This window comes from Triturus cristatus, chromosome 10 (assembly GCF_964204655.1).
Source record: "Triturus cristatus chromosome 10, aTriCri1.1, whole genome shotgun sequence".
Lineage (NCBI taxonomy): Eukaryota > Metazoa > Chordata > Amphibia > Caudata > Salamandridae > Triturus > Triturus cristatus.
Genome location: NC_140593.1, coordinates 1,200,944,059 through 1,201,016,147, shown reverse-complemented (window position 1 = coordinate 1,201,016,147; position 72,089 = coordinate 1,200,944,059). Strand labels below are relative to the sequence as shown.

General features: G+C 43.8%; 1 protein-coding gene across 2 annotated transcripts; it reads right to left on the bottom strand.

The window, feature by feature from the left end:
• Window positions 1-20,126: 20,126 nt before the first annotated feature.
• LOC146797047 (myosin-1B-like) lies at window positions 20,127-66,324 on the bottom strand. 2 transcript variants are annotated; one of them, XM_085629654.1, is made up of 41 exons: window positions 66,211-66,324; window positions 52,138-52,244; window positions 46,614-46,832; window positions 46,387-46,530; window positions 44,744-44,900; window positions 44,625-44,652; window positions 44,402-44,522; window positions 44,221-44,313; window positions 44,049-44,112; window positions 43,853-43,951; window positions 40,810-40,913; window positions 40,538-40,676; window positions 38,558-38,676; window positions 38,292-38,441; window positions 38,030-38,200; window positions 37,638-37,944; window positions 36,880-36,959; window positions 36,698-36,785; window positions 36,488-36,605; window positions 36,032-36,155; window positions 32,979-33,115; window positions 32,617-32,872; window positions 32,278-32,520; window positions 31,619-31,795; window positions 31,076-31,221; window positions 30,698-30,788; window positions 30,223-30,612; window positions 30,014-30,140; window positions 29,479-29,597; window positions 28,493-28,689; window positions 28,221-28,404; window positions 27,968-28,133; window positions 27,539-27,663; window positions 27,128-27,436; window positions 26,843-27,046; window positions 26,608-26,733; window positions 25,541-25,711; window positions 25,348-25,452; window positions 22,395-22,490; window positions 21,432-21,566; window positions 20,127-20,253 (listed from the first exon to the last, which is right to left on the bottom strand). In XM_085629654.1, the coding sequence occupies exons 3-41, from the start codon at window positions 46,815-46,817 to the stop codon at window positions 20,233-20,235; spliced, it is 5,835 nt and encodes a 1,944-aa protein (XP_085485780.1). In that variant the 5' UTR covers window positions 46,818-46,832; window positions 52,138-52,244; window positions 66,211-66,324; the 3' UTR covers window positions 20,127-20,232. The 2 variants fall into 2 exon arrangements, with proteins under 2 accessions (XP_085485780.1, XP_085485779.1); XM_085629653.1 differs by lacking the exon at window positions 52,138-52,244 and having other exon boundaries at window positions 66,211-66,290.
• Window positions 66,325-72,089: the final 5,765 nt, after the last annotated feature.

Sequence of the window (72,089 nt, the reverse complement as noted above, 5' to 3'; positions counted from 1 at the left end):
TAGGCAGTAGTGCTGCGCGGTCGCGTCAACGTGAGGATTTATGGGTCTTGGGCAAAGAAACTAGACCGCTGACTGACAAGATGGCGGTCCCGTGTCCTGAGCCCACCAAACAGCCGATAATGCCGGTCAGGAGGAGGCTAAAGTGCAGAGTGCAACGTCAAAGGTAAAATTGAAGTATTATACACACACAAAGAAGTTTAAAAACATACACAGTAAAAGTTTTAAAAATGATTCACAAATTGTCCACAAGTATTCAGTAAAAAGAAATTTAGCGATATTCACAGCAATAAAAACAACGACCTGGCGAGCGTTGAACGCAGCTTCGCCTAGGCAGTAGTGCTGCGCGGTCGCGTCAGCGTGAGGATTTATGGGTCTTGGGCAAAGAAACTAGACCGCTGACTGACAAGATGGCGGTCCCGTGTCCTGAGCCCACCAAACAGCCGATAATGCCGGTCAGGAGGAGGCTAAAGTGCAGAGTGCAACGTCAAAGGTAAAATTGAAGTATTATACACACACAAAGAAGTTTAAAAACATACACAGTAAAAGTTTTAAAAATGATTCACAAATTGTCCACAAGTATTCAGTAAAAAGAGATTTAGCGATATTCACAGCAATAAAAACAACGACCTGGCGAGCGTTGAACGCAGCTTTGCCTAGGCAGTAGTGCTTACATCGTTACCGAAGGTAAGTAACTAGTTCTTAGGACCAGTGCCATCATCTAGCAGTCTGTTCTGTTTTTTAGTCAGACTATTGGCACTCAGCTGGCGGAAAAACAACAATACCGGAGAGGAGGAGAAAGTACAAAATGCTGAAATGTAACTGCAGGGAGAAAAAAGTATATCATAATAAGTATTCATATGCTGCATTGCTAAATACATGTAGCGTTCCAAAGGCGATTCCGATGCATTGCAAATGCTTGTTTTCATTGGTCGAAAGTTAGTTTGGGCTGGTTTCTGTCAGGTTTGCCCATGGTGCATCAGGCCGTGATGAGGCAGTGATTGCCTGATTGTTCAATCCCAAGAATGCAGTGCCATACAAGGTATGATGAGGCTAAAGATGACAGGTTTCAATGTGTGCCGGGTGTGGCAATTATTACTGTTGAGGTTCTGTGGTCAGGGTTCCCCTGCAGTGCACACTGTTTTCCTCTTCCATGGGGAGCGGTTTAATTGGCGAGGGCACGCTTGTAGCGCCAATTCTAACCACCGCTGGTGTGAATGGATGATAGATAAGCTCTGTGGGTCAAGCAGCAAATTGGTCTTGTGATGGTGTTGTATTTCGTCGGATCTCAGCGTGGGGCAGTGTGTGCCTCCCACGGGTCAGCCAGAGCGCGGGCCCCTCACGAGGTATAGCCGAGACAGCGATTGCACATGTGCCCCGAGCCCCTGGTGCCGTTGTGGCCCCTCGCTATCTCAGGGGTAGCCCGCGGCGTGCTCTCCGCCCTCTTGGTGCGGTCCTCTGATGGTACGGTCTCCGGAGACACAGGTTGGGCCAGTGCCCATCTCTGAAGTCCCAGCATGGCGCCCCTTTTCAATGACTCCGGCCTGCGGTGGGGGAGGGGGTGCTTCGGCGCGATCCGACGCGGCCAGAGTGCTTCGCCAGCTCCCGTCCGATCAGGCAATGTGGCGCGCTGGGAGTGCCCGCAGCCCCGGCCCAGGGCCGGGGCTCACTCTCACCCGCAGTGCACTGTGTGTGCCAGGCACCTTTCGTCAGCAGCCAACCGTCTTCAGCAGGCCCCCCGGTGTAAGTGCCGGCGATCGGTAGTGAAGCTCCGTGCTCCGAGCGATATGGAGGTGTGGTCCGTGCCGGTGTGCGTGCTCTACGTCGCGGACAGATCTGCACGCAAGGCCGCTGTGCAGGATCTCTGGGCACTGCCGTAGGCCCACACGCCCTCACCGGGGTCTCGGAGGTGCAGGGCTTTGTCGGGGCCCAGCACAGGGCGGCATGAGCGAGGTCAGCCGGATCAGGGGATGGGTCCGCGATGGTTTGAGGCGTCTCAGGCTCCGTATGTGCAGGATATATTTAGGATTTCGTCAGCGGCCGAAGGAGCGCACCTAGGAAGTGGCCATCTTCCATCGCGGCTAGCTCGGCCCCCAACTTTCAAGAAAATATGTACATTCATGTGATTACTGTGGTGTTGCGGTCTAGTCCGCGGCGCGCACTACGTGCGACGTCACCGGACTTCCGGCGGCAGCCATCTTGGATTCGGCACTAGCACGCCGATTCGAAAGGGATCGGAGCTCCGTACCGGCGCTCCTGCTGGGAATGTGTATTGAGAATAAAAACCCTACTACACCACCACCACGCCTAGTGTCATCTGTGGGGGCACTACCTCTTGGTAAAGGGCACTACATTACAATGGCGACGAGGAGGTGAAACGGCGTAGAATCTGTGTGTGCTGAGCAGACGGCGCGATGGAGATCCACGCCTCCACGCGCACCTGAGGACTCCCGGCTCCTGGCTCCTGGCTCCTCCCTTTCTCCTCGAGCTCTGTAGCTCCGGCGCGGTTGATGGCGGCTGACGGCGTGAGCGGCTGGCGTGTCTGAGACGGCGGGGGAGCAGCATACTGCTACTAGCTTGACGTGAAAGCTCGTTTTCATCGTTTCTGGGCGGGAAGCAGCTCGGTTCATGGATTTCGAGAGGTGCCGCTTCTGACACAGCGTTGTACTTCACAGCATCGCAGGGCAGCGTCTTCAGTATTATTTCATCCCAGAGCCGGTGTCTGTACCTGCGCCCAGCATTGACGCTTCGCTCGAGGGTCTTGGATGCGGCAGCTACAGTGAGAGGTGGTTGAGCTGCAAGCACCAGGGGCGCAGCAGGTGAGCTCCAGCAAAACGACATAAAATTTCTTTTTGAACTTTTTTGAACTTTCATATCTCAGAACTTGCTTACTGTAGCAGCATCCGGTGACAACGACAACGATTAAGGCCTATATTGCTCTATCTGCTCTGGGGATGGGGAAGCTGTTGAATACACGGAAGGCAAAGGCTTCTCGCATTCAGGCTAAAGAGGCGCGGAATGCCGCCAAATTATTAAATAAGGGGTGCCTCGGTGATGGCAAGGCAAAGGAGAGAAGTCACAGTGCGGAAAGTTCGGAAGAGCTCGAGGAATCTATCTGTGAGACTCTGTCTCCATCTCTATCTCCATCTTCAGTTTTGAAAGCTTCTCACTGCACAGAAATCGCAGGGTCCTCGTTCTTTAAAGATGGGTCATCTACGCAGGCGAGGCCAGTGGAGGGGCTTAAAGGTACTAAATCATTTCCTCTCTTTGAAAAGAAAAATGTCGTGTCTGCCCAAGTTTCTCCCGCTCTCTCTCCTCCAATTATTCACCCTCCTAATTCTTTGCCTAAATCTAACTTAGGGGCACCCCCTATGTTATCTATGCCTTCTACGCCTTCGTCGAGTGACAATCCCTCCGCACATCCCCCAACAACTATGGCGGATGCTTCGACCACTAAATTTGTCTCTAATGACTCTAATGGGGATCATCTCAGTCCTTTGCTTGATTTGGATACTGAGACAGTGGGGGAGATGAAGATGACAGTCAAGGATATGTTAAATTTAATCCTCGACGAGGTTAGAGAGCTGAAGAGGTTCCAGAGATCTGAGCTAGCTTTAATCCATCAACGTCTGGATAAAATGGAAGATCTCTTTTCCGCATTCCCTGCTCGATTGCAAGAAGCCGAAACCCGCATTTCTAGTTTGGAGGATCAAATGATTAAGGTCAAACAGGACACAAATCAGCTCTCCCTCACCTCACGTGCTCTTGAATCCAAATTGGACGATTTAGAGAACTATAATCGTCGATCTAACCTACGCATAGTGGGGGTTCCGGAGGGTCTTGAAGGGCCCAGCACGCTGCAGTGGGTCACCTCTTTTTTGAAATCTAAAGTCATCCCTAATCATGAGGGCGACCTGACTATTACGCGAGCACATCGCGTTCCCGCTCAGCCTTTCCCAAATTCTTCCCTTCCTCGAACAATTTTATTGAATTTTTCGGACATACGGATTAAGGAGACTATTCTTTCAACGGCAATTCAGCAAAGACAATTTTTCGTCAATGAAACCGTGAAGTGTCGCATTTTTTCAGACATGTCTGCGTCTGCTGCTCGTAGAAGAAAAGAGTTTGTCCAGATGCTACAATTATTTAAAGCTAAAGGTGCTCAAGCCACGATAGCACAGCAATCTAAACTTAAAGTTTTAGTGAAAGGCAAATTTTTTATGTTGTCAGATATCGCAGCAGCGCAGGAACTACTCCGGGATATTTCCAGCTCGTTATAAGGATAAAATTGGGAAAATTTGGGAAATCTATGGTCTTTAAGGACTTGGACTTGGATTTTGTGGGGTCTGGGGTTTTTTTTTTTTTTTCTTTTCCCTAAATATAGACTGATAGTTGTGACGGTCGTGGTTAGATGGTGAAACCCTGTTTTGTTTTCTTCCTGTTGGGGTTTTTTTTTTTTTTTGAGTAGGGTGAGGGGAGGATCAGGTGCACAGGATGGAGTGCGGAATCCAGGGGGTCCAGGGGGTGAGAGATGTCACCCGATTGGCAGGGGGTTGGAACCATTGGTCTGCGTGGGTTGGGGAATCTTGGCCAATGGTGGGGGTGGGGGGGGCGATTGGAGGGTGGGGTTTGGGGGGGTGGTGGGTGTGTTGTAGGGGTTAAAATAATGAAGTTTTTAGTGCTAGGTCTATTATTATGTTTATTATTAACTTTTCTATGCCTGATAGGTGGTTTTTTGTTTACTAAAATGAGAGATTCCTCCAGAAAATATGTAATCTATCTAAATACTGAGTAGCGACTGTTTGAAAATTATTTCTTTCAATGTGAACGGCCTAAATAACAAAAAGAAACTACGGGCCATAGAGCTATGGATTAAGTCGGAAAATCCTTCGGTAATATTGCTGCAGGAGACTCATATCCCAAATGTAAAATTGGATCAATTCTTTATGTTTAAAAAATGGGCCTCATATCGTGGTTTCTCCTCATTTTCAGAGGCTCAGCGAGGGGTTGCCATATTTCTGAATAAGAATATTTATCCTGAGATCATACAAACAAATGAGGATGCATCAGGACGTTGGTGCTGGGCCTCTTGTAGAATAAAAAACAGATTGAGACCTATTACATTCGTCAGTTTATACGCTCCGGTAGACGATTGCTCCTCAGTTTATGAGGATCTATTTCAATCTTTACTGATGGTGGCAGGAGATATCATTATTGGAGGAGATTTCAATCTAATTATGAACTTACGGCTGGATAAGACCACGCAATCTAGGAAACAAGTCAAACCTAAATCATTGAAAGTTATTCTTAATTATAAAAAAACTTTGGACCTTTGTGATCCATGGCGCACTCAATACCCGTCAAAAAAAGAATACACATGTTGGTCAGGCAGGTTTAAGTCTTTTTCACGGATTGACTTTTTTCTAGCCTCTAGACAGCTTAATATGTTGAATCAAAGGCCTATTCATAATGGGTTCTCAGATCATGCAATGTTGGTTATTAATTTTGCTCTGGATCCAAACTTAAAGACTCCTAAGCGTTGGGTATTCAACAAAACATACTTGAATGATGAAATGTGGGTAACGTCTTTGAAAACAGAGATCAATGATTTTGTATCTCGTAATGTCAACTCGGCCCCGATTAATATTATCTGGGATGCTATGAAAGCCTTTATTCGTGGTATAATTATAAGTAAAGATGCAGCAGTATTTAAAGCAATTAAAAGTAAAAAAGAGGCGCTGGAACAAAGAATACAAGCTTTAAACAAATTAAGACAGGCGAACTCATCCAATACGATCTCACATCAATTAGATGAAGCCAAAAGGGCATTAAGTGCACATTATTATGCTCAAAGCGAGGAGATTTTTCGCAGACATTCTCAAAAAATATATGAAGACAGTAATTTTACTGGGAAGTTTCTAGCTTGGCAGGTGAGAGAACAAGCAGCGGCTAATTTGATCAGAGAATTAAGATGCCCAGCGACTCAAACAGATACAATAGACTCGATTGGGGTAGGGAAGATAATGCTCGCTCACTATAATAAAATCTATAGTCAGCAACATAGTATTGATCAAATAAAACTATCGGATTTTTTAGAAAATTGTGCATTGCCCTGCCTTTCTCAAACCGATCAGGAAGCATTGTTATGTCCTTTCTCATTGGAAGAGGTAGAATTGGTGGTCAAAAACCTACCAAATGGGAAGGCTTCTGGCCCAGACGGATTTCCAGCGGAATTTTTTAAAATGTTTTTTTGCACTTTTTCAAATATTTTTTTGCTATTATTAAATTCGATGTTGGAAGGAGGACCGATCCCGGACTCTTTTAGAGAAGGAACGGTGGTGAGTTTTCTGAAGAAGGGGAAGGATGCTAAAGATCCAAACTCGTACCGACCAATTACCTTACTAAACACAGATTATAAAATCGTTACTAAATTAATATCAATGCGCATGAATCAAATCTCAACAGAATTGATCCACCCGGATCAGAACGGTTTTATTCCAGGAAGGCAACTGTTTACAAACACACATTATTTAGTTGACGCCTTAGATTATTTTGAGACACGAGGGATCCCAGCATTGATTTTGTTATTAGATGCAGAAAAAGCGTTTGATTTGGTGGTTTGGGAGACACTTTTTATTATTTTAAGGCACTTTGGTATTCCCCATAAAATTGTAAATTTAATTCGAAATCTGTATACTATGGCCAAAGCAAATATTATTATAAATACGGTAATGGTCGGTACTGTTTTCGTTAAGAGAGGTACGAGACAGGGATGTCCCTTATCCCCAGTCTTGTTTGCGTTCTTTATTGAGCCCCTTGCGGCTGCAATAAGGAACTGTGTTAATATCTCTCCCCCTATTCCTTCAATAAGTAAGATCAAACTTTATGCGGATGATATTATGTTATTAATTAAACCTGAGCTTCATTCGCAAGTTAAGATGCTTCAGATCTTCGAAGAGTTCGAAGCCTTAGGGGGTTATCGGATAAACAAAAAGAAAACAGAGATTTTGATTTGTGGGAATAGAGATCCAGAAATACATCCCGATCTAAAGCGTTGCATTAATACTAAACCCAAAAGATATCTCGGGGTCTATTTCTCACAGTCAGTTAAGGACTTATATATGCTTAACTTCGATACCCTTCTGTCTACGATCCGCTTAATGTTTACACGCTGGAACTCCCTGCCACTATCAATCCTGGGTCGGGTTGCCCTGATAAAAATGTCCATTCTTCCATTATTTAATTTTTTGTTTTCTACTATTCCTTGTTTTTTATCAGGAACGTATTTTTCCAAGATTGAATCTATGTTCTCTGCATTCATATGGGCAAAGAAGCCTCCTCGTATAGCAATCAATACTCTCTATGCTGATTTAGATCAAGGAGGACTTTCTCTGCCAAATATTAGAGATTATTATAATGCCTATTTTATACAGTATCTGTCGAGATTTAGGAATCAAACTCTAGGTCAAAACTTGTTTATTAATTGTTTCTTCAACCTAATTTGTTTTGAAAATGAGCTACCCCCTCCCCCGCAGATTTTTAAATCTCCCAAATTAGTTCGCTATAAGATTCTCTTATGGTTTCTTAAAAAACGTACTGTTATGTTTAATAGATATTCACTCCCACTATTTAATGCAACAACTCCACTGTCCAGTATTTTTGCACTGATGGGTATTAAAGGTAGATCTGATATAGTGGACAATTGGGCCAGAGTAGGATTTAGTAAAGTAGATGATTTTTTAAAAAATGGAGGCTGGATAACTCCTAGAGAGATGGCAAGTCTTGTTCAGACAAATTTTTTGTTGGTTTTGTCATATAATACTATTTTTAAATTCTTGGGCCAACTTGATATTGAACAGCTTAATCAACCAACGCAATTGGTTAAAGATCTCTTGATAAATGAGTGTATAAAGAGACCAGGGGAATGGAAACGTTGCTTAGCATATAGTAGGGAAACGGATTTAAGTCAAAAAGTAATTAAAAAATGGAAGGAACAAGAAAACCATGTATTATCTATGAATACTTGGAAGACTATTAACCATTTTAATTTTAATATACTTCGGGGAGCTAATTGGCGAAGAATGTTATTTTTGGGGAAATGGTTATTATATCGTACTCCTGCTGCCATTTCCAAAATGTATTCAAACTATCCTTCAAACTGTTTCAGATGTACACAGCACATTTCCGCCAACTGGTCTCACGTAATGGCTCATTGTACCAATATAAGGGAATTGTGGGACGATATTTTTGTGTTCTGCCAGATTAATTTCAAAATTACGCTCCCTTTTAATGAAAAACTGATACTATATGGTTTTGATTCAGATCTTAAAATATCCGCCCAATTGACTAAACTATTGTATATAGTAACGGTAGTTGCAAGATATTTACTACTGCAAAACTGGCGGACAAAACAGATTCCAAGTAAATTAGAGTGGATACAGAAAATGAGGAGAGTAAGAAAGAGTGAACAAATTTATGCTCTGCGGGTGGGAGGTGGGAGAAAATTTGATAAAATTTGGGGTTCTTTTTTTGATTCGGACTGATGGTTATTTAGTGGATGATGTTTAACTTTATTAATTGAGAATCCTTTATGTTGAAGCTGTCTTTTATGGTGTTTGATACTGTATATATTTGACCAGTAATCCTTATTGTAACTAAAGTACTTCAATAAAAATAAAAATTAAAAAAAAAAAAAAAAAAAGAGGAGGTGAAACGGCCCAGCGCTGCCTCCAGGGTGAGTGCCACGTGGTGAGCTCGCTGACTACATCCACGGTCACCACCACCAACCGGCAGGAGCGCGGCAGCGTCACGGAGAGCGGCAGAGGGAGCGTATCAGGACGGAAGGGTCCCAGCCCAGCCTGGTCCAGGTCGGCAGCAGCCCGGCGGTGAAGAGAGAGCGCCAGGGAGGGTGCACGTGGCCAGGCCACTCCACGCATCGTGGCGGGGGTCACAGGAGGACACGCAGTAAGCGGAAAGTCCGGCCAAGACGATGACCCAGGCGAAGGGAGCTCCAGCGGCACCAGTGCGTCGAGAGGTTCGAGCCCAAGGACGCGGCGGACGGAAGCTGGGAGTAAGATGAGTACCACATCGACCGCGTTGCCGAACCCAGTACCCTTCCTAACAAAGGCGGGGGTTCCAGAGATGCCGTGGGAGGACTGGAAGCGGTATTTCATGAATTACCTGTTCGCTCTAGAGGAGGAAGGCGACGCAGAGTTCTCGAGCACGCGCAGGAAGAGGATCCTCTTACACCATCTGGGCCCAGCAGGTCAAAGAGTATACGACGATCTGGTGAAGGTAGTGCGGCCCACGGGAGACGATGATGTGTTTCAGCACGCGATCGACGATCTGGATGCCCATTACCGCCCGACCGTGTGTACAGCCGTCGACAGGTACAACTTCTACCACAGAGCGCAGCACAAAGGGGAAACGATCGACCAGTATGTGGCGGCGTTGCAGAAGCTGGCCCTGACGTGCAAATTTGGGACCTTCCAGGAAGAGTTGATCAGGGACCAAATAGTAATGCATGCAGTGAACACGTCCATCCAAGAAAAGCTGTGGGCCAACGGTGACGAACCCCTTAAGACAGTGGTGGCCATGGTGAAAAAAGCAGAATTGTCCAAGAGGTGTGCAGAGGCGGCTAAGAAAGACCGTCTCCCGGAACAAGCGGTGTGCAGGATAGAGGAACGGAAGAGCCGAGAGGGCCAAGTGGCGGCAGAACAACACAACACGCGACCATACAGGAAGTCCACGACCAAGGGCGCGAAACAGCAGGTACAGGGACAAGGGAGTACCAACACGTGCTACAGATGCGGCAGCAACAGACATGCCGCCAACGACAAAGGGTGCCCAGCGTTCCGAGCTAAGTGCACGTACTGTGGCCTGATGGGCCATTACGAAAGAGTATGCTGAAGGAAAGCACCGAGGCAGCAAGTGAAGTACGTGGCACAGGAGACGGGCAAGGAGGAAGAAGCGGAAAGCCAGGAGGACGACGAAGAGATCCTGATGATAGAGGATCAGATATTGGGGATTGACGGTGCGGTCGACAAGAAACCCAGATGCGACATGAACATCGGGGGAGTAAGAGTCACAATGGTCGCGGACTCGGGTTCCCCCTACACGATCATAAGAAGGAAGATATGGGAGGAGGACTTCGCACCGGTTACGACACACCAACTGCGTCCCACAGACATCCATCCTGTGACATTCACTGGGGAACCCATACCGATGGTAGGGTATTGCCCCCTAACCTTCGAGTTCAAGGGTAGAACGTGCGAAGGGAAACTATACGTGGCAGAAAAGGGGCCATCAGTATTAGGATGGAGGGATCAAGGAAAGCTAGGGATAAAATTGAACCCGGGAGGTCGTGTTCAAGTGCTCATGATGGAAGAAGACCCTGGAGTGGGAGCAGGGCAGTGGAAGGAGGAGTTTCCCGAAGTCTTCAGGGATAATATAGGGAAGTTAACCAAATTTACGCACAGAATAAACCTGAAGGAAGGAGCCCGACCAGTGTCACACAAAGTGCGAAACATTCCGTTCCGCACCAGAGAGGCAGTACAAGAGGAACTGCAGAGGTTGGAGGACAACGGGATCATCGAAGCCATCGACAATGCGGAATGGTTGGCCCCATTAGTTGTGGCGCAGAAGCCGAACGGGAAGGTGAGGTTGTGTGTGGACCTCAGGGAACTCAACAAGAACATTGTAGTGGACAAGTTCCCTCTTCCCCGCATCAACGAGATGCTAGCCAAGACCAAGGGCGCCAAGTGGTTCTCCACGGTAGACTTGACGTCCGCATACCACCAGATCGCACTCCACAAATCGTGCAACCATCTCACATCGTTCATAACGCCGTTTGGGTGCTACAAATTCTTACGGATGCCGTTCGGGCTGGCCTCTGCTGCAGCAGTGTTCCAAAAATTGATGTACCGCCTGTTCAACAAGATGGAGGGAATCCAGTACTTCCAGGACGACATCTTGGTGATGGGAGCCTCCAGGGAAGAACATGACCGGAAGCTAGCGGACGTACTGGCAGTACTTAAGCAGAATGGGCTCACAGCCGAGTGGGACAAGTGCAAATTCGGAATGGAGACTGTCACGTACCTGGGGCATGAAATCAGCCAGGACGGCATAAAACCCAAAGCGTCAAACGTGGCGGCTATCAGGGATGCACCCACACCATCAAACAAGGAGGAGGTACGGACGTTCTTAGGGATGGCTGAATTCTACAGCAAGTTCGTATCCCACTTCGCGTCAAAGACACACCACCTGAGGTCGATCCTGAAGGACAAGACGGCGTTTGCATGGAAGGAAGAACAACAGCAGGAATTCGAGAGGACGAAAGGAGAAATATGCGGTACCGTACCCATTCAAGGATTCGACCCAACGGCTCCCACGATCCTGACCACAGACGCGAGCGACCGAGGCCTAGGGGCGGTACTAACTCAACAGTCTGCACAAGGAGCGGCAGCCACGATCAGCTTCGCATCCCGCACGCTGGCTGACAACGAACGCAAATTCAGTGTGATTGAAAAAGAGATGCTGGCCGTGGTGTGGGCGGTGGAGAGGTTCCGACAGTTCCTGTGGGGAGGAAGATTCCTTTTACGAACAGATCACAAACCCCTGGTAAAAGTTCTCACGTCCAACGGCCATGAGCACGCAACACCGAGGATCGCCAAGATGACGTTAAGACTCCTCGACTACGTGTACGATGTGGAGTACATACCTGGCACCAGGAACAGAGTAGCAGACTACCTAAGCAGGGCAGCAGCGAAGGAATCTGCAGAGACGCAAGACACAGAAAAGTGGGCAGAGTACGCAGTAGCGTTCATGGGTGATCACGAGAAAGCCATCAGCAGGCAGGAGTGGGAAGAAGAGTATGAGACAGACGAGAAGGTGAAGGCAGTCAAAACATATGTGACGCAAGGGTGGCCGGAGAAGAGGCTACTCAGAGAAGAACTCAAACAGTACTGGGAAGTCAGAGAAGAACTGTCGTTGGGGGACGACCCATGTTTTCTGTTCCGGGGTAACAAGGTAGTACCTCCGATGGCGTTGAGACCTAGAGTGGTGGCCTTGGGCCATGAAGGGCATTTGGGAATCGTGAAAACGAAGGGAAGAGTGAAGGAGGACTACTGGTGGCCAGGGTTGGACCTCGCGGTGGAACGACACGTCAGAGCGTGTGAGCAGTGCAGCAATGCAGACAAGACACAAAGGATGCTGCGTCCACCACTGGGACGTTTTGAGTGTCCGGAAAACCCTTGGGAAGAAATCTCAATAGACGTCCTAGGCCCCATACAGGACGCCAGCGGTAACCAGAAGTACCTCACCGTGGTCGTGGACAGGTACTCGAAGTGGCCAGAAGTCCATGTGGATGAGAACGCGGAGACCGACACTATCTTAGGATTCCTCACGGACATATTCATCAGGGAAGGAATCCCCAAGGGGATCCTAAGCGACAACGGCCCACAGTTCATGTCGACCAAATGGGAGGCCTTCATGGACAGAAATGGGATAACGGTCAGACGCACCACAGTCTACCACCCCGCGGGGAATGGAGCAGTGGAGAGATTCAATAGAGTAATAATGGGGTCTGTACAAGCGGCAATCGGGCAAGGGGCAAGCTGGGAGAAGGAACTTAAGCGTTTGCTATGGGCTTACAGGATAACTCCCTCTTCCACAGGCTACAGCCCGTTCCGAATACTGAGAGGAAGAGAACCGTTCACCCGAGACAACGTGGCCTGGAAGAGGCTCACCGTGCAGAGTCATTGGTCACCGGCAGTGGTGCGCAAGAACTTGGAGAAGGCGCAAGCCATGTACACTAACTACTACGACTCAAGGCATAACACTAAGGAAGTCGCACTGGAAAAAGGGGAGTGGGTTAGGGTGAAGCTGCCAACACCCGGGAGAAAGGGGGACAGCAAATTCACGCCCCCATTCCAGGTAATGGAACCCTACTCCACATCAGCCTTACTGAGCGACGGGAAGATATGGGCCCAAGATCGTATGGCAAGATGCACCAGGGCCGATGAGACAGAGCACAGAACAGAACTGAACAACATGAACGAGACCAGGTCCACACCGGCGACAAAGGGAGATAGGAGAAGACCGGAAGGAGAAGCAGGAGGTTCCCCTCAAGAGACTTGGAGTCCAAGAGAAGGGGGAGCCGAGACACCAGGACTAAGAAACCAAGAGACAATGATAGAGACAGAGTTGGGTGGTCCTGAACTCAGAGAAGCGAGTGGAGCAGCATCCCCGAGTGGGGGGGGCACCACCCCAACCGCGAGCACAGGAGGGAGGAGAACACGCTGCGGGAGGAGAATAATGCTGCCACGAAGATTCGAAGAGTTCAGCCTGGACCACAAGTAAGACTGTGCAAGTGTGAAGGAGGGACTTGGCATGTTGTGTTTATAAAGGAGGGAGATGTGGTGTTGCGGTCTAGTCCGCGGCGCGCACTACGTGCGACGTCACCGGACTTCCGGCGGCGGCCATCTTGGATTCGGCACTAGCGCGCCGATTCGAAAGGGATCGGAGCTCCGTACCGGCGCTCCTGCTGGGAATGTGTATTGAGAATAAAAACCCTACTACACCACCACCACGCCTAGTGTCATCTGTGGGGGCACTACCTCTTGGTAAAGGGCACTACATTACAATTACCTTACGCCTAGCCTCTGTTACTAGTGGTTTTCACTAGAAAAAGAATATTCTGTTCTGTCATTAACCTAACATACATTTATCCTGGGATGACATTTTAGTGTATGGCAGTATGGAGGAAGACCCTAATGAAGTGTTGCAGAAAGACTTTATCATCTTGAATAGTGCCGGATTGGCTCTTTGCAAGGATACAGACAACTTTATGTGGAAGCAAATTGAATATTTCGGATCTACTATCTTATAGAACAGGTTAGACCGAAAGAGAATTTGGTGGGTGCCATAAATGTAGCTACTGCTCTTGAACACTCAGAACAATTGAGGCATTTTATTGCATTTTTCGAATTTTACATACAAAGAACACATTTCTCAATTTTTACGCACAGTTTGTATGTAGCTTTGAAGATAAAATGGCGTCCTTAAGAATGTTGCTGAGGGAAGGGGTCAGGTTTTGTGTGTGGAGTTCATTAATCCAAGGAAGTTGCGAGGGTAAAAGAAGGTATAGCTACTACAGGCATTTTGAAACGTTTTGACATGGAGAAAAAGACTGTTTCCTCAGTGGTTGCAAACGCCTGAATTGTAGTTGCAGGGTTGCCTCAGATTGATAACCTGTAGCATTTGTTTCCTTCTCATATAACACGGTTGAACAGAATTACTATTTGATAGAGAGCTCAGGTTGAAGGGCAGATTATTCCTGCTCATATGCATAGTGTGCTCAATTCCCCCGTATACAGATCTGAAGTCTTTTCTCAAAGTTATTCATCCAAGAGGCGCAGTTAAGGAGTCCATCCTTTTGGTGCAGTTGTCAGATTGCAAAACATTCAGTACGTAGCAGAACCTCCGGCCTGGTGTAGGAACAAGCAGGCAGATTGTTGAGGTTGCCTCTCAGGTGAGTGGATATGGTCAGTAGGTCATTTGAGTGTTGGAAGGCTCGTTGAGTGGTTACCATTGTAATGGATCCGGTAGGGGAACGTGAGGGATTGGTTTGACAGTGTTGAAGCAGGCGACACAGGAGAATGGAACGGTGAAGACTGTACAACGGTTGTTGAAGGAAGGTGTATGGGAGGATGTTTGAAGGCCTCAGTACTATCAGCTAAGTTTCATTGAGTTATTGTTGAGTCAGTACGAAGTTGCACTTCAAGGTGAAAATATGCACTACTGGCTTACTAATCAAACTGGCCAGTGATGTGTTTTTCGCCTTTACTAGGAAGAATTTAGGAGGTAAGTGCTGAGGATGGATGAGGAGATTTCTCAGTGGATGGAAAACTGAATTCACTTCAAACATAGTCAGCGAAGACTGAAACTGAGGGTGGTCATCCTCAAAGTTCTAATAATCCAGGTGAGCAGGGGTCTCTTGATATCATAAACCCCTCTAATTGTTTTGGGAATGTAGATAGATGTGCGGTTATGGTTGTATTCATAACGTGGTTAGACCTTTTTTTGTGAGGGAATCACCTTTAGGTCAACCACTGATGTATTAAGGGGCCTGTTCGTGACAGATGCTTCCTCTCCTCGTGCATAAAATACTGTAGCTAACTTTTTAAATGCAGAGTTTTCTATGAAACTAGGGACTGAAACATCTTGGCACACTTCTCCATAGGCAACAGTCTAATAGAGCTGGTGAACTAAGAGGCTCATTTAAGGGTAACATCCAAACAGCAGAGGTACGAGGTAGAATGTATGGGTAATGGTGATCAAGTGGGTGTGGACTTCCCCCACCACATGTAATACAGTCACAGGGAAGGTTACTTTTTTCGTTGATGAGGGAAATCAAAGCTGGTGAGAAATGAGTCTCCTTTTGGATGTTGGCAATTTTTGGGAGGGGAGGTGAAATGAAAGATGTGAGAGAAGGAGAATGACTGGCTGTTGGTAAAGGGAAGATCTGAATAAAGGCAGGGATTGCGAAGGGATTTCTAAGTACTCAGATCCGTGGATGGTTAGAGAAGTCAAAGGGAGTTAATATTTTGTGCAAGACAAAGGTAGAACGGAAAAAGAGTGGCTTTGTATCAGAAACTGAGCGCTTGTGGGGATAATAGGGAGAAGGTTGTACTTGCGAGGAATGTACGTTGCGTTTGTGGTGAGTAAGGAAGAGTTGGTGAGTGGGGTGAACGAGAGATTAGTAGCGGGAAATGGGTGCCGAGGTTTAGGGGCACATCTAAGCAATCAAAGCATATAGGCTGCAGAAGTGTATGTGTATAGAGGTTTCTGGTGTGTTTGGGGGATTATGACCTATCCTGCTATATTTTTATATTATTATGTTGTTTGTTTGCCATATCTTTGGTTCTGGTTGTGTATGTAGGGGAATGGGATGAGATCAAATGCTTTACGTGGTTGTGGTATATGGCTCACTGGGTGTGATGTATAATATGGCTATGATGATATGATTTGGACCCATTTGTGTAGGAAGGTGAATATCTGACTATGGTTACCCCTAAACTTTTTGCCTAGTTCCTAGCTGGTTTTTCGACTTAGTTGGCCTGAGATCCTGCCATTCAGGGTCTCAGGCTGTCTGCTCTCTCTGTAAAATGGACTCCATGTACCCTAGGTACATACCCAATTGGTAAGGATCACCTTCTTGGACCCTGTACAGTGTACCCTAGGTACCCAGGGCATAGGTGTACCCTAGGCCTACCAGGGGCTGCAGCATGTATTATGCCACCCCTGGCCTGGCCTTCCATTATGACACAACTGGCTGATCACTCAGCTGGGGCAAGGTCGTGTAATCACTCCTTGCTTAGGTGTAGTATTCCTATACCTACCTTATATATAGACACATGTGTACCTATCAGCCACTCCTATGGCAGGCCTTAACAATCCTGGAGGCAGAGTGCTTGGTAACATGTGAGATGGTGCTCTAGCATGAGCTGAGCCTGTCTGCAGCTTTCGGAACCATGTCCTTATAGCTGTTCTATGATATAGCCTACCATATACTCTTAAAGTACCTTATAATCTTAAATGGTTATGGTAACTATGGTTTGGCTTTATCAAAACATGTCGTGTAAGGTGTCTAACACTTTGGAATAATACCCCCATACCATTTCTGGTGATGAGGATATTATTCCTCCCTTCTAGAGGGAGAGACATGTTCAAATCCTACTTTGCTGTTTAACTCTCAACAAAGCTTCAGCATCACAAAATGGATGCTGCTACCACAGACACGAGTCTGACCTCCTGCAGCTGGGAGCCCTCCCAGCCAGGGAGACCTGGACAATAGGTTTCCTGCTTGGGGAGGTGCTAGCACCTCCCCAGACAGACTTTAGTGTATTGGGGCAGGGAGGGCTGAAAGGAATGAGACATGCCTGGGGCACACAAGGTGCTCCATGCATAGTCCAGTTCAAACCGGTGCTGGGGCACTCCAGCCCCAGCTCTGGCGCGAAACTGGACAAAGGAAAGGGGGTGTAGCCACCCCCCTTCCTGGTCCCACCTATAGCAGGGACCTTGCAGGTAGCCCAGCCCACTAGCCTAGTATATCAGTAGGTAGCTGAGCCCTGCAGGATCAGATTATCCTGAATCTGCAACTGGAACAGAAACTCTGGACCTTCGACATTCGACCTCAGGAAGAAGACTGAAGAATCTCCCTTGTGGCCAAGGAGTGACCACCCTGGGCAACCAGGCACCATCCAGCGACCGCTGCTTGCTTTGCGACTGATCCTACGAGGGACGACTGCAGAGACTGACCAGCGCTGAGACTTCCAGACACCTCTGACCCAGATCCACATCTGCAGCGAAGCTGAGACCCGTGGAGGCGACGAGGGACGTGGGACCGGCGACTTGGGAAAAGTGGCTGGTAACTGACTAGCGTGACTTCTGAGGCTTCCTCGAGGCTGTGCTTGGGGAATTGAGAAGCCCCAATTCGGAGCACCATCTGCAAAGAAGATCAGCTCCCCACACTTCACGTGTTCTGCGTGGCGCCCTTCTGCATCTGAGTTGCTCGACGTGTTGTCCGGTTGCTGGCCCGTTGGCTAGTAGCCTCTGCGACGATGAACCTTTGTTTTCATCTTGCTGGTCCGGCTCCTCCAGACTGGCACCCGCTCCTCTGTGAAAGAGAAGCACCCCAGACCTTCCTGGTCTGCACCAGAAGCAAGTCCTCCATCCTGCATGGGTTCTGCTTGCCAAGGCTTGTTGGGTCCTAGCTCGACATCGCCGCCGCTGACAGCAAGAGCCTTCGAGGGACAGCTCGTCTCCTGGTCCTGGTCGTCCTCGACGCCTCCTGGTACCCGTGGCTGCTGCGACAAGCTTCACCTCTTCACCTGCATCTTCACGACATCGCCTGGTTCCTTCCTGGTTCCTTCCTGGCTCCTGGCTGGTGACCTAGACTCTGTCCCTTCTGCTTGCAGGTATCCTTCCTTCTTGATTCCATCCTTGGGATCCACCGGACACTCTTCACTGACTGCCTGTCAGCAACTTTCCTTCAGGCATCCATAGGAGTCAACGACGAAACCCGACGCAAGTTCACACCTATGCACCCGCAGCCCGTGGGCTAGGTAACTTGAGTACTCCAGTGCTCACAAGGGTATTGACTATCCTAGGGTCTAGTTTCCAAGTCTCGACTTCCTAGCTATTCCAGAAGTGTCCTAAAACTGTTAATTTCTAATAACTACAATTTCTATCGACTTTTACGCATTACGCGTGAGTGTTTCCACTCTGCACCTGAATCCCGTGGGCCTCCCACTTCCTAACCTTTGGTAGTATAGTGTAGCCCCAGCGATTCCCTAGGCCTAGGCCTATCCTGTGTTCGTGACAGTGGTTCTTATACCACTTACTTAGTATATGGTTTGCGTGGCCCCTAGGGCCTAACTGTATTACTTACCTGTGTGACTTAATGTATGCTTAAATAAGACTGTGTTGTACTTACCTCGAATCTCATAAAGAGTGCTGAGGGTTTGACTAGAATAAATACATTCTATTTTTATATATATCTGTTGTGGTGTCCTTTCATTTGGTATTCAAGGGATTACAAATGGTATAACAGCTGGCTTCACATGCCATTCAGAGTTTAGCCTAAGACTGCTCTTGTCCATGCTACCACTAGGATAGCTGGTCTATAAGGTTGACTTTACAACCAATCACCATAAGGGTTGTTTGGACTGATACAAGGTATACACTAGAATTAGTGACATCATATATCAGGCCAACTTCTCACAATTTGCATCTTCTGTTTAGTGACTACTGGAATATGAACTGGTCAGTTAATGCTGGCATGTAGTGATCACAGTGTATGACTTGTGCTTCTTAATAAACAATCTGTTTATCATGCAAGCATGATGATGATCACGTCACCTGGAGTCTTCAATCTGGTGGTAGAAGACTACCCATTTGGCATGAAAAATCCCTCTTTTGCCAGAAGAAATATCTGATTTATAGAGTGGATTGTTCTTAAATAATGGGTGCTTCCACCACATAGCCTCTCTATTGGTTTTTATCAGTGATTTTATTTGGACCTCATAAAAGTGTACATCATTGGGTCTGAATATATGATTCATTAGTTTATTGCAGTTTTGGAGATATGTGAGAGAATCAAAAGGAACCAAGTAAAGACATAACTGTTCCTTCCTAAGTAAAAGTTGATAAAATCTTACAACATAAGCAGAAGGTGAAAATGGGATCCCCAGCTGCTGAAGACAAATTCATCGAAATCACAGGCTACTCAAATTCTGTAAATTAGTGGTCTGACCAGGGCAGAGGGTGACATGACATTTTTAGCTAAAATGTGATCCTAGTTTTGCCCCTGGAAATATTTGTGCACAATAACCTTTTACTAAATATCGCAAACATACAGGCTGGTGGTGAGTTAATTTACCACACAATCTGCAAATTAATCCAAACATGTCTGATCTACAGGGCAGTCTCTTCCCACCTGTAATGTTGCCACCTATTCCCACCAGTAAAGTTGCTACCTCACCAATTTATTATATATTATCGGCATGACCAGTATTTTTATGTCAAGGTCAGTAAATAAATTATGAAAAGCAGCCAAAGACGGTATTTTTTCCTCTTTTTGGTATATAACTAAAATAACAATGGAAATTAGAAACAATTTAAAATATATTCTACAGTCACTTCAGTGATACCTGAATAACAGTTCAACTAAATGGATGCAGACTTGCCATCTTTTGTTTAAATATTTCAGGGACCTGCTATTTCTGAATTTCAAAAACGAAAGAAATGGCCAGTGTTTTCTGTGAGAAAGGTGAACACTCCATCCATTGGAGGCAGATGAAAGATACACATTAGGCTCTAAAATGGGCTTCTTGTTTAAACCCAGGGTTTTCATATGACTGCCGAGATTGCTAACTAGATTCAACGTTATCTCTGAAGACAATCATTACCATTAGAATTTTTAAGCTTTTTCATAATTTCAGATGTAAATAAACCCACCCCATCTCCCACTCATACTCCTTTTATCATTTCTCAATGAGGAGAACTTTGCTGGCAAATTAATTTTGTGTGCTTACTGTGAGGATAACAGAGAAATATGAGATGAAAAATGTAAACAAAATATTTTTTATTGCTTATAAGAGACAAACTGTGCCAAAGAATCCTTCAGTTCACATTTTGCAAATTTCGGTTTCTTCCCGTTGACAAGATACTTGTTCATTCTTCGCTTTCAGCCTTCTAAAGAAAAGAAAGAGTTTGTTGAAATACAAAGAGTAAGGTGACACCATCACAGTGATATTGTACAAAAATCCGAAAATGACTTTGCAAAGTATAAACAAGGAGCTGTTGAAAATCATACCGGTTGTTCCTCGAAGCGAACACCTAGCATAGTTATAGTGCGATATTGTGCATGGACTGTCTTTTCATCATGTCAGTGTAGAGCAAAATGGCCATTATTTCTTGATTTATTTCTTATTTCTCGTTTTGTTTTAAAGCGTGTTACTCTACCAACACAGTTTGTCAGTGCCAAACAAATGAAGAGACAGTAGGCAACCCCTTCAATTAAACACGAGGTAACTTCAGTTGACAGCTATATATATCACAAATAACTTTCTTTCAAGACACGAGATTAGAGGATGATTGGTGAAGTAAACAGAATGTGATGGTTTTTGCTAAAGAAGAGGTGAGATGCAGCACAGGAACTAGTGTGTGGAAAAAGAGAGGATAAGTATACAAGGAAGAAGTGAAAATGGACATGAGAGGATTGTGGGGAATGTAAATCAAGTAACGATATAGTGGGGGTAGAACAAAGAAGATACTGAGGCAAGAATGGTGTCTGTCATAAAAGAAGAAATCGCCTGTGACCAGAAGACAAGGTGGGGAGAGGATAAGTGGGGAAGTATCTTAGAGGTAAACGGAGGAAACTTGGCGTAGAGTTAGTTGATTAGTCGAGATAGATTATAAACAGATGAGTTTTTAGTCCATTGTAAAATTGGAACAGATCCTTCACACATTTGCGGTCAACAGGAAGCAAACTTCACAAGGAGGGGGGCTGCTCCAAAGAAGAGGTTTTAGTAGCCTGGCACTAACACTTGAGGGATATGGGCATGCACTCATTGTACCATTGGATAAAGATAGGGAACAGACTATACTATTCATGGATACTCTTGTGGCAGAAATAATTTGTGCTCTCTGCACAGTTGATGAATCTCATTAGTCACACTCTATCCTGGCGGTTCCCCTTCTAAACTTAATAAAACCCTCTTGTGAGACTGTAAAGTGAGACTTTGTTTGGGTAACAGAAGCTAGCCTAAAGCTATAAAGTTTAGTTAAAATCAGATGCTTTTGGGGGAAAATGCATTATCACGTCACCAAATGAAGTGACCCAAATATTATGTCTGCTTGATTTATTTCACCTTGCTTCCAACATCACGACTTTTGGTCCTCAGTTTATTCACTTGGGATTCAGCAATATCGGCTCTTTCTTCAGCTTCTTCAAGCTCATGTTGCACCTTCCTGAATCGGGTCAGATGTGCATTGACTTGTTCCTCCTAAATGTAAAAAAACAACACAGAATTGTTTGTCCTAAATACAGTGGCCAAACAACCTTTATTTGTTCTCTATAGTCAGTTTGGTGATCAAAATCAGAAGAGCATGGTATCCAATTTCATAGTTTCACGATTGGTTTGAATTACAAATTGGACGTCCCAATCATCTTAGTCATTCCAGCATGCACAGCCAATAAATACTGCAGAGTTATGGACGTTTCACAACAAATATATTCGCCTGTATAGCGGACTGCTTGGCGCAGTCGAATAATGAATCCAGTGCAGATAAAAATCATGTAGCAGTAAATACATTACTGTCAATGGTAATTTCCTAACCACCTGTAGTTCTTATTTGACAAATTATTTCAGAAAAAGGACCAAACTCCTCTGCTACTGCCAGAGACCATTTTCTAAAAAATTTAAAAGACACCTAAAAAAACCTATCAGCCAGATGGCATCTCCACATAAGAGGGATTAAAATCAACATCAATTCAGGAGTTCTGGACACTGTTCCTTTTTGCCTGGTCATTTTTCTTCACTGAGCAATACTTAATACAAAATGTGCACTGCCGTTTGTCTTGTTTCTAAAGTTATTTTGAGTATTGCTTCATTAAACAGTTCCATGATATGAAAATAATGTCCTATTTTTTAATAGTACAGATGACATATTTTAAAGATGAAGTGGGATTCTGAGTAGAATAATGTTTCACAAGAAAAATTCGTCCCATGTGAAATTTGTACATTGGTTGCATACTTTCACCATTTACTCCACAAACTTTTTTTTACTCACAAAAGAAATATGCTTTTGTAAGAAACATAAATAAAACTTACAGATTCCTCTGCCTGCCTCTTGTAGGCTTTGACCTTCAACTGCAGTTTGTCTGCCAGGTCCTGAAGTCTCAAGACGTTTTTCTTATCTTCCTCAGACTAGTGGAAAATACAGAGTAAAAAGAGCAAATGTGTTTTTTAAATTCAGCATTTTTATATAGGGCAACCAAGAACAAGAACAATGTACAGACACTCTACATATACCCATTACTATGAGGGAACAAGGGTCACTGAAATAAGGGAGGGAGGATAATGGATTATTTATGACTCAGGAATTCATTCATGAATGTTGGAACAGGAATCCCCTGCATGGTGAACGGGCATGTGCCCCTGTTCTGAGTGCTTGACTGCAAGTGAAATGGTATCTTGACATTTACTTTGGCCCTGGCGTCACACTAGTGTAGTGTGTGCATAGAAGCTTAGACCTACCGCTGACAGTGTGAGGTTCAGGACCGGTCCTCAAACACACACACACACACACACACACACACACACCACATATGTGCCCTCATAGTAGGAAGTGGACTACTGTGAATAATCTGCAGTATCAATTTAAGGGGTGGATGCGGCATAACATGTTTTGGATCCTTAAGGTGACCAAACATTTTTCACGCATCTTCATGAGAGCAGTCTAACCCGACTCGTGTAAAATTCTGCTATGGTGTAAAATCCTGAAGCTTATGCCTATATCCCATGTGTATGTCCAGTGTTTGTGTGTTTGCGTAGTGTGAGGTAGTAGGACTCTATGCATTGTGAGAGTCTGAGTATTGGAGCCAGTGGGAGCCATTCTAGATTTCCCTTGTTTAGCATGGCATAAGGTTGGAGATGAGGACAGCTTCCTCCATACAATGCAAGAGTATTGCCTGCACTGATGTGGCTGGAGGGAGGATACCAAGACACTGAAGTGAGGAGGATGGGGACAGGGCTTTGTTTAGGAATTCTATTGAGGCCTTGTTAGCAAAGGACTGTTGGTTAGTTTTTTCTGAGCAAGACCATTTGGAAAATGGCACTGGTGAGGGGTGGGACTGCAGTTTCTGTTCAAGTTCAGGAAGTTTCCAGACAGGGCCTGTCCTTTAGCCTGTCTCTGATTACTGCTCCATGAAGGCTGGTGACAGCCATCTGCAGAGAACTCATACTTAATTGTGTTCATGTTGTGGCCATTCCTGCTTGTAGACAGCCCCATTACTGCATCTGTTAGAGATATCACTTTGCACAAAGGCAGCCTGAAATTGTCTTTTGAAAGATGTCCAACCCCATCTGCATCTGAAACCTCAGACTCAGCATCCACATCCCTTGTCTCGAAAATGTTTATAAAAGTTGGATCCAAACCGCCCCACTTTGTTCTAGTCCCAAGTACTTCTTGACCAAATAAGGGCATGCTCCACAAAGTACTTGAAGAGCTGCTGTGCAACCAGAACTGGTGTCTGTCTGACAGCACTCTACCAGAGATGGAAGGATATCCAGTGAAGTCAACAATTTGGTTAGGGTCTGCATAAAGAGCCTATAAGTCTGCCTGCCTATTGAGAGAGGGAAGGAGTGTGCCTGACCCTGCAGTAGGAGAGAATGTTCTGGAGGAGAAGCCCAGCATAGTCCCAATGTTGGCAACCCCAGAGGAAACTGACGACCTAAGAGAATGATCCAGCAGTGACTTGTGCAGTAAAGGGGCCCCCAGTTTCGCAGCACAATTCACGAGTGAGCTGTATCAAGATGAGACCTTTTGAGCTATCTTGCCTGAGCCCATACTGGGTTAAGGATGGTAATAATGGGATTTTGACCATAATGGGAGGGTGAATGATTACCGGTATGGCTGAGGAGAGTGTAGCACCTCACTGTTAAAAGACAGCTTAGTACAACCCTGTATGCCGTAACCATTGAATGATGTAGTATTACGTATTTCTGTAATATTAAAGTACTATCTTTTGGCTGGATATGAAATTATTGTGACTATTGGTCTGAACTCTTGTGCTCCACACAACCTCCATGAGAAGCCAGTGACGGTTTCCAGGACACCAGAGACAGATGACCTCAGCTCCCACTGTTGAGGCCCGTAGTCTGCCCTGTGCTCCTCCCCTGAATGGGAGCTAACAGTAGATAATTAGGGTGAAAGCTTCTTCGGAGGATAATAATACAGATTAGCGGGTAGATAACCATGTCAATTTAGCCTTTTGAGAGGAAGACATCATTTGGGTAGGGTTGATATTGGGTTACAAATTGTTTTAACAGATACTAGGTAAGGTCTGAGATTTCTGAGGCCAATGCTTATAGACTACAATGCAGCAACTGCGGCCCTTGAGATGGCGTGTCTTGCTACAGAATATTTAAATTTGTGCAGCAGAGCTATTGCTTCTCAGACCTTTAGACCTTCTTAATGTGGTCAGTAGCTTTTCAGGACAAGGCATACTTTTAATATGCATGTCTGTATGGACAAGGATTCTAAACTTGAAGCATATCCTTGTTTGTATAGTTAGCCAGTGGTGATCATAGAGCTGGGAATGGTGCGAGAAAGTCTTTTTGCATTATGTACCAATCTGACTCCATGGCTACCATGTGTGAGATAGCTTTGATTGGGCCATGTGTGATTGGGGAATACCAGCTAGTTTGACATTTCCACAGTCTACTCTGGATATGACAAGTGCTGGCTTCACTGTCCTTAGAGACTTGGATGGAATTGAGTGCCTTGTTTTTCTTCAGCATATGCTGCTGAAAATTCACTGCTGTAGCTAACGTTTTAATATGTCGGCTGAATGTGAGGGCAGCATCAACTGTGAAACCCATCTATTGTGACTGATTGATACTTTGATAGTTCTCTGTTTATATTCTATGATCTTATAACAGTTATATTCTCTTTGTATTCCTAATGTCAGATGTGTTAGAATTAAAAGGTAATCAGTAGAAATGGTTCTGCTTGTGCTTTTTTTATTGATTCATTTCCTTTTAGATGAAATTAGACACATACCTGGTATGACAGTTCCTTAACTCTTCTCTCGTACTTCCGTACACCCTTAATGGCTTCTACTCCTCGTTTCTGTTCTGCTTCCAGTTCGTTCTCGAGTTCATGAACCTGAGTGGGGATTTGATGCATATATATAATTCCATCACTCACCCCTGTCTCCAAACCCTGACAATATAAGCTCTGGACTGTAACTCACTCTGCTCTCCAGTTTTTGGAGCTGCTTCTTCCCCCCTTTCATCGCGAGCTGCTCGGCCTCGTCCAGGCGATGCTGAAGGTCCTTCACGGTCTGCTCCAGGTTCTTCTTCATTCTCTCAAGATGGGCACTTGTGTCTTGCTCCTTTTTGAGCTCCTCAGCCATCAAAGCAGCCTACATGAAAGTATAAGAATGCAGCTTGTCATTGGTATTTTCCTTGTAAACACATTCTAATAAATTACATCAGTTACATTTGGCTATGACCTTGAATAAGGTGACTAGTTTCTACAGTCATGTAAAGGTTTGTGACACAGAGATGGCCAGTAGTAGGCGGTCTTGCTTGAACCATTTCCCTGTCCTCAATCCGACTGCTATGGAATGATGCTAAAGTGAAAAATATGTTGTTGTACCGTGTTTGTGTGAGAGGAACTCTCAGCCGCCTGCATTCTGAGACACCAACATTGTGCCTTCTGGGACACTAGACTGCTCTGGTGAATACACCTAAGTAAGCAGGAGAGGCAATGTAACGGAAGCACAATTCTTGGGAACAGGTTCCTGACTTAGTGTGCCGTGCCTCACACTTCTGCTTTGGTTGACCACATGTGCCATGGGCTAATACCTTTTGCACTGAGGTTGAGTACCATTTCTATCTGGTTGCACAAGCAGTAACAATGAGCACCGATCCGGCACATCTGGCAAATGACTAGTGCTTCTGAAAGTCAAATAATATTCTGAGTTCTCAGAAGATCTATTGGAATGCCAGTTTGAACTGGACTCATTTCCCAGTCAGCCAATGTTTCACCCATCTTTTCCAAAGCCCAACACAAAACAAAACAAAGGGTGGTTTCTTTCTGTTATTAATATTCTGTGTGTCTCTTGGATGCACCAGAGATGTATCTCAGTGTGTTGAGTTCACTGTCTTGTACCATTTTCTTGAATGTAATAAAAAGTGAAAGGTAATAGATATGTTGTGACAGCAGCATACATTTTTCGGTAAAGTGTTTGTGCAATTCCTGTCCGTGTGACTTATGAAAATTGACTATTATCGAGCTACTGAACAAAGACTGTACATCAGTGATGGCTTTCTTGGCTTTTTCTTCAGCATTTCTGGCTTCCTGAATGGCTTCCTCTACTTCATTCTGGAGCTGGGTGTTGTCACTCTCAAGTTTCTTCTTGGTATTAATGAGACTTGTATTCTAAAAATAAAGAAGAATGAAAGAAGAATTACTTAACTGGCTCAGTAATCCATAAAGTACACCACTATCTGTATTGGGCTATTATGGTTGATTTGCTGAGAGAGAATACCTGTGAATGCAGAAGCTGCAAACGCTCACTAGAATCAAGAAGTTCCTGTTCAGCAACTTTACGAGATCTTTCTGTCTGTTCCAGTGCAGCCCTCATTTCTTCAATTTCCGCCTGCTGCAGGTTGTTTCTGCGTTCAGTGACAGCCACCTGTTCCTTCAGGTCATCCTGTCCTCTAGTAGCATCATCAAGATGAAGTTGAGCATCCTATATGGATAATACAGTTAATTTTAAGATCATGATGAAGCGTACATAAAATAGCAGTTTCACCTTTGCAGAAAAAAGTACCTTCAGTTGAGCTTGTACATTCCTAAGTTGCTTCTGTGCTTCTGCAGCCTGGCGGTTGGCATGGCTGAGCTGAATCTCTATTTCATTCAGATCTCCTTCCATTTTCTTCTTCAGCCTCAGTGCATCATTCCTGCTTCTGATCTCAGAGTCTAATGTACCCTGCAGAGAATCCACAGCTCTCTGGTTGTTTCTCTTCAGCTGTTCAATCTCCTCATCTTTCTCTGCAATCTTCCTGTCGACCTCGGACTTGACCTGGTTGAGCTCAAGCTGGATGCGCAGGATCTTGGCCTCTTCGTGTTCCAGTGATCCCTTTTTATAACAGAAGAATAGTGTCATAAACGTTTTAAAGCTATCCAGAACATTTCCTCAGTTGAATACATTTTCCATTGTTGAAATGCATCCTTGACTTACCTCCGCCTCCTCCAAAGCTGCATGGAAATCACTCTTTTCTTGTTCAACCTGTTTCTTGGCTTTTTCCAATTCATGGATGGCCTTTCCGGTTTCCCCAATCTGTTCAGTGAGATCTGAGATCTCCTCTATGTAAAATGTACACAAATGAAGGCATCAGATTTTTAAAATATGTGTTTGCTGACATAACCTACAACACTAATTTGGGCATGGATATAAAGTGCATTATTTATGCAACAGGTATTTGCGTATATTTTCCGCCTATAGTTAAAGTGCACAAATTAATTGCTTTAATTAATCAGACTTTTGGGAGCAGGTATTAGAATCCCACCTAATTAGCCATGTTCCCTACATTTAAATTTCGTGTTTTTTGTACTGGCACGTGTTTGCTCTTCTACCAAAATCATCTCGCTCAGATGTTGAAAAACTTACGTTGCAGATTTTTGTTTTCACGTTTCAAGGTTTCAAGATGATCTAAAGCCTCTTCATAAGCGTTCTTCATTTTGAAGATCTCGGTACTCAATGAGCGGGCATCCTTCTGAGAAGCCTCTAATTCAGACTGAGCTTCCTCATATTTCTGTTTCCAGTCAGCCAGGACCTGTTAAAGATGGTTTACATGTTATCTCAAAAATCACAATTATAAGGAACACTGATTGCTTAAAAAGGATTTTTGTGACAGTTTTACCTTATCAAAGTTCCTCTGTTTCTTGTCAAGGGCTGCAGCAGCACCGTTGGCTCTCTCAACATCAACCATGAGGTCCTCCACTTCAGACTGCAGTCTCTGCTTAGTCTTTTCTAGAGAGGCACACTTGGAGTTCACAGCCTCGACCTGCTCCTCTGCATCCTGCAGCCTCTGGGCCAGCTTCTTCCTGTAATTTTGTAAATAAAGGTGAGTATTAAATAATGAGAAGAATCAGTTTCATGACAGTATATATCACCTTGCTTAGCATAACATACTTGGCCTCTTCCAGTTCCTCTGTGCGCTGGATGGCATCGGTTTCATACTTGGTCCTCCATTGGGCGACTTCCCCATTGGCTTTGGACATTGCCCGCTGGAGCTCAGCCTTGGCTTCCTGCTCCTCCTCATATTGTTCACGGAGCAGATCGCAGTCGTGTCGAGCAGATTGCAAGGCGTGTGCCAGGGCGTTCTTGGCCTGTAAAAAGACAACTCTATTCATTACCTTTTTGCACTGCTGATTTTGGGGCACATTTAGAAAGGCACAGAACAATGCGATATGTAAATAAAGTTTATATTTGCGTGTTAATGGCCTTTAGGTTTTTACATGCACTCATATGGATGTTGTGTGTAAATTATGCTTTTAAAATATTCACGTGAACTTTACTTTGGGCTTCATTTTTTCTGGAAAACAATATTTTGTGTTTAAATTTCTTTGTTGATTTTATTTAAACCAAACATTCCACAATACAATGCAGAAAACAATATTTTAAGATAAATGGGTCCTTCCTAAACAGGTTCTGACATATCTGATCGATTTGTGTACTTGCACAAGCTTTCAGCACACATCATGTATATTTGTCTGTAGGTTAGGCAGAGATCAGCGTAGAATTGATGTTTCTAGATGTAGTTACCGCGTTGTTCATGTGAATTAATTTTGCAATGCATTTTCCTGGTGACTCCTTGTGGATCCTTACTGTTCCACTTCCAGTAGGAGTTTAGATGCACGTCATTTAAACATAACTTTCATACAATTAAGCACATGCGTGCTGGAGGATCTCTACTACGCATTTGAGAATCGCGCCTAGTGTTCGAAAGCGTCCATCTTGACTTCCTCCGCGTGTTACTCTAAAAGTACCATTGAACAATCGGGAGAACGAGTGGCGCTACAGACATGGACATCAGAAGTAATACTCTCAGTCCTAGGGGCCTGTTCTTGGTCCTAACCAAATATAAAGACAATATTTAATGAAGGAAAACAAAATACCTTTATTTCTTCTTCCAGCTGCCTTTTCAGTTCTTCTGTCTGCTGAGTAAAGGCTTGTTTGCCTCTTGTCAGCTGAGAGATCAGCGATTCTTTTTCTTCCAGCTGACGAGAGAGTTCACCTGAAAGGAAACAATTCGTTATGTCGTTTAATCTCTCATTATTTCATGTTTGATGAATAAACATTAATAAGCTTTAGGAACGTGAAATTGTCTGTGTAGCACCTCCAGGGGATTCTGGCAGCTATATCTTCCTGGAGAAAAGTTTTGTGAAGGCCAATCAAAATCCCATTCAAAGTTATGGCGTTTTTTGGTTTCTTTTATTGCACAAAGTAGTAACTACATTAGTGTGTCAAATAGAAATTAACTTTAAATATAGAACGTACATCAGAGTGTGCAAACACACACCCTATATTGTCATGGGAATTTAAGTGTGGCGTTTAATCTGAGCACTCATTCTGAAAATATGCTCTACTGTGTGCACTATAGATGTTTCATTTGTGTTGATTTTGAGCAAGTTGCAAACATGAAATTCATACCATTTTCTGTCTGGAAGCGTGCCTTCTGGGTAGTGAGATCATTAATTATGCGCTGATGTTCATCATCTTTTGTTTTAACTTCGCTGAGTTGGTCTTCCAACAAACGGCTCAACTTTTCAAGGTTAGCCTGTGGACAAAAACGGACATTATTTGGAGTGTCCACAGTTAACTAGCTTCAGAACTGATTGCTTCCTACAGAAAGATCTTACCTTAGACTTGGAAATATTCTCCATGTTGCTGGCAAGGTCATCGATTTCCATTTTGTATTCACTCTTTTCTTTCTCCAGCTTTTGCTTGACCCGCTGCAGATTGTCGATCTGTTCCCCAAGTTCTGCAACACTGTCTGCGTGCTTCTTGCGAAGGGCAGCAGCAGTAGCTTCATGCTGTAGAGTGGACTCTTCCAGATCTCGCCTCAGTTTCTGGAACTCTGCTTCACGCTTCTTGTTCATTTCAATCTGGGCTGAAGTGGCTCCACCAGCTTCTTCCAGTCTCTCACTGATTTCTTCAAGTTCCCTGGAGAGATCGGACCTCTGTTTCTCAACCTTTGCTCGAGCTGCACGCTCTGCTTCAATTTCCTCCTCGAGTTCTTCAATGCGGGCCTATAAGTTTAGAATGATTTTATTAGTTGACAGTCAGATTTCATCATAATGTGTTGCTGTAATGGCACGTTACGTGAATGAATACCTGGAGTTCCTTGATTTTTTTCTGCAGCTGGGCACCCAAAGATTGTTCATCCTCGATCTTGCCCTGCAGTTGGCTTAAATCGAAGTCTTTCCTATTGTTTAAAAAATATGTTTAGTAGATTTTTTTGTGGAGGGTAATTACTCTAGCAGGTTAACATTAACTGTGAATTTTTTAGCCTTCAGAGGTGAATGTGCTATTTTAACAGAACTAAGCACAGAAACAAATCAGCTGATACATTATCTCAACTGTAGTTTTTCTTGTTAACATTTTTACATACACCTAAATATAACTTCTAAAGTATATTATGGTAACCTGGTGAAGACACCATCCCTCTGTCTTTACACCATATTTCGGCAAATAGATCTAATAAATTCCTACTTCTTCAGTTTTTCTTCGCTTTGCTGTTTATCATTCTCCAGATCCATCACAGTTTCCTGGGACAGCTTCAGGTCACCTTCAAGCTTCCTCTTGGCCCTCTCCAGGTCCATGCGAAGTTTCTTCTCTTGTTCCAAAGAGCCTTCGAGCTAAGTGTATTGAAACAAAATGTATTCCATAGAGTTCTGACACAAGTGGTTCGTTTTTATTCATTCAAAAAATATATACTGTTGTTGTATACAATAGAAAAAATAATATTCTACTTCTGAAAATCATTTTACCTTGAAACATATCCAAAAACACATTCATTTATGCGTATGCTGAGTTGCATTAATACATGTTCACCTTCTTAGCTAATACCGTGTGAAAACTGGGATTATATTGACTTTATGTGTCACATCACTACAGGCTAACTTTTCTGTCCTAATATTTACAGTGTTACAGTTTTTTAAAGTAAACCCACTGGAGCAAACCATTGAATTGAGCTAGTGAACTAGCTAGAGCTAACTGATACATATAATGTATGCAATCTCTGCGAACACTTACATCATCCACTTGCTGTTCCAGCTTGGTTTTGGACTTTGTTAATGAGCTGACTTTGTCTTCCTCGGCCTGCAGGTCATCCAGGGTCTGCTGATGGGCCTCCTGGAGAGCTTTTTTCTCCTTTGACACCTTTGAAATATTTTCATCAAGAGCTGCCATTTCCTCTGTGAGGTTTTTAACCTAGATAGATATAGATAGATAACTCTTATATAGATGTAGCTCACATATTCAACTTAGTTGATTCATTTTTTTTAAATGCCAATTTGTATTTACTTTTACTACGTTTTTAATATTATTCTCTTTTCAGTGCACATATATCAGTGCCAACAAATGAGTCCAACTGTACAACAGTTGCATACATCTGTGGTCTCAGTCAGTTGCATGTTCACTGTAACATGGTATTCAGTGTGGTGTGAAAGTTGCTCACATATTTTGTAAAGGCCTTGTTCTCCACCCAGTACTCTTAGAATTTGTGTTGCCCTTCTTTTTTTTGTATCAGACCCCAAATAGTTGGGCGTGCACATCTGTCAAATATCAGTACATGTACTCCCCAATAACGAAAGTGCACTAGGAGGGGATCAATGAATGAGGTCCCCACATCTGTCCAGAGGTCCGCAATTGATTTTTAAAACGGCCATTTAAACAGATCATTGCCAAGTTACCTTATTCTCTGTGGCATGCTTTTCCTTCTCTACTTTGGCTAGAGTTAGCTCAAGATCATCGATGTCTTTCTTCAGCTCAGAGCATTCGTCCTCCAGTTTCCTCTTCTTGGCTGTCAGCTCAGCATTACTTTCCTCCTCATCTTCAAGTCTTTCTGTCAGCTCTTTCACTTTACCTTCCAGTTGGATTTTATTTTTGATGAGACCTTCACATCTTTCCTCTGCATCTGCCATGTTTTCACTTTCCTAATGGAATATTAAATATAAAAAAATAAATATCTTTAATTATGCTTTTGCACAAAGTCGACTGTTCGTCCTTGATATGTATACGATTTCACTTACCGCTTGAACCTGTAATGCAAGATCATTTTTCTCCTGCAGAAGGACAACCATTTTCTCCTCCAGTTCCTTCTTTCTTGCTTCAGATTTTACCAGTGCTTCCTTTGTTTTTTCAAACTCTTCTTTCATGTTTGCCATCTCCTTTTCTGTTTCTGCGCTCTGCAGAAGAGGCTTGATCTTAAAGTAGAGCTTCATCCATGGCCAGGTTTTGACGTTCATGAAGGACCGTACATTGTACTGGATGGTCATTATGGATTCTCTGTTCAGAGTAGAAGTACAGACAGCGTTAAAAATGAAAAGCACATGGGATCAGTACGGGCCAGGGTGTCAGTACATGTATTATGAGTAACTAGTTCTGGCCATACCTTCTTTCCATCATCTTCTTGAATTCTATTCTCATGAGGAATCCCCTGCAGGCTGCCTGTGTTCGGGTGATGAGATCTGCCAGCTTTTCATCCCTCATCTCTTCTAGGGTACCCAGGAGGCCAGCTTTGAAGAATACCTTCAAGTGGGATGTGGTTTATAAATAAACTTATTTTAGAATTGTAGTGAAAACACGAGATATATACTTTAAATATATGTTACACAATAGGATGAATGAGAAAGCAAATTTTTCTGGTTCAACTGATGTCTTATGTAATAGGAATTTCAAATTGCTGCTACTTGTACATAACTAATCAAGAGGCAAAAATGTTTTCATGGTGGTGAAAGTATTTTCTACCTAAACTGACATAATTATGTTTTTTTCACAAATTGAATCTTGGACTATCCAGCGAGGTCTCTAAACCCATTGTTCAACACTCCCTACAAATTCAAACATCGATGATGGTTCAGCCCTATTTAACTTTTAATCTCTCTGGCTATGAAAGTTTTCTGTTAACTAGGCTTAGATTAAATATTTTCCACCACTTGGTTACTTTCCCCAAGATGAATACCTGGGAAAAATTTCCTCAGCCTTGTCCTTGTGACGAAAGTTCCCTCCAGTCAACGATCCACATAACTCTATTTTGCAAATGTTACCAAGATATGAGGAAACAGTGGCTCGTTCCAATCTAGAAAGTTATGGGTCTACGTAGGTGTCGCCCAGCATTTCTCGCCCTTTTGTGTTTAGATGCTGAACCTTATGCTAAATCGATAGCAATTTTCTTGAAATTGGTTGTCAAGCATAGGCAGAACTTGGAGTAAGAATGGGATCCATTTTTTTCGAGATGAACAATGGCCTTTCGACTGTTGAGGTTTTAGAATCTGCTTCCCCTGTAATAGGCCTTTGATATTTCTTGTTTTTAAAACTATACTATCCTCCTACTGTTAAAGCTTGCAAAATTGGAGTTTAAACTACTTCCCTATTGGAGGTTCGGTTTATTGAGGAAAATTTTAATCGCCTGCTTATTTTGATAATTGTATTATACTGTGCTTTTATGGATGTTTTCTCAACAACCGAATAAAGCTTGATTTGATTTGATTTTTGAATCAAAGACCCACATACCCACCTGCAACAGCAGTGTTGGTTGAAAACGTCTCATTTCAGCAGAAGGGGTTCTCAACACACACCTCCGGAATTAGACTAGTAATGGGCTAGCTAAACCAAGTGGGGTGTTCCCTTCTTCTATGGGCCTTGAAATACAAAGTTGAATTTCAGGGCCAGCAGTTGAAAACATTTTCCTTTAGCACAAGCATGTGCAAATATGTTTCTGTGTGCTCAGCTCAATAAAGGTATATCCTTTGCCAGTGAGGGAACCCTACAAATGCATGAGAATGCTTAACTCTGCTGAGCCCTTTTTTTAATGGAAACAGGGATAGTCCCCAGAAAACTTTAGGAAGCTCGAGTAATTCCATTACTCAAAAAAGTGGGAGCCGATGCCGCTATTATGAAAAATTATAGACCCATCTCCCAACTTTCCTTTATAGCCAAAATCCTGGAACAATATGTTCTTAAAACCCTATCAGGGTTTATGGAAGGCCATCACTTACTTGGGGACAGGCAGGCTGGCTTCCGAGCTCACCATAGCACAGAGCTAGTGATGTTGTCCGTAGTGGATGAAATCAGGCTTACGGTAGACCAAAAAAAGCTGTGTGTCCTGGTCATTTTAGACCTGTCGGTTTGTTCGACACGGTCAATCATTATCAACTTCTGACCAGAATCCGGGACAGAGGCATTGATGGGACGATCCATCAATGGATTGCCTACTTCCTGACGGACCGCACCCAAGTAATCCAGATGGGTGACTGTGTGTCCAACAGAGGCCCCATAACCTGTGGAGTTCCCCAAGGGTCCGCTCTGTCACCATTGTTGTTTAACATTTATTTGCGCCCTCTGGTGATGGACTTGGCCCAAATGGAGTGTCAAGTGTTTGACTACGCTGACGACACCCAAATCATCCTACAAATCGAAAATACTCCCCAAGCCCATGCACGAGTATAAGACATTTTGAGATTCATAGTTAGATGGATGACTCTCAATTCACTAAATGTCAACCCGGATAAAACTGAGGTGTTGGCCATTACTACAGATAATAACCCATGGTCTTATCAATTTTGGCCACAGGAGCTGGGAGACACTCCGTCTCCAGCACCAGTGGTAAAAAGCCTAGGTATAAAAATTGACTCTAATCTCTCCCTGTCTAACCAAGTTTCCACCGTTTTAGAGACATGTGTGGGCCTATTAAGGCAACTGAGGAAATATTTGCCTATCCTCTCTTTTTCCACCATGCGAACGGTGGTGACAGCTATGATCTTGTCTCGGCTAGACTATGGCAATGCACTTTACATTGGGCTACCGGATAATCTGCTAAGCAAACTTCAGGTAGTAATGAATGACACAGCCAGGTTGATTTTTAAACTCCCCAGATCTACAAGGGCTGCCCCACTACTGCAAAAACGTCACTGGCTCCCTATCAAACAAAGGACCAAATTTAAAGGACTTTGTATCGCCCATAAGGCTCAACATGGACAAGCCCCTAGTTACATCAAAGAGCGCCTTGTGAAGTATGTTCCAAGGCGCTCTTTAAGATCCTCCACGGGGAACCAACTATCCTGCCTGTGGTTCAACCTCATGAAAAATGAAGGGCAGGCCTTCTACGTTTGCATTCCACAACTATGGAACAGGCTCCCATTCAATCTTTGATCTGAGAGGGCCCCCCTATCATTTAGGAGGAATTTGAATACCCTCCTCTTCTTGGAAGCCTGGGCCTAATTCCATTCAGTTAGGGGCCATACCCACCTGGGCGCACTGTAGCCTTCCTCTCATAGGGCTTAGAGACCTGCCGGTATTAAGGGCTCTATAAATCACAATTAACAATAACAATGCTGTGGTATCCACACCTACTGCCATTCCCATGTGTGTCACACATTTACGTTATGTAGACCCAAATACATTTTTCTTTTTTCATTTTATTAAATTCAGTACATCACTTCATACCTTGGTGTGTCCAAATCTGTACTGTGTATGGTCAACATCAATGGAACCCAATAGTTTCTCAGACGCCTTCTTGCTGTCCATAAATGCACCTTCCGGAACAGCACTTGCATTGAGAACCTTGTACCTGAAAGAGACTCCTGGTTAAACTCAATCCATATGCTGAACATGTTAAAACTTCAAGGTAAAATTAAGATAGCATGTTTCTTTTATTATCTTAAACGGTTATTTGCCTCAGTCAGACACAAATATTTATTTTGCATAGCTGTGTTCTTTGGAGTAATTCTAAAACATTGCTTTAACTTCTAGAGTTTGTAGTATGTGATGCTGTACTCTAGCTAGCAAAACACATGTATATTGCTATAGTTGTAGTGTAAACAAATAATTCCATAAAGTTAAACATGTTGTGTGTCATTATACTTCAATTGTTTGCTACTCTGTTAATGATGTACAATGTACCTTTGCTTAAAATCACCATAAAGAATTCTGCTTGGAAATCCCTTTCTGCAAATTCTGATGCCTTCCAAGACACCATTACATCTCAGCTGGTGAATCAGGAGATGGTTATCCATAACACCTAAAGGGGGAAGGAAGAATGTAAACGTTTAATTAGATTTTGTTACGTCAGCAGAGAACACCATGTTCTTGGTAAACGTTGACAGATTGTACCTGGAGTTTTTGTCTCATTGGGAATGAGACAGCGCACAAAGTGTGGATGAGTGCTTCTTAAGTTAGTCATCAGCTTGCCCAAATTCTCCTATGATATTGAAAATATACATTTTTAGAAGCTTATCCTAAGTATTGAGTATGCAACAGACTTTTATTTATATACATTTATGTACAAGTCTTACTCTGAACAAAGCAGACACTGTCTGGAAGGACCCTCCTTTCTTCTTCTTTCCACCCTTTCCACCAGCAGCAGCTGCAGCTTCTATGTTTGAAAGTAACAAAAACAATCCATGGATTAGGCGTTCTGTCAAGACAACATACACTTTATGTTATATCTTTGTTTTCTATGTGCATGCTACTTAGCCTCGAGGCTAATTTACTATGGGGCATATTATCAAGAAACGGCGTTAAAATTTTCGCTGCTTTAGCGGCAGAAAACTGCCTCTAAAGCGGCAATAATGGGCTTGATAATATGCCCTTGAGAATTCCCATAGAAGCCCATGTTCTGGTGTCAACATGGGCTTCTATTGGAATTCTCTGCAGCATATTATCAATCCCATTATAGCCGCTTTAGCTGCAGTTTTCTGCCGCTAAAGCGGCAATAAATTTAACACTGTGCTTGATAATATGCCCCTATCATCCTTCCACACTCCTCATATCTAGAGATAAGGCTCTCTTTATGGTTCCACAGGTCAAAAAGTCCTGATCAGGGGGCAGGTCGCTCTCGTGACTAGCCCCTCTATGTTGGAATGCCTTGCCTCGCCACATTTGTACATGCTTGCAACGCCTTCATTTTAGGAAGCAGTTAAGACTACACTGTTTTAATTCTACTACCCTCGCTTGCATCTGAACTGTTGCGGCACCGAGATATCCCTCCTGGGGTGATTAGTGTGCATTACAAATAAATATATCATAACATGCCTTTTAGCAGGATACTTACCAGCCTCTGCTGCAGTAGCGCTATAAAGCATGGATAGCACTTTAAGGGAGGACTTCTGGTAAAGCTGGATAACAGATTCATTCAGTGGATCCTTGTTCTTCTCCAGCCAGCCAGTGATGTTGTAATCCACAGTACCAGCGTAATGCACCAGGGAGAAGTGAGCTTCAGCCTTTCCTTTGCCTGGCTTGGGTTTCTCAAAGTTCTTGCACTTGCCCATATGCTGGTCGTACAGCTTGTTCTTGAAGGAGGTGTCTGTAGACTTGGGGAACATGCACTCCTCTTCAAGGATGGAGAAGATTCCCATGGGCTGAAAGAAACATATCTATGTGAGACTTGGGTATATGTGTATATGTTATTTTAATACAACCATGTGCAGTTTAACAGTTACCCACCTTCTCAATAAGCTCAATGCAGGCAGCCAAATCCATGCCGAAGTCAATGAATTCCCAGTCAATGCCTTCCTTCTTGTATTCCTCTTGTTCCAAGACGAACATGTGATGGTTGAAGAACTGTTGCAGTTTTTCATTGGTGAAGTTGATACACAGCTGTTCCAAGGTATTGAACTAAAACCCAAACCAATTGTTGTGGATTAGATATTTATTGATTGGTCCAGTATGCCACTTCACCACCCCCTCTTCAGGATGTTAGACTTACATCAAAAATCTCAAATCCTGCAATATCCAGGACACCGATGAAGTACTGCCTGGCTTGCTTGGTGTCCAACTGTTGGTTGATACGGATCACCATCCACAAGAAGAGCTTCTCATAGACAGACTTGCAGAGTGCGCCGATGGAGTTATAGACCTAACAAACAAGGAGTTGCAATTGAACGTGGAATAAGTATATGACCTCAATAGTCCTTTCTTTATGAAAATATTCCTTATTAGCAAGGTGAGTAGAGGCATCTATTGCAATTTTACCTGGTTAACAGTCTGCCCCTTGGTGACAAATTCATTGCCGACCTTCACTCTTGGGTAGCACAGCGCTTTCAGCAAGTCAGCTGAGTTCAGACCCATCAAGTATGCAATTTTGTCTGCAACTGTAGTTAGAAAAAGGTTGTAACATTAATGAACTACATAAATCCTTATAACGTTCAGAAACTGTCATAAATTCATCAGCCCCAAAAACAGCTGTTCGCCCAGTTACTGCAAGTTGTCTACTTCTCCCTTCCACTATTTTGTACTAGAACTTCTCTTTGAAGACCAAAATGTATCCATCTCAATGATCTCATATTTGGTGCTTTCGATTTTACATTCCACTTAATTCGGGCTGTTTCATAATGATTGCAGTTGTTACATCAATTGTAATTTGCAAAGGACATTCTTTAATTAGATTTCTGTATCCAAAACTTGGTGACGTCTACATTGATTGCCTTTTCAAAACAAAGGGTGTTCCCTTGTCCAGACCTGCAACAAAACGTCAGGATCACCAAGACTTTTTAATTGACTTTGTGCTACTTCTTGGTGAATGTGGAATGTTTTTTGGGGGGGTTTTAAACAGACATTTGTTAGGTTAATCAATTGTATCCTGTATGTAAATGCACTTTGCCTTTGCCTATCCCAGTCTAAGATAACAAGTGATAACGTCCTGATCCATGTAGCGTTTTTCTTTTTATTGCACTTTAGTTGTTTGTTGTGGTGATCTTTACAATTGAGCAGATTGTTCCTGTGCCACTAAAGGCGATTTAATGGTCTTTGGAGCCTTTTTGTGCCTTTACGCGAATAGCATAGCACTTTAAGGAATGTACACAACTTTTTGTTTTATGCCCGCAGTATTTCTTTTATCCCCAGCACCAGTAAACTATTCGTGTCCTGAGACATAGCCCAACAGTGGAAGGGGATGTCTCCACCATCGGTAGGTGGGTGGAAACACACCATGGACAAATGCATGGGGATAGTATTAGCAGTATTCAAGGCATGAGGCTGCCCACAGAAACATAATCAAATCTGGACGTGTTGGGCTGAATACCAGGGCATAGACTTGCCTTTCACACGACCCCCAGAATCCCTCATCGAGCAGGAAATAATTTTATGTGGACACAGGCATACTCATAGCTTGTAGACCCCGCCATCCAAATGCTGTTGATAGATATTCCTGGTGGGGTGGGAGGTGGGTCCTGGTCTGTGCGAAGGTTTTCTCCCTAGATTATTTTATTCCTTTGTTGATGTTCTGAATCATGGGTACTATTCAGCAATGTACTATATCTTGATGTTTGTGTATGGCCTTCCTGGCAGTGTCGTACCGCCAAAAAACGTCAATAAAATCTGTTATAAATAAAAACTATTCATCCTATAAGGGTCTGGTGTCTTTGCTGGTCTTCCTCTATATCCTGTTCTTCAAGTGTGTCACCCTCACACTGTAGTAAATTGTTCTGTTTGGTACTTTTTTATGAATTGATCTATTTTAAGGTACCTCCTTATATCATTGAACTTGATAATGCGCTACACTAATGGCATCATATCATGTTCTTAGTAGAATTGAGGAATCAGCAAGTAATTCCATACCAGTGATATCAGACCCAAACGTAAACATATGGGCGACCTGTGTAGCCTTTTAACTGTAAATTGCTTGCATTTTGTATTGGTTTTTATTAATCACTCAAATAAAATGACTAAATGACCTATAATTGTGCTTCCTTTATTCCCCACTCACAGAACCCTTGCCTGTTTTTACAATCGGTAAATCTGTTTTTTCCCCCTTCAAAGTACCTCTTTCAAATTTTATTTCTGGTGAGTTTTTCTCCTAAGACGTCACAATTACATTAACCGTCTGCAACCCAGCTTCTTCTCCTATTACTGCTATATGCCTGCTTAAAGCTGTGCTGTCTTTTGGCTAGGTTCTTGTTATATAAATAACATATCCATACATACATACAAGGCAATGTGCATATCATGCCCTACCTTCTGTGCCATCGGGCTCGGCCTGCTCCTCACGCTGTTTCTGCTTGAACTTCATGTTTCCATGGTGCATGACTGCTCCTGTCAGCTTGTAGATGGCGATCTTCTCATCTTGGTTGAACCCGAGGATATCGATGGCACTCTGGCATGAAATAAGGGGGGAGTATTTTATGACTGTGATCTTCTACTCAATGGAATGTATTGTTATTTTTACACCTCTTGTTTGTGTGACTGAGGGTGAAGAGACATGGTGGTTAATAGTTATTGTCACTCACATCAGTAGCCATCAACTCCTCTTCGTCATTGATACTTTTCACCACAATCTCGCCCTGGCTGATTGACGGGAAATCATATGGGTTGGTGGTAATGAGGAGCATTTCTGCAAAGCAAATACATGCAGGGTTGAGGAGTCTCAGAATGCACGAATAGCAGCACATTATTAACCCAAGGTATGTGTACAAAGTAGATCTTTTCCCAAGAAACAGGTGAATAATGTAGACATTTGAAAAAAGTGGTTGTTATTTTCAGTAATGTTTTCCATTTTACAGAGGCAATGTTCATGATAGTCTTTAGAGGGTGCAGAAAGGCTGACTTGCTTTGGAGACATTTTCCTTGATAGCAAAGAAGGACTCAGAGAAAATTAAGCTAAAGACCAACAGCTGTTCTTTATTTGACTCAATTGCTGCAGTTCTACCATGACTGATACAATCAGGTGCCAGGGTGGAACTTAGGTCCAGAAAACAAAACTCTTCGAGGAGTATTGTAGTCTGTCCACCGGTCCTTGGTATGCATGCACGTTCTTGCAGTCTTCTTACTACGTATATGGTGTGAGGGGTGCATAACTACACGCAAAGCCTTCAGAAAAAGAGAGCGTGTGCTAGAATTGAAGTCGATTTCCGTCCCCTTGAATGAAACCTTAAAAAGCCTGAATCTGTCCACGAGAGGGAAAGCTTTGCTCCCTGTCCTTAAACATGTCTCACTATGGCAAGTGAGTGTTCCTACCGTATTAAACCATGGTACACATACAAAGATTTTCTTAAATGTTCTATGAGGATTATAGCTCTTGTCTTCTTGTCCACTTTACTTTTCTTGGTACTTAAGAGAAGCTCCTGTGAACAACTAGAGGTTCAACAACTCCTAATCCTCAGTGCACGTTATCCTGTTTTCCTGGCAGGCACAAGATCTGATTAGAGAAGGTCACCATGAAAAAACTAAAGGGAGGTCTGTAACCCACTCTCGGCGTCTGTCAGTATCCATTTGTGACCCAACGTTTGCAATGCAAAGCAAAACAAGCGTTTGCTTTTTCTTGGAAGGTGGAATGGTTTTGAAGTCACAAATCCGTGTTCCAATTTTGAATCGCAGTTTGAAATTCCTTTATTTGATCTTCGGTGTTAGCACTGCCAGTAACCTGTTCATCTTTCTCTAGTTCTACAAGATGCTTTCAGAAAGCTCTTAGAAGTGTTAAATGCAAATGTTGGAACAACTGTAAATGTCCTAGAGATGGGCTTGAAGGATCAGGAGGTTTCTATAATTTTCAGTTGTAATGCTTTGAAAAAGATTTTGGAAGTCAGTGAGTTAGGAGCTGGTCAGTATTATAGCCTTATAGCCCGCCGTAGCGGGCTAGACCGGCTATTAAAGGCCCGCTGCAGCGTTAAAGGCCCGAGCCTAAGAATAATTATCAGGCTATGCAATGTGTTTTATTGTGTGTATGAGGTTTAGAGCTATGATATTAAATATTGTAGACATGATTTGAAATATATTGTTTGGTTTCTACTTTAGCAATAAAAAGCAGAGTACAGTACACCACAGGGTGGATGTTTTGCACAGACAGAAAGGGCCCAGAAACTCCCCATGGAGATATAAAGAATTTGGGATTGAACTTACATGGATTCTCCACATGTGTGTTGCTGTACTATTTGGGCCTGGGGTCAACCGCACCCTGCCAAAGCGACCTTTTCTGAACAGTAAAGAACCAGGATTAACAAGGTTTGTTGTGGCTTGAATGGATCTCGGTAAGGTTTCTTACCTGGAATGGCCCCCTCATGTAATAAACCAGCTCACCCAATGTACTCTCACTTTCCAAGGGGGATATGTGCAATATTTGGGCCCAGACTGACTAGCACCCATGGAGTCCAACTAGCAATGGGATTTTACTGATAATTAGAAATCCAGAGTGATTCGGGGAGGTGTGACAATTATGGAAACCTTTACTTTCTTTGCCCTTCAGTGGTTAGAGCATTTCCTAAAGACTCACCATAGATGGGCCACTTCTCCGCCAGGAAGGATCATCTCTGTTCTATCAATTGCTTTAGGTAGGACCTTCAGACTATTGGTTGCCAGGTGGCTCCAAGTCATCACAAAGACGTTAATCATACCAGTCTTTCCATTTACAAGCCACTGTAACCTCGAAGTTTAGTCCAGTTAGTTCAATTGAAGTGAATTCGGAGTACAAATACCAGAATACTCTGGGTTGTTGAATAAAAGCCTAGTACTTCATCTAGTAACCTTACTCAGACAACTGCACGATTTTCTAATTAAATACTGAATTTCAAATCCACCTTTATTGTTGGAGTCCGATAAAGAAGATTCTCCCAATAAAATAATTTGGGGTTTAAACGTTGTATTTTACCCCTCTCTTTTGCTAGGTTCTTAGGGGTATCACTGTCAGGGAGTTCAATCCCTGGCCATTTCTTTATCACTGATGTCATTCTAGTTCTTTTTGGACATTTCTTTAGGCTTTTACATACCAAGAGTGATACTGCAGTTGATAATAGACAAATTGTGAATCCTTATTTGGCTGTTTGTCACACTTGATAGATTATTTTCCAAGTACCAGCACCCTCGTCTATATACTTACCCAGGGAGAATCAGGGTGCATTAAACAGATACAAGCATATATTCAGTGTCATTTCAGAAGGAAAACAGTATTTGCAAAATAAGAGTTGATCAACCTGCGTGCATAAAACTTCTATCATTATTACTCTTTAAATGTCCTTTCCAGAGATAATGTCCTTTGTTTGCTCTGCGGTTGCCTAACGCCTTACTAAGTACTGTGATCTAGTCACCCTCAAGCCTTTGCTTACATTGGTCATATGGTCCAAAACGTTCCTGAGTCTAGATGGCCAGTATATTTTATCAAAAGAGTCAGCATTCTTAGAATCATAATCACTAGAATCCTTCTTGCAAATGCCAAAATATACTCTCAACATCGTTTTTATCTAAAGTTCGATGGTCTGGTTTTCTTCTAGGGTTGTTTTTAAACCATTGGGTCCATGCTGAGAAGATAACTGAAAATAACTAAAGATTGGTGATACTTACCGACAAGCTCTGGCTTCTTGTTGGTCATGATCTGGTAGAAGATGTGGTAGCTCCTCTCAGCAGAGAGCTGGAATGTGACTCTGGACTTTTCCAGCAAATCTATAACAAAGAACAACATTAATATGTAAGTGCAAGATATTTGTTTAATTACTTCAAACTCAGTATTGTATTTAAATGCTTTAATGGCTGTTCTTACATGTTTCAATATCAGCAGAAGCCAGTTTTCCTGTGGTTCCGAAATGGATTCTGATAAATTTACCCTAGAGAGTAAACAAGTGCTCTTGTCACTTTGAGGTTGCATTGGCAGCTAATAATGTACAATTCACCCTAAAGTACTGCACAGAAACTCATGCGCTCAGAAGACTTACGAAACGAGATGAGTTGTCGTTCCTCACGGTCTTGGCATTACCGAAGGCTTCCAGCAGCGGGTTAGCCTGGATGATTTGATCTTCCAGAGTTCCCTGTAACCAGCAATAGGCAATAGGAATGAATTTGTCTGACAGATTATTTATTAGAAGCATTTTAAGGTGAAAAACTGAATAAACAAACCTGCATTTTATTGGCCATGGCAGGGGCCTCCTTTTTCTTGTCACCACCACCAACAGCAATTGTTGCAAAGTACTGGATGACACGCTTGGTGTTCACAGTCTTTCCTGCACCAGATTCTCCGCTGTAGAGAGAATCAGCAGTGTGTGTCAGTATGCCTCAGTGAGGCGAAATGTGTCATGAACTTTATGCTGTTTGATGTTTCAGGAATATGTTTTGTACTCACGTAATCAGGACAGACTGGTTTTCACGATCTGTTGAAAGATTATTTCAAGAAAGGAGATTACACATGTACTTGGACTAACCATTATAATTGGAGTGTGGATAAAAAAACGGAGGTTTTACCTGTCAACATGAACTGATAGGCGTTATCAGAGATGGAGAAGATGTGAGGTGGGGCTTCCTGGCGCTTCTTGCCTCTGTAGGCTGCGACCACCTCAGCGTTGTACACTGGCAGCCACTTGTAGGGGTTTACTGTGGCACAGAAGAGACCGGAGTAGGTCTGAAAGGAAAGCGGAATATTATCAGACTGAGTGCATTGATTTTTGTGAATACAGCAGTAAATACATAACTGAATAAGAGAAGCTAAATTCCAACCTTTGTAGATGTTTTAAACTGAACCTTGTCAGATCCGTTTCCTGTTATTGATAGTTGTTGTGCGTTCTATTTCTTTTTTTAGTTGTTCTTAGATAAGTACAGAATTATGTATGTGAGTCTATTAATGCTGCATGTTTTGGAATTAGTCACCGTTGATCATGACTACTTTCAAACTGTCACTTATTGTCACACCTACTCTCCATTGTTGAATCTTGAAACCTTTACATCCACTTACTTTTCACTAGTGCACTTTACTCATCTGCTGTCTGTTTCTTTTAAAGCTCATCACAGCTCAAAGATTTGAAGACTACATTGCCATGCTAATATGTTCATCCTAGCATCTTTTACTTTTACAGTGCCATGTGATTTCATATGTTCATTTCATCCAGACAATCTAAATACAACAACGTACAATAGGACCATATCATTGTGTTCTTGCCACAACATGACTCTGTCCATTTTGATTTCCATTGCTTATATATCAGATAATCCAGATGTCAGGGCACGGATATACTCTATCGGAAATAACATTTTGATAGTAATTCATTGATGATTTCAAAAAGAAATTGGATTTGGCTCTGCAATGCTGCCAGAGAATGACTTTGAAAGCATGCAACATTGAAGGCAGTCCACAGCCTTCTTTCATACGAGCCTTAGCAATAGGGCATACACTTCTTCAAAAAAGTGTTGGGGTTATCACCAGGTATGCCCTTGATTCCCAGCCTCTGATAATATCAGATACTGCTTATTGGAAAGAGTAGGAATTCCATGAAGGAATGTTTCCCCACCTGGGAGATGGATCTCCCCATCTGTAACTCAGCAAACAGGTTTTGGAGTGAAAGGAATTGCAGCATGAAAGAGCAGGGGCAAGTAGTGTCAAGCATCATAGGGTGGTTGTAGTGGGGGAATACAATGGATGTAGAGAGAAATGAAGGGAATGGTAAAAGGGATTGTTTGGAGTATTCATACTATTTTTGATACATTTAGTTGTACCTAGCCTGTATATAAGGGATAACGCACCTAGGTGCTCATTTTGAAGGCAGTGTAAGTTTGATGAGCAGTTGGCATGTTTCATGCAGCTGCCCAACAAACTTGTTTTTCGAAAGCAAGAGTTTGTGGTGTAGTACCTTGTTCACCAAACTCTAAATGAAGAAGTCGATAAATTGTAAAGAAGTGCATAAGTCAGGCTAGTGAGGTGTCCACCCTGCACACAGCACTTCTTGGCGTTTCTGAAGGCTTTTGGTGAATTATGTTCCTCCTCCCGAAGACAGTAAGAGCAGGTGGGTGATTACATTCAGGCACTTGTTAAGGGCCATCCAATCTTAATGTAAATTCTGAAGCATGACTTGCCACAGCGAAATTAATTGGTTCCTCATTTCTGTCGTACTTACGTAGATCATCCAGGCTGCATACCGCTCAGCGAGGTTATACAGCACGGAGGCTTCATTCAGATGGGTCATTATGACCATGTCTTCAATCTTGTCGTACTTGGGAGGATTCTGAGGGTAGACTTGAGTGTCTTTGACAGTCACAGTCTGAAGCAAAAGAGAAGGAAGAGTTAATGCAAGAGACTGGCAGAATCTGTGTGGCTGAAATCTATTCCACTTATTTTTCTTACCCTTCCGTCGTCAGTCTTGACAGTGACTTTGCCATTCTCTCGGGCTGTGATAGTACCTTTGACGTAAAGCTCTTTTTCGTCATCTACGTAGCAGGTATTCTTGGCATCAAATGGCTTGTTTTGGGCTTCAAGTCTTTCCTTTTCAGACTTCCGCAGGAATTGTGCGGCCTCCCCAAACACGGCCATTTCTGCATCCGAAGCCATGGCTGCAGACGGTTACTGGAAAGATAGCAAAACATGTTTTTATATCGAAACCATGTATTTTTGTAACTGTAGAAAAATCTTAGAGTGTTAATGAACTTGGGTGAAGTCATTCAATAATTCGAATGTTTACTTTTTCAGCATGATATAGAGCCCTTTTGCAAATCTACTGTGTCCTAGTCACAGCTCCCTGGTCCCTGTAATGCGGCCTCACAGCCACAACATCCAAGGGTACCCATCTGATATCATGTGACTGCTCAATTCACCAGTGCTTGGGCAGCATATGCAGCTTTTGAGATATCAAGATCTGTATGCGCCCCCTTGGTGCTTCTCATGCCATTTGTAAGTGTTGGTCTCTAGAAGTCTGATGCAGAGTGGATGCACAGTGTGGACAAGCTGTTCTTCAATACAAATTCAGTCATAATCTGGCATTGCGCTATATGTTCTCATCTTCTCATCCCACGTTACTTGTGAATCTACTAATATCATTTGAACCTGCAAAGGTCTGGACAATGGAAAGAGATCACATTACCACCCCTTCATGTAATCCATTTCTCCTTCCCCATTACATTTACTCTCCAATCCCAACTGAGAGTGCCCTGTTAGTTTTGTATGTAGACATCAGAACCTTTGTGAAACTGGAGTTGAGGCAGTCATGCATGGAATATGATGCAATGTGTACATGGCTAGGGCTTTTTATGGGGGAGTACGTTCCGTTTTTAAGGGTTTTGCAGTTGGCAATATTCCTAAACTTGGCAGCTCGAAAGAGCCTATATTCTGGCAGTGTCCTAGCTACAACGTTTTGACTTGTTAATCTGAAGGCGCCTATGAATTTGCAATCACAGAGAACCCATGCTAACAACGTCTTAGCCAACAAGTAGGAATGTATGTGAACTTAAATTCTTTTGCAGCATGGGGCTTTGTTTCTGTTTTTTTTAAAAGCAGCTGTCATACAGACCTGTTGCTAAGAATATGCTTAAACCAGGCTCTGGGCCTGCCCCTTCAACCATTAGGTTTTTTGACCAGCCTCATTCAGCTGTTGGCTCGAAACTTTGCCAATCATGTCTTGTCTCTGCCCAGTGGACTATTCACCTAAAGCTATTGGCTATTTGGATGTATCCTTCCACCTCCACTCCAGTGCATGCATTGAACTTCCTGAGAGACTCATTTACAACAATGGCCTTTTCTGTCAGTGTCTGTGGCTCCCTCTGGGGTGTCTTTCTCCAATATGCTAATAGTACATAAATTAGCACATTAAACCCAGACCTATTTGCTGTGCCAGTGTTTGTTTCTAAATTACTCTGAAGTTGCTCAAATGCATGGACCTCAATGAACCAGTTTAAGTTTTATGCTGTATACCTGGATATACATGCCCTTTTTGGGGGGCATATGAAAAAAGGCATACGGAAGAGAAATATTAAGGAGGGAGAGCTAGACATCTGAAGTTCTGTACCTGTTTGCCCTGGTACCAAGCTCCTAAGTTGGCAAATAGGACACACCATTCTCAAGAGTGATCCATTTGTTTGGCCATTGGTAGAATACGACAGGCTAATACAAGTATGTTACTATGCATAACGCATGTTTTATTTGTCATCCACCAGTCATAGGCTTCTGGCTTTAGTCCTAATTGGTTAGATATGTAACATGTAGGTTGTATCAGAGGCTTTATTCTAAGTGGTCTTTTTGGCCTAAGTCTGTGCACAGTGGTTATTTAAATAAAACATATTTTTGTGAGGTGAGTTCATGTGACGTAGTTCTCTGAGAGTCAGCTCGTTACCTAGAAAGACATCTGAAAATGTTTAACTGTATACCTTTTGCTCAACCAATTAACTCAATGTACAGTACTTCAGCGCAGCACTCTAGATATTACGATTTTTTCAGAAGACGTGAAATATTCATTTTATTTCTCTCCACACCTTTGTTAGAGCCAAGGCAGTGGGTATACATGCCTTGCCACTGTTCATTTGAGATAAGCAAGACAACTGTGTATTCAGTTATTTGCCAGGGACGGAATACAATGGCCCTGTAGGTCTGTTATCCCTGCTGAATATTTACAGGTGAGTCCTGGGCTTCAAACTGTCTCCTTTTCCAACTCCTGCAAGCCTGAATCTTCAACCCAAGCGATGTCGGTATATAATTCTCCCTTTATGGTATGTTCATGTGTTACTAAAGTGCACTGTGTGCCGGTGAAGAGCAGGGGACGGGGAAGGGTGATGCCTTGGGAAGCCATCGTTGTGTGGGCATCGGTATCAGTGCAGCAGGCTCCACTCTAATGCTCCGCGGATCCATGGTGGAAGCGGCCCGGGTACAGGCCAGGATCGGCTGTCTTTCACTACGTAGCTAGGTCCCTGTGTTTCTTCTTGCTCGTCCTGTGGTCTTTAGGCGCCGGAGCTACAGGCGCTACAGTGAATGGACCCAGTTCTGGCCCGATGACCTGCTCGCCCTGTGGTCTTTAGGCAGCAGAGCTGCAGGTGCTACAGTCAATGGACCAAGTTCTGGCCCAGTGACCTGCTCGCCCTGTGGTCTTTAGGCACCGGAGCTGCAGGCGCTACAGTGAATAGACCCAGTTCTGGCCCGGTGACCTTCTCGCTCTGTGGTCTTTAGGCACCGGAGCTGCAGGCGCTACAGTGAATGGACCCAGTTCTGGCCCAGTGACCTGCTCACTCTCTGGTCTTTAGGCGCCGGAGCTGCAGACGCTACAGTGAATTAACCCAGTTCTGGCCCGATGACCTGCTCGCCCAGTGGTCTTTAGGCGTCGGAGCTGCAGGCACTACAGTGAATGGACCCAGTTCTGGCCCGGTGACCTGCTCGCCCTGTGGTCTTTAGGCGCCGGAGCTGCAGGCGCTACAGTGAATGGACACAGTTCTGGCCCGGTGACCTGCTCGCCCTGTGGTCTTTAGGCGCCGTAGCTGCAGGCGCTACAGTGAGTGGACCCATTTCTGGCCCGATGACCTGCTCGCCCTGTGGTCTTTAGGCGCCGGAGCTGCAGGCACTACAGTGAATTAACCCAGTTCTGGCCCGATGACCTGCTCGCCCAGTGGTCTTTAGGCGTCGGAGCTGCAGGCGCTACAGTGAATGGACCCAGTTCTGGCCCGGTGACCTGCTCGCCCTGTGGTCTTTAGGCGCCGGAGCTGCAGGCGCTACAGTGAATGGACACAGTTCTGGCCCGGTGACCTGCTCGCCCTGTGGTCTTTAGGCGCCGTAGCTGCAGGCGCTACAGTGAGTGGACCCATTTCTGGCCCGATGACCTGCTCGCCCTGTGGTCTTTAGGCGCCGGAGCTGCAGGCACTACAGTGAATTAACCCAGTTCTGGCCCGATGATCTGCTCGCCCTGTGGTCTTTAGGCGCCGGAGCTGCAGGCACTACAGTGAATGGACCCAGTTCTGGCCCGATGACCTGCTGACCCTGTGGTCTTTAGGCACCAGACCTGCAGGCGCTACAGTGCATGGACCCAGTTCTGGCCCGGTGACCTGCTCGCCCTGTGGTCTTTAGGCACCGGAGCTGCAGGCGCTACAGTGAATGGCCCCAGTTCTGGCCCGGTGACCTGCTCGCCCTGTGGTGTTTAGGCACCAGACCTGCAGGCGCTACAGTGAATGGGCCCAGTTCTGGCCCGGTGACCTGCTCGCCCTGTGGTCTTTAGGCGCCGGAGCTGTAGGCGCTACAGTGAATTAACCCAGTTCTGGCCCGGTGACCTGCTCGCCCAGTGGTCTTTAGGCGTCGGAGCTGCAGGCGCTACAGTGAATGGACCCAGTTCTGGCCCGGTGACCTGCTCGCCCTGTGGTCTTTAGGCGCCGGAGCTGCAGGCGCTACAGTGAATGGACACAGTTCTGGCCCGGTGACCTGCTCGCCCTGTGGTCTTTAGGCGCCGTAGCTGCAGGCGCTACAGTGAGTGGACCCATTTCTGGCCCGATGACCTGCTCGCCCTGTGGTCTTTAGGCGCCGGAGCTGCAGGCACTACAGTGAATTAACCCAGTTCTGGCCCGATGACCTGCTCGCCCAGTGGTCTTTAGGCGTCGGAGCTGCAGGCGCTACAGTGAATGGACCCAGTTCTGGCCCGGTGACCTGCTCGCCCTGTGGTCTTTAGGCGCCGGAGCTGCAGGCGCTACAGTGAATGGACACAGTTCTGGCCCGGTGACCTGCTCGCCCTGTGGTCTTTAGGCGCCGTAGATGCAGGCGCTACAGTGAGTGGACCCATTTCTGGCCCGATGACCTGCTCGCCCTGTGGTCTTTAGGCGCCGGAGCTGCAGGCACTACAGTGAATTAACCCAGTTCTGGCCCGATGATCTGCTCGCCCTGTGGTCTTTAGGCGCCGGAGCTGCAGGCACTACAGTGAATGGACCCAGTTCTGGCCCGATGACCTGCTGACCCTGTGGTCTTTAGGCACCAGACCTGCAGGCGCTACAGTGCATGGACCCAGTTCTGGCCCGGTGATCTGCTCGCCCTGTGGTCTTTAGGCACCGGAGCTGCAGGCGCTACAGTGAATGGCCCCAGTTCTGGCCCGGTGACCTGCTCGCCCTGTGGTGTTTAGGCACCAGACCTGCAGGCGCTACAGTGAATGGGCCCAGTTCTGGCCCGGTGACCTGCTCGCCCTGTGGTCTTTAGGCACCGGAGCTGTAGGCACTACAGTGAATTAACCCAGTTCTGGCCCGGTGACCTGCTCACTCTGTGGTCTTTAGGTGCCGGAGCTGCAGACGCTAGAGTGAATTAACCCAATTCTGGCCCGATGACCTGCTCGCCCTGTGGTGTTTAGGCACCAGACCTGCAGGCGCTACAGTGAATGGGCCCAGTTCTGGCCCGGTGACCTGCTCACTCTGTGGTCTTTAGGCGCCGGAGCTGCAGACGCTAGAGTGAATTAACCCAGTTCTGGCCCGATGACCTGCTCGCCCTGTGGTCGTTAGGTGCCGGAGCTGCAGGCGCTACAGTGAATGGACCCAGTTCTGGCCCGGTGACCTGCTCGCCCTGTGGTCGTTAGGTGCCGGAGCTGCAGGTGCTACAGTGAATAGACCCAGTTCTGGCCCAGTGATCTGCTCGCCCTGTGGTCGTTAGGTGCCGGAGCTGCAGGTGCTACAGTGAATAGACCCAGTTCTGGCCCAGTGATCTGCTCGCCCTGTGGTCGTTAGGTGCTGGAGCTGCAGGCGCTACAGTGAATGGACCCAGTTCTGGCCCGGTGACCTGCGCGCCCTCTGGTCGTTAGGTGCTGGAGCTGCAGGCGCTACAGTGCATGGTTTCAGGTGTTGGTTATGTTACTGCGGACAGTAAAACGGATCTGCAGCCAAGAGTCCTGCAGTGTCTTGTTATATCTTGTAGCTCTTTCGGGACCTACCTCTGTGAAAGAGTTGGATTTTACCAGGTGGTATGGTTGGAAGCCCAACTGCAAGCATGGCGCCTGATTCACAAAGTCTGCAGTACAGCTGGGAAATTAAAGGACTCCTGTGTGAAGTGGGACAAAGCAAAAATGGGTGTCAAGGGAAAGAACGCGCAACCAGCAAAATTTCACACCATCAGTAGTATTGATACTTGATTATCCTAGTGCGGTGCTTTCAACTAGAGGATAGGCACCCTAATCCTCAGAACAATAATCAAATTGATTCAGGTATTTTCTCGTGTTGAAGCACTCACAAATTCACCAACACAGTTTCCTATTACTGTCACAAAACTAGATACACATTAAAGTGGGCTTCTCTTCTTCTTTTATTTTCATATGAATCTCCAAACTTCTTATATTCATAACATTCTTCCACTCCCAACGCGTTTCGTCGATAGGGATTAACCCATGCGACTTCCTCAGGGCTGGAAGCAATAAATAATACACATTGGAGTATAGAAACACATTTGTTTCATATTCCATAGCCCACATTATTGAATGTGCAAAGGAAAAGCATGCTGTGTGACATATCATCAATAAAATCACATCCACATGATTAATTAACACAATAAGGAATTCGACCAATCGTTTTGACAATTCAAACTAAAAAGATTCAATCTAAAATAAATTAATTAATCACCATTGTAGCAGTGAAACACTCCAAACACTCGTGATGGCACCGTTCTCCCAACAGTAAACCCAATCAATTAATCATGCCTTAAACAAAGCCAAATTGTACCTTGATCTTGTATAACTGCCTCCTAAATTCAGAAAAATATATAGAACCTAGTCAGATACACTGCGGTATGCATGAGGCAAGGATGGCGAGGGTAAATACCAAAATTTAATTCATTGAAGCACATACCTTAAAACAATTTGGGTTGAATAATATCTGTGCCTCCTTCCTAATGGTCTTTTATTATCCAACAACACCTACAATGCAAATATAATTGTAAGCAACCCTGCACTAAAGATAATATGTCAGTCATACCTCAAGTCTTAATAGACTGAAATACAATCTCACCTGATTTCAATGAGTAGAGTACGTGACCATTAGCGCAATTCTTAAGGCAATGATCCTCAAAGTTTGTATTTGAAGTCTCTGAAGTACGGAGACCTATAAATCAATGTAAACATCAAAATTTCAGTATGTCTCCTAACATACTGCACAGCGTCCCCCAATAGTCTGATGTCCCTCTCCCATTTTACTCACTTTTAGCAATCGCAAGCGTCCCCAGATACGGAACCGTCTTCGTGTCTGAACGCGTCGCGTGTATTGACCCTCTTAAACAATCCAGTAAACATAAACGAGGTAACTACGCCGTCGTTTGACGAGCGCCATTTTGGATAGGTTTCGAGAAAACACCAACATAAATAACGGGCGCCATTTATAAAATGTTAAGAAATGATGCACCTTGAATCTGAGCTATCTTATTAAATAGAAAGCATAGCGATCCACGAATATAATCGCAACCATCGTTATTATGAGTTATACCCCGCCAAACCTATTATTTCTTAATTAAAAAAGCATAGCAATCCACGAAAGTAATCGCGGACATAATTATTATACGTTATATCTCGCCTTACATATGATTTTAGTTACCGAGAAATAGTGCCAATTATACTAAGGCAACCTAATCATCTTACCGCAGTAAATCATTTCTGTTGTTGTAGCAACAGATAGATAAAGACAATCTCCAAGTACTCAATTAAATCAATCCATTTTACCCAGCTATTAAACAAATAGTCACCAAACACCGTCATCACTGGTTAATAGGACCTGCGCATCTTTAATTATTAAATTCTTTGCTGATATAATATAACATGAAATAAGTACCTAAGTAGAATATACTAGGAACTGCACGAAACATACAGCTAGAAAATAGCTAACAACTAAAGGCAACATCGCAACTCCAACAAGCCATCACTAGATCTACTTAATGATCACTCTTTTGCTCAACCTGTCCAGTCCATTAAATTCTCATTCCCCTAGGAAATACTGTAACTCACGGTCATAGTTAAGACCATCCTCCACAGCCCTCAAGCGCATGATCCATCTTGCCTCATGCCTCCGCAGTGCGAGTTCTCTGTTACCTCCACGCGCTTCCCTCTTAACATGCTCAATGCCACAAAATTGAAATGATTTGTGTAAACCTTGCGAAGTGCAGTTATGTATGTGTTCCGCAATTGGATACCTGTGATCATTATTCTTTACCGCTCTCCAATGTTCAGCAATCCTATCTTTAAGAGCCCTTATTGTGCTTCCCACATATATTTGCTCACACATACAATTAATTACATATACAACATATTTAGTACTGCAATTAATGTTAGTCACAATGTCATACATTTGTTTACCATTATACTGAAATTGTTTAGTTTTGTCTTTCGCATGTTTACACATCCCACAGTGGCCACATTTAAAAAAACCTTTACTCATTTGAGTAAGCCATTGTTCTTTCTCAGCCTCTCTCGGGTAACTAGGACTCAATATTGTACCCAATGTTCTCCCTCTTCGGTATGTAATTTGTGGTTTATCTGGCAGAAATTCCTGTAGCGTCCTATCCGCCTTCAGGATATGCCAGTGCTTATGCATGCTCTTATAAAGAATTGAATTTATAGGATTAAAATCTGTTATCATCCTAATCAAAGTAGACTTATTTTTAGTTTTTTTCGGGGTTAAGGTGGATGCGCGTTTTATCTTGAAAGCCCTCTGTGATGCTACCATAAGATCTCTTCTATCATAGCCCCTTTGGGTGAACCTCCTTTCCATGTCCTTCATACATTCTCTGAATTGGTTGTCCTCACTACAGTTACGTCGCGCCCGTAACATTTCTCCATAGGGGATTGCCCTAATCTGATGTTTGGGATGCGCACTACCCGCATGTAAAATAGCATTGCAGGACGTAGGCTTACGATACATCCTGCTACAGATTCTATCATTGTCTATAAACAATTCCACGTCTAAAAAGACCAAATTAGTCGAACTGACACAAGAAGTGAATTTGATGTTCATAGTGTTGTTATTCATGTATTCAATGAATCCACTTAGTTTTTCTTCTGTTCCTGTCCATATTAAAAGACAGTCATCTATATATCGTCCCCAATATAAGATGTCATCATTCCAGTTGCTACCCGCTGGGCCCCATATCACTGATTCTTCCATCCAGCCCATGAATAGATTCGCAAAAGCAGGTGAAAATCTTGAACCCATAGCCACTCCCTGGGTTTGTCTAAACCATTCCCCATTAAATAGAAAAAAGTTATTTGACAAAATAAGATCAGTCATTGTTAGTAACATTTGAGTATGTCCCCATTGGCTCGCTGGTTTCTTCATCATGAAATGTTCAATAGCTTTAAGACCTAGTTCGTTGGGTATACTCGTATACAATGATACAACATCCAACGATACCCACCATTGTGGCAGGGATAGGTGGCCCTACAGAACGAATCTCACAGTATGTAGACGTATTCCTACAGCCGATGGTAGTGAATCTGCCGTCGTATATTAGGGACACGAAGCATATTTTAAATATATTGAGTGACATTACTTGGGAATCAGGAATGAAATTAGTATCGTTGGATGTTGTATCATTGTATACGAGTATACCCAACGAACTAGGTCTTAAAGCTATTGAACATTTCATGATGAAGAAACCAGCGAGCCAATGGGGACATACTCAAATGTTACTAACAATGACTGATCTTATTTTGTCAAATAACTTTTTTCTATTTAATGGGGAATGGTTTAGACAAACCCAGGGAGTGGCTATGGGTTCAAGATTTTCACCTGCTTTTGCGAATCTATTCATGGGCTGGATGGAAGAATCAGTGATATGGGGCCCAGCGGGTAGCAACTGGAATGATGACATCTTATATTGGGGACGATATATAGATGACTGTCTTTTAATATGGACAGGAACAGAAGAAAAACTAAGTGGATTCATTGAATACATGAATAACAACACTATGAACATCAAATTCACTTCTTGTGTCAGTTCGACTAATTTGGTCTTTTTAGACGTGGAATTGTTTATAGACAATGATAGAATCTGTAGCAGGATGTATCGTAAGCCTACGTCCTGCAATGCTATTTTACATGCGGGTAGTGCGCATCCCAAACATCAGATTAGGGCAATCCCCTATGGAGAAATGTTACGGGCGCGACGTAACTGTAGTGAGGACAACCAATTCAGAGAATGTATGAAGGACATGGAAAGGAGGTTCACCCAAAGGGGCTATGATAGAAGAGATCTTATGGTAGCATCACAGAGGGCTTTCAAGATAAAACGCGCATCCACCTTAACCCCGAAAAAAACTAAAAATAAGTCTACTTTGATTAGGATGATAACAGATTTTAATCCTATAAATTCAATTCTTTATAAGAGCATGCATAAGCACTGGCATATCCTGAAGGCGGATAGGACGCTACAGGAATTTCTGCCAGATAAACCACAAATTACATACCGAAGAGGGAGAACATTGGGTACAATATTGAGTCCTAGTTACCCGAGAGAGGCTGAGAAAGAACAATGGCTTACTCAAATGAGTAAAGGTTTTTTTAAATGTGGCCACTGTGGGATGTGTAAACATGCGAAAGACAAAACTAAACAATTTCAGTATAATGGTAAACAAATGTATGACATTGTGACTAACATTAATTGCAGTACTAAATATGTTGTATATGTAATTAATTGTATGTGTGAGCAAATATATGTGGGAAGCACAATAAGGGCTCTTAAAGATAGGATTGCTGAACATTGGAGAGCGGTAAAGAATAATGATCACAGGTATCCAATTGCGGAACACATACATAACTGCACTTCGCAAGGTTTACACAAATCATTTCAATTTTGTGGCATTGAGCATGTTAAGAGGGAAGCGCGTGGAGGTAACAGAGAACTCGCACTGCGGAGGCATGAGGCAAGATGGATCATGCGCTTGAGGGCTGTGGAGGATGGTCTTAACTATGACCGTGAGTTACAGTATTTCCTAGGGGAATGAGAATTTAATGGACTGGACAGGTTGAGCAAAAGAGTGATCATTAAGTAGATCTAGTGATGGCTTGTTGGAGTTGCGATGTTGCCTTTAGTTGTTAGCTATTTTCTAGCTGTATGTTTCGTGCAGTTCCTAGTATATTCTACTTAGGTACTTATTTCATGTTATATTATATCAGCAAAGAATTTAATAATTAAAGATGCGCAGGTCCTATTAACCAGTGATGACGGTGTTTGGTGACTATTTGTTTAATAGCTGGGTAAAATGGATCGATTTAATTGAGTACTTGGAGATTGTCTTTATCTATCTGTTGCTACAACAACAGAAATGATTTACTGCGGTAAGATGATTAGGTTGCCTTAGTATAATTGGCACTATTTCTCGGTAACTAAAATCATATGTAAGGCGAGATATAACGTATAATAATTATGTCCGCGATTACTTTCGTGGATTGCTATGCTTTTTTAATTAAGAAATCATAGGTTTGGCGGGGTATAACTCATAATAACGATGGTTGCGATTATATTCGTGGATCGCTATGCTTTCTATTTAATAAGATAGCTCAGATTCAAGGTGCATCATTTCTTAACATTTTATAAATGGCGCCCGTTATTTATGTTGGTGTTTTCTCGAAACCTATCCAAAATGGCGCTCGTCAAACGACGGCGTAGTTACCTCGTTTATGTTTACTGGATTGTTTAAGAGGGTCAATACACGCGACGCGTTCAGACACGAAGACGGTTCCGTATCTGGGGACGCTTGCGATTGCTAAAAGTGAGTAAAATGGGAGAGGGACATCAGACTATTGGGGGACGCTGTGCAGTATGTTAGGAGACATACTGAAATTTTGATGTTTACATTGATTTATAGGTCTCCGTACTTCAGAGACTTCAAATACAAACTTTGAGGATCATTGCCTTAAGAATTGCGCTAATGGTCACGTACTCTACTCATTGAAATCAGGTGAGATTGTATTTCAGTCTATTAAGACTTGAGGTATGACTGACATATTATCTTTAGTGCAGGGTTGCTTACAATTATATTTGCATTGTAGGTGTTGTTGGATAATAAAAGACCATTAGGAAGGAGGCACAGATATTATTCAACCCAAATTGTTTTAAGGTATGTGCTTCAATGAATTAAATTTTGGTATTTACCCTCGCCATCCTTGCCTCATGCATACCGCAGTGTATCTGACTAGGTTCTATATATTTTTCTGAATTTAGGAGGCAGTTATACAAGATCAAGGTACAATTTGGCTTTGTTTAAGGCATGATTAATTGATTGGGTTTACTGTTGGGAGAACGGTGCCATCACGAGTGTTTGGAGTGTTTCACTGCTACAATGGTGATTAATTAATTTATTTTAGATTGAATCTTTTTAGTTTGAATTGTCAAAACGATTGGTCGAATTCCTTATTGTGTTAATTAATCATGTGGATGTGATTTTATTGATGATATGTCACACAGCATGCTTTTCCTTTGCACATTCAATAATGTGGGCTATGGAATATGAAACAAATGTGTTTCTATACTCCAATGTGTATTATTTATTGCTTCCAGCCCTGAGGAAGTCGCATGGGTTAATCCCTATCGACGAAACGCGTTGGGAGTGGAAGAATGTTATGAATATAAGAAGTTTGGAGATTCATATGAAAATAAAAGAAGAAGAGAAGCCCACTTTAATGTGTATCTAGTTTTGTGACAGTAATAGGAAACTGTGTTGGTGAATTTGTGAGTGCTTCAACACGAGAAAATCCTGTGTGAAGTGGGTGCAGCGTGGCTTAAAATCACACGTGAAAACAGTAACAATAGCAAGCAAGCAGTGGCAAAGCCAATAACTCACGCATACACGAGTTATTGGCTCTGGAAATGTTTTTGTCATGCAGTGTAGATCTGCGGCTGCTCTGCAGCATGGCTGGAACTTTAAACAAGCATTTGCAATGCAATAGGTCTCGCATTATAAAAGTGTGAGCAGTTGGCATTGTTAATAATAATGCAACACTAGCTATTGGCATTGTAAATGATAATGCCATTTATTTATGTGTTTGTTTTATAAAATAGATTAAAAAGGCATTGTCATGAACAATGTCAATAGCTGAAACTTTTGCAAATGCGAGACCTATTGCATTGCAAATGCTTGTTTCAGTACAGCAGGCTTTTAAAAAAGTTTTAGTCACTACTCAAAATGAAATCCATTTTATCAGCATTGCCAGTGCTCCTTTATGTTTAATGCCCTAAATGAAACACAATGTTCTAAGCAGATTGCTAAACAGCATCTCCAGCCCCGATCACAATGTCTCACTTCATGTTGGACAGTGGGCATCCTGTTTTTATGCAGTGCCAAGACGGGGTGAACTAATGCACAGACTGAGGTCTGTCAGCCTCCGAGGCTCAAAGCATTCCTTGCAACAGTCCGCTGTGTCAAGGTATTGCCATGTGTACAGCACACACTCCGCTACAACAAGGGGTTTCAAAGTTGGGGGTGACTTCACAAACTTTCCCAAGGTGTTCATCGTGTTTGGTGACAGCGTATTTATGCTGACAGCCAGAAAACGGTTTGTGGTTGTGTGTGTGGCTGTGTGTGGGTGTTGTGATTGTGTGTGTAGTAGTGTGTGTGTTGTGGTTGCGTGTGTAGTTGTGGTTGTGTGTGTGGATGTGTGTTTCTGTTATTGTGTGTGCTTGTGTGTGGTTGTGTGTGTGGTTCTGTGTTATTGTGGTTGTGTGTTTGTGTTATTGTGTGTGGTTGTGTTTGTGTGTGTGGTTGTGTGTGGGTGTGGTTGGGTGTGTGTGGTTGTGGTCGTGTGTGGTTGTGTGTGGTTGTGGTTGTGTTTGTGGTTTTGTGTTTGTGGTTGTGTGTGTGGTTGTGTGTTTGTGTTATTGTGTGTGTGTGGTTGTGTGTTTGTGTTATTGTGGTTTTGTGTGTTTGTGGTTGTGTGTGGTTGTGTGTGTGTGGTTGTGTGTGTGTGTGTGGTGGTGTGTGTGTGTGTGTGGTTTTGTGTGGTTGTGTGTGTGTGGTTGAGTGTGGTTGTGGTTGGTTGTGTGTTGTGGTTGGGTGTGTGTTGTGGTTGGGTGTGTGTTTGTGTGATTATGTGTGTGTTATTGTGTGTGTGGTTTTGTGTGTGTGGCTGTGGGGTTTGTGTGTGGTGGTGTGTGTGTGTGTGGTTGTGTGTGTTTGTAAGTGGTTGTGTTTGTGGTTTTGTGTGTGGTTCTGTGTGTGTGTGTGGTTGTGTGCTGTTGTGGTTGTGTGTGTAGTTGTGGTTGTGTGTGGTTGTGTGTTTGTGTTATTGTGTGTGTGTGTGCTTGTGGTTGTGTGTGTGGGTGTGGGGGGGGTGGGTTGTGGTTGTGTGTGTTGTGGTTGTGTGTGTGTTTGTGTTATTGTGTGTGTGGTTATGTGTTTGTGTTATTGTGTGTGTGGTTGTGTGGTGGGGTTTGTGTGTGTGTATGGTTTTGTGTGTGTGGTTGTGTGGTGGGGTTTGTGTGTGTGTATGGTTTTGTGTTTGTGGGTGTGTGGTTGTGGGGTTTGTGTGTGTGGTTGTGGTGTTTGTGTGTGGTTGTGTGTGGTTGTGGGGTTTGTGTGTGGTTGTGGGTGGTTGTGGGTGGTTGTGGTTGTGTGTGTGAGTGGTGTGTGTGTGTGTGTGGTTGTGTGGTTGTGTGTGGTTGTGTGTGTGTGTGGTTGTGTGTGTGTGTGTGGTTGTGTGTGTGTGTGGTTGTGTGTGTGGTTGGTTGTGTGTTGTGGTTGTGTGTGGTTGTGTTTGTGTTATTGTGTGTGTGGTTATGTGTTTGTGTTATTGTGTGTGTGTGGTTGTGTGGTGGGGTGTGTGTGTGGTTGTGTGGTGGGGTGTGTGTGTGGTTGTATGTGTGTGATTGTGGTTGTATGTGGTTGTGTTTGTGGTTTTGTGTGTGTTTGTGGTTTTGTGTGGGGTTCTCTGTGTGTGTGGTTGTGTGGTGGGGTGTGTGTGTGGTTGTGTGGTGGGGTGTGTGTGTGGTTGTATGTGTGTGATTGTGGTTGTATGTGGTTGTGTTTGTGGTTTTGTGTGTGTGCGTGCAATCCTAATCAAAACACAATGGCACAGACTTTAGTTTCATTAGACCTGAGGAACCGTACATAAGAGATGAAGAATTGTTATCGGTAACGGACCCACTAGGCCTCCAGTCAAGTAATAGTGGTCATGAACGTTATAAATTAAAAACAACGAAACGGAAAAATTAACAATCTCATCACTCACCCACTTGAGGGTCTCAGAAGGAGCCTAGATCCCGCTTGGACTCAGAATCTCTCAGGTGCAACAAAGCCCCTTTGGTACAGAAAGATAGGGTGGATAACCCTGGCTCAGTGGTTAACAACGAAAAGTCCACCTTTGACACACCAGTCATGAACTTACAGATACAGAACTGGTGGTCGGTCATTGACACCACACTAACAACCATGGGCTAGGTGGCAATGGTGCATGCTGACTAAATGGACTCTCAGATTGTAATATTACAGTCCCTGGCAAAGAACGTGAAGAAGATAGAATCGCGACTGGATAATCTAAATTCTTTCATAATGAACGCCCAGTTACAGACTGACAAGGAGCGCTGTTATTGCTCACTTCTCCTCGAAAAAATCTCTGCATTCCCTGAAATAAATGTCGAATCTTCTCAGAGAATATAAAGTAACATACATCATAACAGCAATGAAAGGCCCCTTCCCCGTTCCTCATCAAAAAGTTGACCAAATACGGTTTTTGGTGTCAGTTCCCCCGGGGCACAAGCAGGCATCCACTTCTGTCAGGACAGCTGATCGGAGCAAAAAAGACAGAAGTGGATGCCTGCTTGTGCCCTGGGGGGACTGACCAAAAAAAAAACACACAAAGGGAAACAAGGGATATCCAAGGATAAATATGAAGGAATCGCCAAATGGGTGGTGACGTGGATGTCAAAAACCACGCACAATAATGGAGGTGGACAAAGAGGGTGAGAGCCGTTCTCCGTCTGAAGCAGACCGCTCTGATGCTGGAGAGGACGAAGCGCATGAGCCCCGCAGACACTGCGCAGACTCCGCGTACATTTTAAGAATGGAAGGCATAGACGAGAAAGCGGATGAAGGAAGGATGAAAAAAGTAAGGAAGGTTGTAAAGAAGGAAGGGAGGAGAGCAAAGGATATACGGTGAAGGCAGATTAAAAGGAGAGGAAGGTAGAGGAGAAAGGGTAGGAAAGTAAGAAGCAACAAGTGGCGTTGAAGGTGAATCACTGAAAACAGTGGGTGTGCCGGCAGAGGAGGCTGGGTCTGCGCAGCAAAGCCGCGAAAGTGAAAGTGATCGTGATCGCGATCAAAGCGGCCGAGAAAGTGAAAGTAAGCAGTGCAAGCGCGCGCCCGCGCACATGCACTGTAGCTCTAGGCTGGCCTGGTAGCACTTTTTGAAGCCCATATTCAAAATGTCTCTTCGAGCCTTTGGCTCGCGAGACCTAAAAATGGCTATGACACGGCCAGTCCTCCAAACTCATGCACTGAATGATACAGCATTTTCCTCTGTTACTATATAGTAGTTAACTCTCGGGACTACCAGTAATTATTAACTTTTCTCCTTTAGTGCTCCTAATCATCCATCAATTAACGGCCATAATGGCCTCTTACTCCCTATAAAATAGCCATATACACCTTGGACATGCCTGTTTCAATTTTTAAACCTCTGTATCCTATTTATTGTTTACACTAGCTGTATTATATCTGACCACATGCTACGAAGAGAAACTCTCTGCAATCCTAATGGTTGAAGTTTGCACCAAACACAACAGCAAAATAAATGTAAATATATTATCGTGATATAGTCATGGAGAATTGACAGCATTCCCCTCTGTTGCATGAACGGTCACATTTAGAACAGTCTGAATACGGGGATTAATGCAGAGGGTGATCAGGCTTGTGCCCTTAAAATCGTGTTGCCCGTTTCTGCTCTTCTTTGTAGTTTGAAACGTCCTTATTTCCTTTAGCTTATTGCATATCAATGTGCACTTTATTCTCCCTTCCCCTCTTTTAGCCATTACCCACTTTCATTTCTTTCTGGCATTGATAGGTTGTAAACCCTTGAGGCCACGAGATTGCTAATGTTCATACGCTGAGTTTCCTTTATCTTTGGTCAAGTTTCCACTCTGTGCTCTGTGTGTGGTGAAGTGCGTTTCTATGTGATCCTCAGTTCAACTCTTTGGAATGCTAGCCTCCACTGAGTACGACTGCTCCTCTTCATGTGTATACTGCTCGTCTGCCCTGCGCTCGGAGAGCATGCAGCCGGAAGTGTTTGAGACACGGACCTAGTGATTCGATTGTTCAGATTAATGGACCAGTCAGTTAATGAGGTGCATAGTCCCACGCCAGGAGGCCCTCTCCAACTCCACCTCTTACTTGGCAATGTTTCCCTCCCTGGAGGTCTCCTTCCTGTTCTTCCAGTAGATACACAACAATAGTATTCGGGCACCTCTCGCTGCATGTTACACTCGGCTGCTCAGATTTACTCAGCGCTGAGCCTTCTCTGGCTCTCTGGTATTTTCATCCTGTAGTTTACTGCTGCGTTTACAGACAGTCGAGGAAAGCAAATGAACATCGTTTCTCGTCATGATTATCATGGCTTGTAAGTTAACTATCGTAGCCTTGAGGGTGGTGGGCAGCGTCCTAAGTCACCTCTACATCAGTCTTTTCAAAGTACTTGTAGTCATGCCTGTTGCACTTACGCACTTGGCTTAGTTAGTTCACTGCTGGGCAGCCCTGGCTGCTTGGACTTGTTCTCTAGGAGGCACCAAACGAAATATTTTTCAAATTGCAGTAGGATGTAGGGAATTTGTTTTTATTCCCCTATCTGCCCCCAACAGAAAGGTATCCTTAAAATCTTATGAAAGTGTGACCATTGTTATTACTGGAAGATGCTCCCAAATAACAAATTAAATATTTCCCACTACATTTACAACATAATTCTTGGGTGAGAGCTAGGCCTGGGAGTAGTTTTAACTATGCCAGAGTAATCAGACTAATTTGGATGATTCCGGATGGCTCATTCACGCGTAATTACCGATATTAATTAAGTTATGCCCGCTTGCGTAATTAAGAGTATTTGGGGGTGGGGAGAATTGTACCACAAAAGCACATTTAGCTGGAGCAATTAGCACTGTTTTCGTAGCTCAAAATGCCCCATCATGTCCATTTTGCACACAAGGGTGCATTTTGCTCTGAGAAACTAGTGCTAAAGGCCGGGAGTAAGTTGGGGGGAAATTCTACCCCAAGTGCACATTTAGCGAGAGCGAATGGCTGCTTGCCCTTGTTATTCATGGTCTGTTGCATTTACGGCTGTTTCTTAATGCAAAATAAATCCCCGCCTCCATTTTGGACGTGAAAGGGCATTTTTATGCTAAGAAAATAGCGCTAAATGCAGAATTATTCATCCCGCGTGATTCTGTGTAATGTCGCAGAATTTGTAGGTAATTCTACTTGATTACGCTACACAGAATTACGCGAGTGACGCCCACCCCTTTCATTCCGATGTAAAGTATTCTTTATACCCTACACGTTTGAGCAATGGTAGTACTTCGGTGTTCTTACAAAGTGAGTTACTTTAGCCTGCATCTCCTCTGGTCCATGAAGCTGGGTGCTCAGCCTCAGAAAACACTAAGGACATTAAAACATCTGGCAAGCAGCTGCTGCCCCATGTGCTTTGATGAAGACATTGGTTACTGACACTGCCATCACTCGCCTAACATTAAGAGCTCACGAATATGTGTCCTAGAAGAAAGACATTTCGGAATGTCATCATTTCTCTTTGGGTGGTGCTTGTGCTGGTGAGTGTACTTGTTAGAATAAATATTGTATTATAGATTTTTAGTGGGAGCTGAGAAAGTTGCCAGCAGTCAGCCCCTGATTCTCCTTGGAATCTGCGAAACTGCTTTTCTTTGTTTTGTAGAGTCGAGGGACAGACAGGAGCTGTTGACCCCCCCCCCCCCCCCCTTCTCCCTCTTCAGTGACACTTTCACCCCTGGGGTGGGGTACTGGAAAAGCTTGGCGTTTACATAACCCACTTATCCCGGAGGGTCAGGGGTGGATTAGGGCAATAACAAGTTGTCAGCTGCCGGCCTGTACCGTGGTTATAGTTCGCCGCTGCTCCACTCTCTTCAGTGGAGCTGTCATCATTCTAATCTTCTAACATATGATACTAATCAATTTTGACTTCAGTACTGTCCCACTTTTCCTCTCCGTAGAAGCTCATAAATATCCGACTCCTTGAATTCCATTGGTTTAGGTGCTGTAGAAATGCAATGACACTTATTTTTAGGAAGCCTTCTCTTGACACCTTACTCTGGTTAAAAAATCCTATGAATGGAAGGTTCCTTAGATTGAGCCAGGAGAAGTACTACCTGCTCAAGAAATGTATTTCGATCAAAGTCTACGGTTAACATATGTACTTGTAGTAGGCAAAAGCTTAGGAGGTTTCAGAGAGGAAGTGCATATGTGAGAGGAACGGTAATAGAAAGGCGACCTAGTGAGCAGTTTAGATAACTGATTTATTTAGACGTTACACAACGGCATTTAGAACTTCTGCGAAAATTATAATTTTACCCTAGGAGTTTGTGCGGAATGTGTCCCATCCGGAAGGGAGATACATGGTACTCTACTTGGCCCCTGGCGATCCTGTCTCAGTGAAGTGACACATGCGATCACACGTTGTGTCACATACCGTAGCATGATTGTGCTGGTAGAGGCGCTTGGTTCATCAGTCCTGCAAGCATCTTTGACCTGGTACTACCATTAGCAGGGGCTGAGTTACCCTAAGAATCACCCACTGAGTCTGCTGTGTGATTTCATAGAGCCACCTGTCCCGTGTCATTGGGAGACGGAAAAGATTTACACGTTCTTTTATAGAGAAGGAACTCTAAATATATTCTTTAAGCTTATTGAAAGAAAAATGACTAGTGGTAATTGTTAAATCCTTTTAAGGAGGCTAGAGGGGGAGAGTTGACTTGTTGCTTATAGTGTCTCGTTTGAGTAAGAAAGAAACTCAGTCCTTACCTTGGACACCCAGGGAAATACAGCTGTCTTCTGGCCACTGTAGAGAGAAGCACAATTTGAGAGATGCTTAAACCTGTTTCCTTGCTTCCAAATTAATATCTATGTATCTATAGATATATAGCTATATAGATAGATATAGATAAAAAGGTAGTAGATAGACATTTATTTATGCACGCAATAAAATCGAAAGGTTAAGATTCTTGATATTGATAAATTCCATAGATAGATAGATAGAAATCCAGTATGTAAATACTTAGATAAATGGGTGGATAAAGAGATAGATAGATAGATAGATAGATAGATAGATAGATAGATAGATAGATAGATAGATAGATAGATAGATAGATAGATAACGAACATAGCACTCACTAAAACTAAAAATGTGTTAAGATTTTTATCAGTGATAAAATCCAGCACTCAAGTAATCATTGTGTAACTTTCACAAAAAAGTAGGTTTATTTAGATTAAATATAGCTGCAATAGTTACTGAAAATTCAGATCTTTACAGGGTGTTGAGTTTTATTCGTCTCAACGATAATATAAAATAGAGACACGTATAGTCCATCAGCGACAGATACTTATATTGGTATAAAATGGAACACATAGACCATGCTACACAACAGAGTATACTTACCACAACCTGACATCAAAGCATAAGGCAGCCCTGCTTATATAGGCAAACGTCTGCTTATTCAGCATGGGCGCCTCTCCTCTTAAGGGAAGCAAAGCACGTTACAGAAAGTGTATAAGGGTCTGAAACCGAATGCTACTGTGTGTGCAGAGAATACTAAAAATAGCTGCCATACTTGAGCGCGCCTCGCTGTTAGTTACGTAGTGACAGTTCATTTTAAATGACGAGCACACATTTCCCTAAATATTACACAGCCACACACACTTGAATGTAGAGCTGTTATTTAACAAGTATTAATGAACCTCTCATACTCTCCATACACTGTTCAATCGTTGTGATTCACTCATTATTTGTGGAGTATCTTTCATTTCTTTGAAAGTTTAAAAGTGGGTTTCTTGTCGAGTCATATGTGCCTGCGTGCATGTGGTATGTTTTAGGGTGCAGTTGACCAACCTCAGTGGCGCCATGATAGCTATCCTCTCGGCTTAGTGCTTTGTGCCACACAAACTTCAGCTTTAAAACGTTTCTTATGGGGCTGCCAACCTGGCACATCTTGCTAACCCCAGTTTTAGCAATATTTTACGACTAGAAACCTATGAATTGCGTTTTTTGATGTTTTAGTTATTTATGTAATAGATTAATATATATGGGGTTGCAGATAATCCTCGGGAAGAGGATACATTCCCCCGAAAAGCTATGCAGAGCAGGCGGTGTATGCATACGGCTTCATCTTGTGTTAGATAGTCTGAATCCGCTCCAAATGCTGGCGGTGCCATGTGGTGTTTAATGTGCTCCGTACAGATCTTTCTATTACAACTGTCCATGTGTGGTGAGCAAGTAAATACCACGAAGAAGACGTTCTTCTTAATAGAAGGTAAGTTTATTCAAATACAGCTTCAGACACGACAAGGAGCAGCGCACCTTCAGAAGTTCGATCTGCAAATGGCAGCAGCCGATCAAACCCCCAACCACGCACACTCCAAGTACGGGGCAAAATAGAACAAAGCATAAAGACAATTCCAAACCCACTACATCATGCGTAAAAACCCATCCTTGAAACTCTCGGGATGCACTGAATGTGCAATGTCCAGCGCCAAATGCTTTACCTGCTAAGCTGCAATTTGTAATTCTGCCGCAAGGTGGTGCAAGGGTCTCACTTGTCGGCAATGCAGTCCGTTATATAGAATAACACAATCATGAGTGCTGTTTACTTTCAATGATTGATAACGGAACTGTCGCCACATAGACCATTCTATAAAGGTGGAAATTCACGAGGAAAGTAGGAAATCTGCACCTGTCAAAGTACTCCCAGCAGCGTACAGGTTTACTACTTTTTTTGAATTCACAAACATTTAATGTTGTATGTCGCAGCTTTCCAGTAATACTGCAGGAATTGTTACGTGACATGTTTCTCGGGTTCCTAATGCCTTAATGCGTAACCCTACATAGTGTAGGTTTAGGCATAGGGGAAATGGAGCCTAATGTGCAAAACCATTTTTTGGTGTTGATTTTTTTTCCTCTTTAGGAAGACTCCCCCCACCGCTGCTGCATTTTTGTGTTGAAGAAATACCCGGTAGTAAACTCATTTATGCCTTTCAGGATGCTCTTAATGAATGCCTGGCAGTTGTAAATGCAGAGGGGCTTATTTACAAGCCCCTTGCGCCACTTTTGCGTCACTTTTCTCATGTTAAAAGGGACGCAAAAGTGGCGCACTGGGCTTGTAAATATGCCCCAGAGTTTTTAGTCTTATATGTATGTTCATGGCCAAACTAGTGCGCTGAATTTCCCCCAAAATCTCCCGGGTGCATGAAAAACTATTGCCCGGGAATGCCCACTGCCAACCACCGGCATACAATAAGTCTTGGGGGGCCGTATACGGGGGTGGAAAGGAAGGAGAGGAAAGGTTAGCCCAAATCACTGGCTAGCATTAATTTGAGGGATGGGAAGCAAGTCATTACAGGGCATGACCGTGCATACCAGAATAATAGAGTCCGAAGAATAGCATGATTCAAAGTGTCAAAAATCACACATAGACAAACAGCATAAAGCCACTGTATAATACGTCACTGTTGGTTATAGTCACTACACTGAGGCACATAAGTCACTTGAATCACTTTTTTAGGTCTCGCTGAGCCCCAGCGCTTGCGCTGGCTCGGAGAGACATTTTATAGTTGGGATTTTCAAAGTGCTGCCGTGGCCTAAAGCTTCAGTGCACGTGAACGTGCACGCGCGCAGCGCCATGTGTCTTTCCTCCGCAGCACGCGATCGCAAGCAATCGCGATCACTTTCACTTTCGCGGCGATCGCAATCGCGATCACTTTCACTTTCGCGGCCGCGGCCGCGTGGCGAAAGCTTGTTTTCTACTGCTGCCCTTCCCTGCTCTACAAGAAGAGCTTGTGTCTTTGGTGGGTAATGTCCGCGCTATATAAAAAGGCACAAATAAATAAACACAGCCCATATTCTGAGGTGTGTTTAAAGCTCTCTGTGGACAACGCTCTGAAGCATGCTCAGTGCTCACTCAGGGTAGCGCCCTGAGGCCTGTTTGCCGCTCTTAACAGACACAGCTGATGTGCGCATGCAGCTCTCTGAGCCCAGTCCCTTATCCCTTCCCTACTCTGCAGTTTGCTAATAAAATTATTTCTCTGTTTCCAGACGGATGTTTCCTGCCATGAGACTGAGAGTGAAGATTTCCGGTCTGGATCCACACCAACAATACTACATAGCGATGGACATTGTGCCCGTGGACAATAAGAGATACAGGTGAGAGAGGGCGGGCCCTAGCCCTTTTATCCCATTGAAATGTTCGATTACTATATACTTCGTTTTTAAACGGCAACCTTTTGTATCAGCCGGGTGCAAACATGTGGTGCACCGGCATGTAAAGGCGCCAGCCTTGAACATCACTTGCATTGCTTTTCAAACAGCTTGTCTGACATTAAGGGATATATATATATATATATATATATATAAGGCGAACTCGACCGGAAGGAATTGTGTCATCTTACATGCACTCTATTTACACAGTTACGTGATTTTTCCGGAATCACAGGATATTGAACCGAATCGGAGGCTCGAACCCTATATTTTAATTATTCTATACATCAGTAAAATATTAATCAGCTGCACGTGGGCCGCTTGCAGCTTGTGTTGCCCAGTAGGACGCCTCTGGTTTCCATGTGGTCTCCAATGTATGTGTGTCTATTGTCTGTGACTGGCCTATTTCGGCCTCTTTTCTTTACCAGTCTGAGTGCACACATCCCAGGGTCCATCTCATCAGGCTGAGACCGTTTTATTGTCCTAAATTTCCGCGTAACACGAAAGTGTAGTTTTTGCTACATACAAATGTGGTATAAATAATGCTTATTTTTGTCCTGTGTCCTGCTTGAGCTGATCTCACATGTTTGCAATTTTATCTACAGCAAGGAACGTATACATTATTCACACCCCTATGCCTTCTGACACAAAAACGTCAGTGAGGCAGAGCCCAGTTGTCGATGGTCAGACGCCGTTCCCAGCAGCTTACACTGGTCTTAGATACATTCACACACGTCATGCTTTTTGCATTCATTTGTACTTATTTGTATTCACAGCCTACAACATCGATGACCGCGTCACCTACAGTTTTTATTATCTCTGTGTAATTCGCAGATTTAAGTTGTATTTATATTCACTGTTTTCTGCATTTTTAAAACGGAATCGTGGAATGAAGTATGCACTCCTAGCGTCATAAAGTGCACCTCCGGTGTTACTTGGGAGAGGGGGCTGGGGTCACTGTGCACACCTGAAAGCACATCTTCAGAGAATATAAAATCTAAACGGGGACAAAGGAGGCCCACGCGCAGAGTGAACATTTCCACGCACAGCTATGCAGCCAACCCGATGCGAGTTACGGACCATAAATGTTAAAAAATACCCTGCTTTAGGTGATTTCAATGAAATTAGATAATGGTTGCAACGCTCAAATATTGCTACTTCGTACTGAAAGACAAAAAAAATGCATCATGAGTATTGGTGATGGTAGAACATCGCGCAATCTTTTTTTTTTATCACATAAGTAATTAAACAAATATAATTGAAAGCCATGCCTCTACCCTGAACATTTGCTCTGGCGCAGGTCCGTTGTGATGCTAGAGAAGAGAGGAATCAGGGTATATTCAATGAGGGCGCTCATAATATTTTCACCCCTTTGTCTCTCTTTCATTATCTACGCCGAGACTACTTAACATAATCAACTAAATTCGCTATATCGGTGAATGCATGCATGTAGGTATGTATGTATGCATACATCATGTATGTATACAATGTGTATGTGAGGGTGGGTGAGACTCTGTGTGCATGTGAGTGTGGGCCTGTGTACATTGTGCGTCCGTGTGTTTAAGTGCATGCCTCCCTGCGAGTTCGCGTGAGTCAGTCTGTTTTCGGCTGTGTGTGGTTAGAAGGGTAGCTGTGTTTCTGTTTATTGAATGAAAAACATACATTCGCGTAGGAACGATGAAGAAACACAAAGACGTACACCGAAGGCTCGCTGGAGGATATGACGCGATAACGCTGCAGTCCGAGTTTGTGGGGTCGCGCTGTACTCAGTGTGGGTGGCAGAGCTGAGTGCGGTGTTGCCGGGATGGTGGGCAGTAGGATGCACACATGTAGCAGTAGGAGACGAGTTGCCAGGCAGCAAAGGGCGCCCCGTGTGACCTGAGCTCAGGGCGAGGGCAGCAGTCGCCCATTTGGTGCTGAAAGACAAACGGCCGGATCCCGCCTGGTGTAGGCTGGGATGAGCATCAGCGATGGTCGCACACGAAGCCGCGGCCCCTAGGAGTCCGAGGGTGTGCTGAGAGAGGGCAGTGTTTACTCTGCTCACAGCACCAGGGGAGGTCAGACTGCCGAGCAGACCGTCCGCCAGAAGAAGAAACACACAGCTGCAGACTCTGGTCTTGAACACGTACGGCCAAACCACACGCTGATGTGTAAGGCCTTCGGAGTGGGTGCGTGGCTCGCAATAACTCATTTCCCATGGTAGGGTCAAACTTGTGATCTGCAAATCACAGCAGATCTCAAAGTCGAGGGTGTCTAGGTGCATGTCTATAACATGTGCATTTGTAAAGCGCAAGTTCACGGGATTTCAACCTGTGACCATGAGGCCGACACACAGGCCCCAACAGTGGACGCATTAGTCCACTTAGCCACTAGATCAACAGAGAACGATTCTAGTCCGGTTCACGCACACAGGGGCTTGGCAAAATAGGTATAA

Bases quoted from the DNA above. Each gene is read 5' to 3' on its own strand.
- LOC146797047 (XM_085629654.1), bottom strand. From the start codon at position 46,817: ATGGCTTCGGATGCAGAAATGGCCGTGTTTGGGGAGGCCGCACAATTC. The intron at 31,222-31,618 runs GTAAGTGTTCGC...CAATACACTTAG, and splicing joins TGGAACAGCAAGTGGATGAT to CTCGAAGGCTCTTTGGAACA. The intron at 28,134-28,220 runs GTAAAACTGTCA...CATCTTTAACAG, and splicing joins AACAGAGGAACTTTGATAAG to GTCCTGGCTGACTGGAAACA.